The 58,008-nt window shown below is 32.7% G+C and overlaps 1 protein-coding gene across 1 annotated transcript; it reads right to left on the bottom strand.

Moving 5' to 3' along the window:
• Window positions 1–24,743: 24,743 nt before the first annotated feature.
• Window positions 24,744–54,831, bottom strand: LOC139520596 (pyroglutamyl-peptidase 1-like). The gene is made up of 5 exons (XM_071313398.1): window positions 54,729–54,831; window positions 53,022–53,071; window positions 43,768–43,934; window positions 25,234–25,466; window positions 24,744–24,929 (listed from the first exon to the last, which is right to left on the bottom strand). Exons 2-5 carry the CDS (start codon window positions 53,059–53,061, stop codon window positions 24,776–24,778), a joined length of 594 nt encoding a protein of 197 aa, XP_071169499.1. The 5' UTR covers window positions 53,062–53,071; window positions 54,729–54,831; the 3' UTR covers window positions 24,744–24,775.
• Between the last annotated feature and the right edge of the window lie 3,177 nt (window positions 54,832–58,008).

The following is a 58,008-nucleotide window of genomic DNA, read 5'->3' as shown; positions in this document are numbered from 1 at the left end:
TCCATATTTGACTTTATGACATATATAGGTTTTTATCAATAAAAAAATGTTATTTTATATTTAATATTAAAAAAAAACAAAAAAAAACATCACTCTAGAAACATATAGAACTATAAATAGAAATAAATATGGAAAGCCCAAAAAACAGAAATATATAGTTAAAACCTACCTGAGACCGCTTAAATGAGGATGAGACCCCCTGGTCTTTCAAAGGCGATAAAATTCAACTAAATCATAGATTCTGTATATATAATGGTTGTATCAAAAGTATTTCCTAGAATAATGTCATCTTCGATATCTACGGAGGGCTTAGATTGTCACTTTTCAGCTAAAAATTGTCAAAATTTCAGGACAAAGGGCACAGGGCAATGGTGAGATCCCCCTGATCTCTCAATCTTTCTTATATTATGCAGACATTTAGATAAAAGCTAGATACAAACGTGACTAAAAGGAATTTAGGTACACTTCCTGTCTTCCATATTTACGGAGCGCCTAAGTGCCAGTTGGATATTCAAATTATATGGTGAAAACCTACCTGAGACCGCTTAAATGAGGATGAGACCCCCCCCCCCCTGGTCTTTCAAAGTCCAGAAAATTCAATTAAATCATAGACTTTGTATATATAAAGGTTGTATCAAAAGTATTTCCCAGAATAATGTCATCTTCGATATCTACGGAGGGCTTAGATTGTCACTTTTCAGCTAAAAATTGTCAAAATTTCAGGACAAAAGGCACAGTGCAATGGTGAGATCCCCCTGATCTCTCAATCTTTTTAATATTATGCAGACATTTAGATAATAGGTACACATGTAGATACAAACGAGACTAAAAGGAATTTGGCTACACTTCCTGTCTTCCATATTTACGGAGCGCCCAAAGTGCCAGTTGGATATTCAAATTATATAGTGAAAACCTATCTGAGACCGCTGGTCTTTCAGTGTCCATAAAATTCAACCAAATCATTGACTCTGTATATATAAAGGTTGTATTAGGTGGATTTTTCATAATAACGTCATCTTCAATATCTACGGAGGGCTTAGATTGTCACTTTTCAGCTAAAATTGTCAAAATTTCAGGACAAAGGGCACAGGGCAATGGGGAGATCCCCCTGATCTCTCAATTAGTGATGAAGGCCATGCACATCGATTTGGAAGACATGGAAGACAGGAAGTGTACCCACATTCCTTTTAGTCACGTTTGTATCTACCTATTATCTAAATGTCTTCATAGTATAAGAAAGATTGAGAGATCAGGGGGATCTCACCATTATCCTGTGCCCTTTGTCCTAAAATTTTTGAAAGTGACAATCTAAGCCCTACGTAGATATTGAAGATGACGTTATTATGGAAAATCCATCTAATACAACCTTTATGTATACAGAGTTAATGATTTGGTTGAATTTTATGGACATTGAAAGACCAGGGGGGTCTCAACCTCATTTAAGCGGTCTCGGGTAGGGTTTCGCTATATATTTTGAATATCCAACTAGCACTTTGGGTGCTCCGTAAATATGGAAGACAGGAGGTGTACCCAAATTCCATTTAGTCACGTTTGTATCTACCTATTATCTAAATGTCTGCATAATATAAGAAAAACTGGGAGATCAGGGGAATCTCACCATTGCCCTGTTCCATTTGTCCTGAAATTTTGACAATTTTTAGCTGAAAATTTGCTTTTTTGGCTTTCCATATATATTTCTATTTATAATTATAAATATTTCTAGAGTTATGGTTTTTCTTTTTGTCTTAAGAAATATTATATACACAAAGTAAATCTTTGAAGTCGTTTTATTGACAAAAATCTATTTTACAAGAGAAATATGTAAGTTAATAGAAAAGGGTTTATAATCGACGAGAAATTACGACAGCTTGAAGAGGTAATTTAACGTTTTCCTACGTATCTTATCTGTCCTTTAAACTATGAAATCATGTTTTTAATGTTATCAAGTATTTGATTTTCTTATAATTTTCAACTAAATTTTGAATATCGAACCGATCGACTGCTAGCAGCCGGTTGGATATTGAATATCGAATAACGAATAACGAACCGGCTGCTAACTTCACATACATCTATTTTGAGAAGAAAAAAGGCAAATTATAAATCGTTTAACATGTTCCGACGACGAGTTGTTGTAAGAACTTGGTACCTTGAGTTTACATTATTAAAAATAACCTGGTTTGGGAAATCTCCAAATATGGGTCACACATTCTGTGCATAATAAAACAATGAACATTCATTGTTATAAATATTTGGCATCTTCTTCTTATATAATTATTAAAAAAAATGTATTTATTTCAATAACGTAAAATCTTTAATTTTCTTACACCGCAGAAAATACAAATATAGATCCGCAGAAACGCATTATTAGTTCCATAGTGTGCTAGTGACCTAATACAGTATATATGGAGTCAGTAAATTCCATATGGGGTGAGAGCGAACCCAATATATATCGTATTACGTCACTAGCACACTATGTAACGAATTTATTTTACCGACTATCTTAAAAATTTAGACTTGTGATCTATCAAAATGATCAAGCCAGTCTTCAATTATACTGTAATCATTAAGAAACTAATTCCATTGATCTTACAAGAAGAATAGTCAACGATTACAACTTGTTAGGTTTAAATGTGTTTAATGAATTTATTACAATCTTAATCATCGATTTCTTCGTCTGTTGAAACCTTTCAGATTTTTCTCAGTTCCGTTTTGTTTTTATAAAGGGACGTATAACACCACTACTTACCGTCTATGAAATAAGCCCCGCCTCCCTACTACCTAATATGGAATATAAAGGAACGTAACTCCACTACTAACCGTGTATGAAATAAGCCCCGCCTCCCTACTAACTTAATATCAAATATACACGGTCTTCACGCGGACGCTTTTAACCAATCACATTCCTAGAAATGTATAGGAGGAAAGATAAGTAACAATCTCAATCCCATATCATATAATGGACCGGTTTAGTGTCGGCCCATAATAAATACAAAATGTTTGTTTTATTCAAAAGAGAGAAAAAAGGCTGAACGATATAAACTGCTATCTCAGACTTGCATTACTGTTGGCAATTTTAAGAGGCATATTTTAGTACAACATGGAAAATTGACAAACAATCTATCATTTCACAGAATGAATATATATATAGAAGTTTTTACTCTTGGAAACCATCTTATTGGCTACGAAAAACAAGCTAAAAAGGAGTAGGTCCGGTAAGGACCGATTTTGGCCTCAAATTTCAGGTTCATCTGACGAAATATTTTGACCACTTTTTAAACACTTCAGTGTCTATCGCATTTGAATCAATTAGTTTATGTGAAAGATTTGAACTGATTAAGTCATTAAAAACCATCCGATTCAAGCTCAAATATGAAAAATCTACCAAATATGCCGAAAAATGTCACTTTTCAGATGATTTTTGTCAAAAATGAAAGTGGCCGCATCCGTGTTCATCCTCAACCTTTATATATGTTATGTATTATCATAAAATACAACTTACATTTCAATATTAAGGATTAACACGAATGTAGCCATTTTCGTTTTACACGAAAACCGTCTAAAATTTAACTAAAATGCTAGAATTGTGAAGATTTCAGTAATTTAGCATGACTTTATGGTGCTGGTACCCAATATATGTGCATTGTATGGTCAAAAACAGCCTATATTTATGTAGCAAAAGCATTCTACTGTCCAATAAATAACTAAAAATTTATATTTTAACAATTTTGTAAAACTGCTATATTTTGGGGCCAAAAAGGGGTCTTATTGGACCTACTCTTTTGATCGAAACCTTTTCTAAATAACCCTAAATTTCTTTATAACATGGTAATAGGTGAGACACAGTATTGCACCACCTATCAAAAAACAATTCAATATATTCTTGTATGACATTTATATCAATATTGCATCTTTTCATCTGTTGTTCTATTAGTATTAGTACTGTTTGTTTCGTTTTGCTTATGACAAGGTTTGTTGAATTTGTAACAATAACACAACGCAACCGTAGATACAAATTTTTTTGTTACATTCAAAAGTAATCGGTTCTATACCTAACCCTCATATGGCAATTAGTCTCTTATGTTTCAATACCTTTTTTTATTATAATTTCATTTCAATGTAACTGCATGTAGCCAGTGGCAACATGTTATTGTAATATGAATTTGAATCTTGCTTTGCAAATTTTTAACTTGCATTCTACACCATATCACTCACAAAATCATGTCACCACTTGTGGACTTATTTTTTACTCTGATCCTATGGAGGATCCCACTCGTCTCAACGTTTTTAATTTTAGAAAGCTGAAATGACGAAAAAGCAATTTGAAATTAAAGGTACTTGCCTTGACACTGCCATAGAATTGAACATACTGTAAATTACAGAAATTATTGCGTGAATTTATTACTGAGATTATTTAAGGACACAATTATGAGATTAATTTTACTGATGTTAGGAAGTGTCCATACATATATGTATAATCGATATCAGAATGTGAGATCTAATTATCCAGACTTAACTAATCGATCAGATCGGTAATCGAACACTAATCGATCATATTTGATCAGTACTCGATTGATGACTTGAAGTCATCGATCAGTAATCGATCAAACTCTCTCAGGAGTTTGATCGATTAGTGATTGATTAGATTACTGATCGATTTAAGACCGATTATTGATGGATAAGTGATTGATTAATGACAGATTAGTGATTTTATTATTATTGACAAAACAATGCTATTCCAGAAATAAGCCTTATGAAAGACATCATTTGTGAAATAAAAATTCCATGAAAACATTTTCACCATTGCCAAAATTTTCTGGAATTCTAGAATTTAAAATCATTTCACTGCTAAGAAGATACTGGAATTTTTTGTTCATGATGTTGTCAATATGTCTGGAAATTTGAATGTAAAGATTAGAACCAATACCCATGCCAGACATCAGTGTTTATTTTTAAGTCTTGAATTTATGTTTCTGTCTAAATATGCCAAAAAATCCAGGATATACTCAGCAATACATTTTTACACATAATGCAGTCGTAACCAAGAGAAGCGTATCTAAAAGCTTAGCCCTAACATATTCCTGATTAAAAACTACATTTTTGTAGGTTTACCCATGTATATTGGTACATTAACTGTGACGTCTTGAAAGGCTATTGTTATTTTTTCTTTTACAAACTTTCATTGACGGAAGGCGTCAAAGCAAAATTTAAAAAAGCCATCCAAGATGTCATAATTATTGATATAAAAACTCTAATTTTTATATGTGTGCATGTAACAAATTTGGTTGTAGAGGGGTCTAAATACAGCACAAACTACATTTTCAAAAAGACCAAAAGAGTGAAAAAATAGATTTTAACAACAACATTTGACTTGATAATAGTAGTATATATATACTTCCATGGTTTGATAAATATTTGATGCCTTTTAAGTTAATGACCTTTGTTAACACATCAAAATTAATTTTTACATATAATATTAGCTTCAGACACTTGTGATTTTATTAAGAAGATGAAAATTTCAACCAAGCTAATATATACTAAAATCTGTATTTTTCATATATACGGATTAATCAACACAAATAAATTGTGCAATTTGATATATCCTTAACTTTATGATGAAATTTAGGGTTTGTCCCATAACATTATTAATTAATGCCAGAATTTAGGTCACAACTAAATAGCCAGAACATTTACCAATTAACAGAAAATTGATACATCATTAATTCAAACACACTTGTTTGTCTTCACAGCAGGATATTGTCTAATTTCCACAATATTGTAGAAGACTGACCAGAAATGACCAGCTGTGGACTATGACTCTACTAAGGATTGCAAAATACTGATAAAAATAAATAGATTGTGGTGGAAAACTTTCTATTGACTTTTGAATTTACATACAGAAGATCCCCCCTTTTTTCTAAAATTTTAAAATAGTCCTAATGCAAGGCAATAGTGGTTAGTGTTTTCTTTTCACACGAAAGCATACACATCTAAAGATAAGTAGAATGAATATGAATAAGAAATTAAAGATGTTTTTAAATAGAATTGAGTATGTGCCCGTCACAAGTCAGGAGCCTGTAATTCAGTGATTGTCTTTTACATATTTGTTTTTAAATAAATAAGGCCGTTATATCCACCTATGATTTGAAGTTGCAAAGTGCAACTACAAATCATTGTTCTGGCCTTTTTACATATTTGTTTTTAAATAAATAAGGCCGTTATATCCACCTATGATTTGAAGTTGCAAAGTGCAACTACAAATCATTGTTCTGGCCTTTCATTGATACTGTGTAGCAATGTTTAGAGTTTTTCTGTAAATATGGTGATTAAAGGGAAACTTTCAGCAGAGACCACCCCTTCTGTTTGTCATTTTTTTATTACTGCTTTTAATTTATTGATTTTTTCATAATTTTGTAAAATTTGTTAATTTGAATTTAGATTTTTTTTTTTTTTTTTGTAGAGTTCACGAAATCTTTTTTCCCCAGGTGGTCCTTGGAGAAAATCTGCTGGTCCTCATTATTAATTCTATTGAAAAATACTAAAATTGTGTCAGTCCTATGCAAAATTTTGGTGGTAAAATCCAGAGGACCACCACTTTTCACGAACTCTGTTTTTGATTTTCTAACTATTTCATCCTATTTCAATAAATATTGAATTAAGTGTTTCCTGGTAGAATTTTGTCTTATAAGAATTTCAGTTTACATGTGAGGTTTACATGATGATGGTCATTAATTAGTTCTGCACAGTGAAATATTTTGAAGGAATTGTTACCTTCATACAAACTATTTTATAGGTCATTTCATTAATTCACCAATGTTCTATTTCTTTTGAATCCTATGGATAGGTTTTAATGGGATATGATACACAATGTAGCACTTATTGAAGAATCTGTTTTAATAAGATGCCAGAATTTCCTGAATACTTTTTGAAGTTCTTCTGCTTGAGGATGATAATATGTAAATGATACATAACATCTATTTTAAACTTTTTTCTTTTTCTTAATTTTATCTTTTCTGTCATGGAATTTAATAAAATTTGTTTTACCAATTTTAGTTAATAAAGTGGTTTTTCAATAAAGAGTTTTCTTTCTGGTTTGTGTTTCTATGTAAATGAATACCTTTGCCTTTAATATAGGATTTAAAGTTCCAAATGGGTTGGTTTTGGGTTTTTATGAAGATGTTGAAATTTTTCTGTATTTTTTTTTTTTATAGCATTTCATATCTTACCAGTATTTTCATGTGCTCGTCTTTGAGGATTTCAAGGTCTAGAAATTTTATGGAATGATTATTGCATTCCTTAGTAAACTTTAGCAGGGTAGTGTTGTTGAATGAATTGAGTGGTAGGGATGAGCTGGTCACCATGGTCACTATTTCAAGCTCTATTACATATTTCATGATAAAATCGTGAAATTTAGATGGAGGTGAAGTTTTCAACTTGCCTGTTTATATCACAAGTGTCTGAAACTAATTAGATGTCAGAATCTTTTGATGTTTGTTAATGTTTCCAATAGTGTGGTCAAATCAATTATCTCTAAATCAATTTTCCCATACAATCTTACCAGCTATTTATTTGCTGTTTGTGCTTTTGATCCTATTATTTTGACATTTTCACTTAATTAACATTAACAATATATAATAATGAAACATTACATTACTACAAATGTATCCTGAAAAGAAATTCTGATGTGTTTAGAAAAAATAGCAATGTATCTTTCATCAGTTATATGCATGTATACTTTAGGTTAATCTTATTTTCATAAAAAAAAAAACCATTTTATGACAGATATACATTTTTGATAAGTAAAAATATGATACGGGAAGGGTTGGGTAAGTGCTGGATCCAAATTCACATGGAAATAATGTTGTAGGTCATATCTAATTATATAAACAGTAGTCCAAATAATTATGACATCTTGGAAGGCTATTTTAAATTTTGCTTTGACCCCTTCCGCCAATGAAAGGCATAAAAGAAAAAAATACAATAGCCTTTCAAGACGTCATATCATAGTTTTTAGGACTAATATACATGGGTAAACCTACAAAAATGTAGTTTTTAGTCAGGAATTTGTTAGAGCTAAGCTTTTAAATACCCTTCTCTTGGTTACGACTGCATATTGTATAAACATGTATTACTGAGTAAATCCAGGAATTCCAAAAAATTTTGGCAATGGTGAAAATATTTTCATGGAACTTTTATTTCACAAATGATGTCTTTCATAAGGCTTATTTCTGGAATAGCATTGTTTTGTCAACAATAATAAAATCACTAATCTGTCATTAATCAATCACTAATCCATCAGTAATCGGTCTTAAATCGATCAGTAATCTAATCAATCACTAATCGATCAAACTCCTGAGAGAGTTTGATCGATTACTGATCGATGACTTCAAGTCATCAATCGAGTACTGATCAAATATGATCGATTAGTGTTCGATTACCGATCTGATCGATTAGTTAAGTCTGGAATTATTGCAATACTCAACCAGTCTCATTATCTGATTTAATAAAAAAAAACTTACAATAACTTCTGGATTTACAGTACTATTTTATGCATTAATATGACAAATATTCAATATATAGTCTCCACTCTGCTACACAAGACAAGTGTAAAAAGAGTTCTAATATCTACATGCTCTTAATCACACCAAACCTTAACGTAATCTATGTTTTACTGGTAGATTATTGGGATTTCGTTACCACAATTGCAAATTACTTAAAACCTTAACTAAATTCTTCCATAGATATAAATATTTGAAGTTTGATTGTACCTGCAGAAAACGTATTTCAAACAGCAAAGTACATCCTCATTTTAACGGAAATGTTGTTTACCGTGCACGCAAATTTAGAGAACGATCCTTAGAACGAAACTTATCGATCCGTTAAATAAACTTATTCTAAAAGTTTACCGATTCTACACTGTAATTATATCATTGAATATTGTTTGTATTTGTATTAATATTGATTTGTTATCAGTAATTTAAAATCAACCTAAATAGTATTGTTATATAGAATAAGAATAAGAATAATAAAATTGTTTATTATAGTGTCACATATTGATTGAAACAAAATTTATATACATATATATATAAAGTGCCTAAAAAATCAACATAACGATGTTAGAGTAGATTTGATTCGTAACTTCCTCCCCTTATATATATGTTCCAGACCATATGAGTATTTGGACCGTACGCGTACGGTCCGGACCGTATACGTATACTCGTACGGTCCGACCATACGCGTACGGTCGGACCGTATGAGTATACGCGTACGGTCCAGCTGATGTTTTGGGATCATATTGGTTAAATTTAAACAAATATTTATCAAAATCATTATTTTTAGTTATACAAATTGATTTTATTACATGTATATGGATGAAATGATTAAGCGAACAATTGAAATTAAATATGTGTTTATTTTTATATCCGTGATTCCTATTTTGGTACTCAAGGTGACACTGACTTCCACAAAGAACGTCATATTTTTTTTTACAGTAACATAATTTGTTCATGCACGTTGCTTTGCATTTTTTTTTGTAAAGTTTCTTAATATTCTAAAACGATTGTCCTCCCACTCTAAGTTTACTTCCGATAACTTCAATTTTAATTAGCATACTTGGCTTCATAATATGAATTACTGACATGCTAAATACAGGAGATTAACAGATTAAATAAACGTGATTTTTTAAAATAGTTCTAACATTATTTTGTTTTATTTCAATTACTATTGAACTTTTTATGTAAGCTATGTTGATCTGTTATATACATTTGTATCTGATAAACGTGACCAACTTCTTAATATTAGTCAGACCGTACGCGTACGGTCCGACCGTATGCGTATTTTGAAAATATACGCATACGGTCCAGACCGTACGCGTACGGTCCAAATACTCATACGGTCTGGAACATATATACAACTCGTCTAAACATCAACCCAACAATGTTATATCTGTAAATTTGCTTTCGCAAATTTTTTGTTCTTCCCTCGCCGGGATTCGAACCCATGCAACTGAGATATCGTGACACCAAATTGCCTGCACTGCAGCCGTCCCGCTAGACCACACGACCACCTGGGCTTCATAAAAATGAAGCTTTCGGTGACCGAGTGTTACCTTTCCACGTCAGTTTTAATCTAGCGTCGTACTACAGTACATGATATATAAGGCATGGAGATGTTATTTTTACAGATCAGCTAAACTATTTATAGTAAAGGATCCTACGAATTAATGTGAGATACAGTCACAGAAAACAATTATATTTATAAGTACGTCTGAGCCAGTGACAACTCAACAACAGATTTGTCCATCGGATCACCAGCAGTGATTGTGATACATGGCTGTGTACATTATGTATATACAACTCGTCTAAACATCAACCCAACAATGTTATATCTGTAAATTTGCTTTCGCAAATTTTTTGTTCTTCCCTCGCCGGGATTCGAACCCATGCAACTGAGATATCGTGACACCAAATTGCCTGCACTGCAGCCGTCCCGCTAGACCACACGACCACCTGGGCTTCATAAAAATGAAGCTTTCGGTGACCGAGTGTTACCTTTCCACGTCAGTTTTAATCTAGCGTCGTACTACAGTACATGATATATAAGGCATGGAGATGTTATTTTTACAGATCAGCTAAACTATTTATAGTAAAGGATCCTACGAATTAATGTGAGATACAGTCACAGAAAACAATTATATTTATAAGTACGTCTGAGCCAGTGACAACTCAACAACAGATTTGTCCATCGGATCACCAGCAGTGATTGTGATACATGGCTGTGTACATTATGTATATACAACTCGTCTAAACATCTACCCAACAATGTTAGATCTGTAAATTTGCTTTCGCAAATTTTTTGTTCTTCCCTCGCCGGGATTCGAACCCATGCAACTGAGATACCGTGACACCAAATCGCCTACACTGTAGCCGTCCCGCTAGACCACACGACCACCTGGGCTTCATCAAAATGAAGCTTTCGGTGACCGAGTGTTACCTTTCCACGTCAGTTTTAATCTAGCGTCGTACTACAGTACATGATATATAAGGCATGGAGATGTTATTTTTACAGATCAGCTAAATTATCTATAGTAAAGGATCCTACGAATTAATGTGAGATACAGTCACAGAAAAAAATTATATTTATAAGTACGTCTGAGCCAGTGACAACTCTACAACAGATATATAGACTTGTTTATATATATTATATATACACATTCATCGATCTAGAATCTGTCGATACTTGTATATTTGCATTGCACAAGGTCATGTTTTTCTCTGACTGTTTATGACGTCTGTACACTAAAACCCTTGAATTTTCAACGTGAACTCATTGATAGAATGAAATTCAAAACAGTGTGGCTGTGGCCATTGATTGACACATTAAATTCATCCATTGACTGGGACAATTTACGTGAACGTTTGTCTGTAACGACCACTGTTCACGACGTACCTACGATAGACATTTAAACTGTGGGGTTACCAAAGGTTTCTTAGCGCCTTTAATTATATAATGATTTGAAAAAATAATCAGGAATAACCTTTATGTTTTGATTTATATAATTGATATCAATCAAAACATCGTGTTATTTCTGATTATTTTTTCGAATTACTTTATTAAGGTGTTGGGAACCATTGGTGACCCCATAGTTTAAGTGTCTTGAAAAAGTACATAGTGAGCAGTGGTCGTTACATACAAACGTTCACCTAAATTGTCCCAGTCAATGGATGAATTTAATGTGTCAATCAATGGCCACAGCCACACTGTTTTGAATTTCATTCTAATTGAGTTTTAGTTGCATGATTTTTTATTAGTTATTAGCTGCTTTAAATTAGTTGTCAGTAACTGCGATTACTCTCAAATCAGTACTTTGTGTCTTTTCGATGTTGGGATGTATAAGTACCTGGCCACGTCCACTCTGTGTTTTTGCTAGATGTATTTCTATTTGTATCCATCTGATGATTTAAGCCTTTTTTATTCGATTTTCATTGTTTGTTCTTATATAAAAAAGAAGATGTGGCATGATTGCTAATGAGACAACTATCCACAAAAGATCAAAACGCCACAGACATTAACAACTATAGGTCATCGTACGGCCTTCAACAATGAGCAAAGCCCATACCGCATAGTCAGCTATATAAGGCCCTGATAAGACAATGTAAAACAATTCAAACGAGGAAACTAACGGCCTTATTTATGTAAAAAAATGAACGAAAAACAAATATGTAACACATAAACAAACGACAACCACTGAATTACAGGCTCCTCACTTGGGACAGGCACATACATAAATAATGTGGCAGGGTTAAACATGTTAGCGGGATCCCAACCCTCCCTATAACCTGGGACAGTGGTATAACTGTACAACATAAGAACGAACTATAAAAATCAGTTGAAAAAGGCTTAACTCATCAGATGGACAAAAATACAAGTGGACAAAAATACAAGTGAACTTATGTTGAACTGTTACACCACTGTCCCAGGCTAGGGGATGATTGGGATCCCGCTAACATGTGTAACCCCGCCACATTCTGTATGTATGTGCCTGTCCAAAATCAGAAACCTGTAATTCAGTGGTTGCCGATTGAAGATGTGTTACATATTTGTTTTTCGTTCATTTTTTGTACATAAATTAGGCTGTTAGTTTTCTCGTTTGAATTGATTTACATTTGTCATTTCGAGGCCTTTTATTGCTGTCTATGTGGTTTGAGCTTTGTTCATTATTGAAAGCCGTACGGTGACCTATGTTTTGTAATTTCTGTGTCATTCTCGTATGGAGAGTTGCCTCATTGGCAATCGTACCACATCTTCTTTATACTTAAAAACAATTGAATATTTCTAAAACAGATACGCAATCCACACCATACCATACCTGCTAAAAGAAAAGACAGAAGATACCCAAAAAGCCAACTGACACAAAGCTGTTAGGGAAACAATTTTTTTATAACAATATTAGAAAAAGTAAACTAGGCTGGAACCTCCCCATTTTCCAGCTTGTACTCCCTGAAGCCTCCTTTTAAATATTTCCGAATCCTTGCATTTAGTTGTAAATGTTTATAACAGTAACAAAATTACCACTGTATAGTGTAGAAATATAAAAAAAGAAGAGATGTGGTATGATTGCAAATGAGACAACTCTACACTTGAGAACAAAAGACAAAGAAGTAAACACCTATAGGTAATCGTAAGGATGAGTCGTGAGCAGAAATTAACAGGGACGTCACAATGATTGGGGAGATATGAAAAAAGAAGATGTGGTATGATTGCCATTGAGACAACTCCCCATCAGAGTCAAAATGACATAGAAGTTAACAGCTATATGTCAACGTACGGCCTTCAACAATTATCAAAACCCAAGCCATATAGTCAGCTTTAAAAGGCCTCAAAATTAAAAATGTAAAACAATTCAAGCGCGAAAACTAAAGACCTGATTTATGAACAATACGTAAACTAATAACAAATATGATTAGCAGCAAACAACCATTGAATTGTCAGTCTCAATACTTAAACAGTTTATAGTGATAGTCTATTAGGTTTAATATCACTACAGACCCACATAATTTGAACTTGTTAGAAGTCAACAAAGGGGTATAGTAATAAGCAAGAGGCTCTTGAAGAGCCTGAATCACTTACCTGTTTGTTTTTGCTTAAATCTTTCCACAATGATTATTTCTGCTTTTCAATATATATTAAAGAGTTTCGTAAAAATTCCATTTAAATGTTCTTTATATCTGTCATAATTTCTTTAAAAGCAAAAAAAAATGCATTTTATCCCTTTTGTTCCAGTTTAAACATAGTCGCTATGTTTCCTGACGTACAAGGCAATAAAATACAAAATTTATACTAGATATTCTGAAACTCATTCAGCCCAAGTTTGGTTGAAATTGATTTAGCAGTTTCAAAGGAGAAGATTTTTTAAAGCAAGCAAACTAGATGAACAAAATGTGACAAAATTGTCTTTATAGGCAATTACTCCTTAAGGAGTCTGTTGACGATTTTGGTCATAAAAAATATTTGTAGGTCTTACTTTGCTGAACATTTTATCTTTATCATTAACAATATTCAAGATAATAACCAAAAACTTCAAAATTTCGTTAAAATTACTAATTTAGTGGTAGCAACCAAACAATGGGTTGTTTATAGATGCATCTGAAAATTTCAGAGCTGATAGAACTTCACACAATGAACATGTTTACCACACATCAGATTTACTCTAAATGCTTTAGTGTTTGAGAATAATGTGATATACCTGATTTAGGTTTGGAGGACTAAAGACAAGTATAATGTAAATAAAACTTAGAGCTTTCAATTTATGATCCTTTTACTTTGGATTCAATCGCCAAAAGAGGCTGATACATGTAATCATCACAACAATCATGGTTAAGACAATACAGTTCCGGAAAATACGGATTCAACATACAGATATATATAACATCCCCGCCCAAAAATTAAAAGATCCCATATTTTTCAAAAATGTTGAATTCGTACTCAAACAAAAAGAAAGAATCAAAATTGCATTAATATATAACAATGCAACATACAAACAGGCAACTTTTAAACTTCATCAACTATTAATTTCTCATGTTTCACAGACATGTGAATACACATACATGTACATCAAATGCTGGCTTCTCTTTAACTTCAACATTTATATGATGTGGCGAAATCTTATCAAGTATAGCATATTATCATTTGACTGAGCTTTAGTGTGCTTGTTCAAAAGTGGTAGGTATATAGTACGAGTTTCGATTCAGTGGAGTCCATTCTCCTGACTAATGGCTAGATACACCTTATAATGAATAAAATTCATAGGGGCCACTATGAAAAAAAAATACTATTGTGCCAACTTTCAATGATATCCTCCCTACCATACACACATTCTCTCGATAAAATTAAAAATAAATAAAGTGAAACAAATAAATTTCAGCAGAACAAGACTATCAACCAGGGTTATTTCTGAGTCATTTCTTGCACCACTAACAAACTAATCCGATTTCTTTTCTTACTGTGCACAGACAGATTGGAAATTTAAATGCTAGGATTTCCATAAAATCGGTCATACATAATGTTCGTTATCATACCAAAACAAGTCCTCATTAATTTTTACTAACAAGTAAATTTAAGTATATCAGTACTTCATTTCAAGACATTAAGTTCTACCTCTTTGACTTTTTAAAATATTTCACATGTTGAGGTATAAACAAAAACTAACCATTAGCAAATACTTAAAAATACAACAATAAATTGAATAAGATATCTGACCTATCTAGTCTAATCAATATATGTACATGTGGACCAACACAAACAAAAATCATTCAACACAGTGAACTTTGACGGTATTTTCGCACTCTTGGTGTATTTAAAAAAAAGTAATAAACTGTTTCATTAAAATCTTCAAGTTTAACAATTAAACAAATTAACTGTCTAAACTAATGAGCCGAAACAGAAAGTCTTATCAAATGAAATTTTTAAAAATGAAAATACTTTTCTCAAAACTTTGTTTGCCGTAATATTCAAATAAGAAGAAAAATAACAGTTCTGTGACCAAAAAAACCCATCTTTCAACATATGTTGCAATAAAGGATATTTACTACATGAACTAATATAAAATGTATTGATCAATAAAATGTATCTTAAGGTAAACTTCGAACAGTTTAATAAAACAGTAAATCAAGTTCTGTAACTTTCGATATGCATGAGATAAATCTCGCAGTAAATATTTTACGGAATAATCGGAGGTGGTCTTGACTTCAATAAGGGACGCGCCTTTGGTCCCAACTGATTGTCTTCGATCCAGATTGCGTTTTGCGCCGGTTCCCCTATTAAATGTGAAAGGTAACGAATATTTCCATCGTGAATTTTTTTCGCTAAAAATCTTTTCACTTTTAATAATGTCCCGTCTGACGCAGAGCTTGTTTCAGTGTCTGATTTAACAAAATTATCGTCTCTAAAGCGAACAGGTTTTTGTCTCTGTCGTGTTGATCGTCGGAGATTTGGCACTTCTTGAATTTCGTCATTTGTGCTAGCTTGTTCACTAATAAAATTATCATGACTTGCTGACACAGTATCCAAGGTATCTTGTTTGTTTATGACACAATCCATAAAATATTCACATGGATTTGGTACACGAATATACGCTTGTTTTAAACGGTTAATGTGAACTTTTGAAATAATTTTGTTTGTATTTGGGTCCATTAATAGATAAAGATGAGGACTGTTTATCAGATGTGAGATGAATGAAATACGGTCCTGCATGTTTTAGCTTAAATTTCTAACCAGCCCCTCTGGGGTCTTTTCCTAAGTACACATAATCCCCTTTTTCAAGAGACAAATTAGGAGCTTTCTGCTTAGCCCGTTCAATCTTTAGATTTTTCTGAATTTTCACGCACTTGTTTTCGAATAAATTCAAGTTTGTCAGCAAACTCTCGAATATAATTGTGATAATCTTTGGGAATTTCTGAAAATGCGTTTTTTGATTCACACGATAAGGGAACTGATGGCCTTTCTCCATATATAATCTCTAATGGTAAATATTTTGTTCCTTCATTCACGGAGTTGTTCAGCTTGGAATAAAATCTTCCCAATTTGTATTGTTCAACAAATACGGTATAATTCACTCTGCTAATGTTCTGTGAGAGCGTTCTCAAGTTCCCAAACAGTGATGTGTAAAACTTGGTGTGAATTGTTGTTTGATATCTAATAGTCTACATATTTCTTTTGTGCATTTTCCTATCATCTCGGATCCATGATCGCTAATAAGAGTATCAAAAACACCAAACTGAGTGATTATTTTATAAAGTGCATGCGAAACTGTAATTAGGTCACAATTTGGTATAGGCTCTGTAAAAATAAACTTGCTAAACATCTCGACAGCAGTACACACGTAACTGTTGCCTGATTTAGACACTGGAACAGAACCAAAAAGGTCAATTTCCCTAACTTGAAAAGGACGAATTGGAGTTTAAAAAGAAACAATGCCGGCTTTAGTCTTTCTGGTAGTCTTCTTACGACACTGGCAAGCATGATACGATTTTATGAAGTCAGACACTTTTCCTGCTAAATTTGAAAAATAATAATGTTCCCCTATCAAATCTACTGTATGCTGAATCCCGCCATGGCCTCCAAGTGGTGAATCGTGGTAAAGCGAAATAATTGTTTTTACGGCTATTTCAGATAATGCAAGTTGACACTGACAAAATTGTTGTGTTCGCTTAGAGGAAATCTCCTGATTCAAGTAGAACTTTACGAGCTAGTTTTTGTGATTGTGGTAAATCACCATGTTCTAAATATCGGAATATATTGCCAAACTGCGGGATATTAATTTGTAACTGTTTTAAACTTTTCGGACTGAAATCACATTTCTGAAAATTTCCAGCGATTCTATTTTTCTGTTGGATTTTCTTTCCGATGAGCAAACTGGTTAATCGGAAATAAAATTAGCATCTGACGAATCGTCTACAGTTGCCGGTACTATGCTATCACTTTCAAGCATATTTGTTGAGCTTAATGCAAATTGGCTCTCTTCAACGTTATTTGCAGTAAATTGATCATTACCGGGACTTGTTTCGCCTGAATTGTTCATCATAAGGTTTTCATCACTATCGAAAGATTGTACAGAATTTTCTTTTTCGGAAACTTTTGCAGATGAGTCGGACATGTCTGACGCCACCGGTTTTTCGACTATCGATATGGGTTGATTCGTGCGAACTCGTGTCTTTTTAAATTTGCTAGTAACACAATCATCATTTTCCTCGGTATCGCCATCATATTCAAAGTCTGTTTGTTTGAAAGATTCACTGACTGGCCTACTAAACAAATTTTGCAAAATATCAATATTATTAAGCTGTAGATCGTCGGTGTCACTTGATTTGTCACTACACAACAAGTTTGTAAAAGGCATGCCTTTCGGTGTAATAATATTTCCGACATTTTCGGTATGATAGGGGAAATATGGACAAAGCTGGTCCGGACTTTCAAATTTTGTTTTTGACGATTCTTTGGTTGCACGTGACAGCGCGTCGGCGACTTGCATGTCTTTACCTGCTTTATATTTCAAATCAAAATTAAACTGCTGTAATATGGCGATCCATCTTTCATAGATTGCTCCTTTTAACTGTTTTTTAAAAAGTGGCTTAAGTGCTTGGTGATCGCTTTCAACTATGAATTTTTGTTCCCTTAGATACATTGAACAGTCTAATATTGCTGTTACCATACCAAGAAGCTCTAATTTTGTGGGACCATAAGACCTCTGCCATTTACTTAGAGACTTTGAACCAAAACGAATAACACGCGATTCTTCACTAGAATCATCCGTTGGGTGTTGTTGATATAACATATATCTTATTCCTTTACATGATGTGTCAACTGCAAGGTAAAACGGCAGGTCGAACTTCGGAAACGCAAGAACTGGTGAGTTCGCTAGTAATGTTTTAACTTTCTTAAAAGCCTGTTCCTGTTCGATTCCCCATTTTAAATTTTACAGATTTTTTCAGTAACTTGGTCATTGGGTCAATTTCCGCACTAAAGTTTTGTATGTACTTTCGAAACCAGTTGAAAAGTTCAATGGCTAGCCGTAAATCTTTAGCCGATGTTGGCGAAGGCATGTCGAGTACTGCACTAACACGATCGGCGGGAGGTTGAATTCCCTCTTTTGATGTCTGATGTCCAAGAAAAACGCAAGAACTTTGTGTGAATGAACATTTCTTCGGTCCGAACTTGAATCCGGCAGTGACAAGACGATTGAAAACTTCATTTAAATATGATCTTCAAATGTTTTAGAAACTATCAGTATATCGTCCAAGTAACATAAACAAGATCGAACCCTTCAAAACTGTGTCCATCGATAGCTACATGGTCGCTGGAGCGGAACTTAAACCCATTGGTAAACGGAGAAATTTATGTGATCCAATACAAGTGTAAATCGCAGTATATCGTTGACTTTCCATTGAAATAAAAATCCAGAGCTCAAATCTATAGATGTAAGAAAAACTGGTTTTCGGTCAGAAAAAGAATCGGATAAATCTGGAATTGAATACCGGAAGTCTTGACATTGACTTTTTAAAGTCACAACAAAATCTGAACTGTGACAAACTTGCTGATTTATTTATTGAATTGTTTTTGGATTGAGATATCGTTCGTTTAGATACAAGAACTATCGGACTAGTAATCGGTATATCTTCCGTTTCTTGAACCGGTGAAATAATGCCCTGTTTTAGTAATTCATCTAAGTGATCACGTAGTACATTTTTCTTGTCCGGTGACAATCTACAAGGTTGCTGATGCTTTGGTTTAAAGTCTGGTTTTTAGCAAATGTTATGTTTAACAAGTTCTGTATATCCTAACCTTGGATTTTCATCGATAGCAAAAAAATCTAAATATTGAATAAAAAATTGTGATATTTGCCGCTGTTCATCGGTTGATAAATGTTTCGGCAATTCAAAGTTTGACAAAAACTTGGACTCAGTTTCTTCACCTGAGGTATGACTTCTTTTATCTAATTGTACATTTTGAAGAAAGTGTTTGCCTTTTCATTTGCATTTATTAACATGTAATCTTCTGTGAACGGATCAAAACTAGCTATAATGTCTCCACGTGAGATAAATATTTGGTCATAAGTAGGATTTAATAACTTGATAGGAACAGTTTTATGACTAGTTACAGTAACAGCGGCTTTCGAAATTAGAAGTCCGCTTTTCAACAAGTGAGAACTATTCTGACACATTCCTGTTTGTCCCTGTAGAATAAAGTTTGCCACTTTACCCCATATCAAAAGATCAGAATTTGGATCTACAGTAACATGCTTTGGTAATTTTACTTTCGCTGTTTTATTTGAGACAGATAAACTACTAAAATCCAATACAATTTTCTTTGAAATTAAGTAACTCGTACCAAGATTCAATGGATGTGAAGATTGAGTTAGAATATATGTATGTATCCAATGCTTGCCCCGCGGCACTTGTATTTTTACGATACATTTACCAACAATATTAGCAGACCGGTTATTCGCCAAAACTATTTTCTCTGATACTGAACATATTGACGTTTTACAAGTGTCCGGCAAAGAATCATAAAAACATTTAGAAATAATGTTTATTGAACTTCCGGAGTTACAAGTGCAGCGACAGATATGAGATTGACCTTGACAGTCATATGAATAAATTGATTTAAAACTAGTTAAATTTTCATCAGTTAATTCGCAGTCTTCAGTATCAGTGCAATAATGAGGATAGTCTATTTCTTCACGTTGGTGACTTTGAGGCGGACTCCTTTTTCTGGCACCGAGGGGGCGTGCCCTATGACCTCCGGGTTCGACTGGTTTCCCGGATTACTATGATAATAACACTGAAAAGCACCATGACCAAATCGCTGACAAAGTTGACACTGCATAGTTTGACTTATTTCACCTTGACCATTCCAGTTGCAATTTGCTCGATAATGACCAGGTGCCTGACAATTAAAGCACGTTTTTGGTAGGTTCTTTCCTGCCAGACTTGAAAAGTTATTGTTGTAACGAGGGTTATTGTAACGAGGTTTTTGGTATTTTGGAGGCATTTCTGGTTTGATATCGGTACTTTGTGATTTTAATTCTGATAATGCTTTTGTGAGCTCTTTAACTTGGTTTTGTAACTCTTGAACCGGATTAGTATCATTAGCAACCATTGGCTTAGCAGCTAAAACACAAACTACATCGTCCTTCGTATAACCATAGGCTTTGCCCATTTTAGCTGCGGACAATGCACTAGCACTGTCTTTATGTGTACCAGCCCTAACAAAAAATGCAAGCTGTTCCGGTAAACCCTTGATAAACTAAGAGAGCTTTTCATGGTCCTTCTTTTTCAAAATCTGAGCTTTCTCAACTATCTGTCCATAAAAATCTTCCAAAATTTGACCCCTACTTAATTTCATATTTTGAAAATTTTCGCTCTCAAGAAACACGATCGGACTTTGCCAATCTAACTCTATATATTTTTCTTCAAAAATTGCTAGAAATTGTCTCCATGTGGGTTTGCTTCTCGCATCTAGTGAATAAAACCATGTTAACGCAGGCCCTGTTAAAGGACGCCTACGGGTACGGGAGTTACTCGCTACATTGAAGACCCAGTGGTGGCCTACGGCTGTTGTCTGCTCTATGGTCGGGTTGTTGTCGCTTTGACACATTTCCCATTTCCTTTCTCAATTTTACCTGTTAAATTAAGGTGAAAAGCGGCAATCATTCTTTGATCATCGACATTGTCAATATGTGAAGAGTTGCAAATGAAGTAAATTCTTTTATAAACACCGACGCATTTTCGTGGGGATATTCCCCAAATTTTCGACAAGAAGCCAATTTTTCCATTATTGCATCTGAATCTCAAATGAAATTACCTGGTTGATTTGCCAATGACACAGAATTATTAGGAGTGTTTATTGTAGGAATTAAAGAAAATAATTCGTTGGATCCGGCATCCTCAGATTCGTAATTTCGTGGCATATAAGTGTCATGCAAAAGAGCTAGATTTCAGTCACTATTATATCGGTTCATGAGTAACGCTCGACCTTCTTCGTCATAGAAAATTCAAATGTAATGAGATAAATCTCATATACATAAATAAACAGTTTTATTCAGCCATTTTCTGCCCTCATGTAACGTTGCGAGTCAAACCACGTGTTTTGCACTGTTGACAATTATCTTCATTTAATGTTTCATATGTTCATTTTGTATATATTAGGTACCAATTGTTCGATTTTAGGGTTCTCCACCATCTGATATGCCTGACTCAGATTTGGGACTAAAGACAACTTAAGTTTGGTTTGAATTGGTTCAGTAGTTACAGAGGCAAAGATTTTTCCAAGTTTGAAAACATGCGGAACAAAAGGTGTAAAATTGTCCTTAAAGTGCAATAACTCCTTAAGGAGTCAATTTACAATTATGGCCATAGAAACTTATTTGTAGATCTTACTTTGCTGAACACTTTGGCTGTTTTCAGTTTATGTTTATCCATAAAAACATTTAAGACAATAACCAACAACTGCTTAATTTTCTTAAAATTACCAATTTAGTGGCAGCAACTCAACAATATATTGCTAGATTCATCTGAAAATTTCAAGGCTGATAGAACCTGACCTTACGAACACTCTAATCCCATGTCAGATTGCTATAAATGTTTTGGTTTTTGAGACTTTAACTTTATTCTAGATACCCTAAGGATCATTCAGCGTAAGTTCGGTTGGATTTGGTTCACTAGTTTCAGAGGAGAAGATGAAAATTTAAGAAGAACTGTTATCATAATGAGTGTCCTTATCAATTAAACACAATAAACACACACAATGGGAGAAAATGCGAACAGATCTCTGATTCATAAAACAAATAACACACTCAGACTGCAATGGAGATAATTTAAAAATAATACAGATATAACTAACTTAAAAGGGAGATACTTTATTGACAAAAACATAATTTTGGCACAACTGAAACTAGAGATAACGTAATCTGTAACTGACATCAAACTCTGAAAACACTGCATGTTACATTAAATCTGCTACATAACGCATAACGTGTTGCCAATGAACCATGGAAACGATGTCAAGGATATTTGTAAGCTTAGACCTAGAAACGATTCATTCAAAAATGTTGGCGAAAGATACTACAGGACAGTCAAACTCATGGATCGAAAATAAACTGACAATGCCATGGCTAACAAAGAAAAAGACAAACAGACAAATAATAGTACGCTAGATACAATATAGAAAACTAGACTAAGCAACACGAACCCCACCAAAACTAATGCTGACACTTTGTTGTATCGTTTGGCCGCTATACCGGTGCTATATCTTAAGAGAGTATGGAAATATAAAACAATTTAAATGCATTTACTCGACACACTCCAGAACTCCAACAAACGTTTATATGGGGGATAAGCATCAAATTTCAGATGATAAACACATTGGATATATTAACATTAACAGTGCCAATTTTACAGTACAATATGCACATTTCCTCAATATAACAGGACAATAAGGGTTTTTTTTTATTTAAAAAAAGTCTAATCAACCTAATTGCAATTCTATAAGAATTTCATGACATGAAGATAACTGGTTTTTAAATCCAAAAAATAACTCACTCTTTTTATTACAGAACTGGGCAAAAAATGGGAGATAACACTAACAAATTTACAAATAACATATTCAAATCGGAAATAACTGTGTGTATTCCATGGAGCTACAATAATGACGTTATGTGTTATGGAGTATTGACAGTTAAGAAGATTCCTATAAAATGTAAACCATTAAAAAATATAAGTATAACCAGTGGTGCATTTATAATAATCTTATTATTAACATGAATGTTACAGATCTTGTCTTACTTTTATACATTTATTGGTAAAACTGTGCATATCATATTTTATCTATTTTTACATGTTTTTTGTAGTCCTGTTATGTAATGTTGTCATTTTGATGTTATATTTTACATTGCCATAAAAGCGGGAGGTTTGACCCACCATTTTTTTCCTTTCCTTAAAATGTCCTGTACCAAGTCAGGAAAATGACAATTGTTATATTATAGTTCGTTTCTGTGTGCGTTACATCTTAATGTTGTGTTTCTATTGTGTCGTGGTTCTCCTATTATATTTGATGTGTTTCCCTAAGATTTAGTTTGTGAACCGAATTTGTTTTTTCTCAATCGATTTATGAATTTCGAACAGCGGTAAACTACTGTTGCCTTTATTATTTGCTGATAGACTGACACCATAGAACTTGCAAATGTGGTGACAGTTTCAAAGCGTACTTCATGACACGATAAAAACAACTTCCTACGGTATAGAAATAAAGGTTATTAAATTAAGTGTAATAATATTATAGAACATAAGAAATTTCTAGATATATATTATATCATTTTAAATGGGGCCAATGACATCTTTGTCAGTCTAAACCTAGCAACGATTCATTCCAACTGATGATGGCACTTTTTGCATTGTTAGGCCGCTATACCAGTGCCTAATCTTAAGAGATTATGGAAATACGCAAACAATTGAAATTCATATATTTGACACACGCCAGAACTTCAACAAACATTGATATAGGGGATAAGCATCAGATTTCATATGATTTCCACTTTCATTAGATATAACATTAACGGCACTTATTTTACAATATATTAGTATTTCGGTGGAAAGAAGAATTATCAATATTTTTTCTTCAAAAATGAACGAAGGGGTGATAGAGTTGCTTAAAGAATGAAAATACTCTCTTGTTTATACTCTTATAAGCCTTACCATGGTTCTTTATTTTTACAGACTCAAATATGTTGTTTATATGCTGAATGCTACTTTGGTTTAGTTGAGCATGACGAGGAACTTTTTATTTACTATTAACATCATATGACTATTACTTTGATGGGTTTTTTTAATTTTTAGTTTATAAAATGTACTGAAAAAATGCTTCCATTAACTCAGTACTATTATTCTTTTTTCATGAAATTTCCTTTTTGATGTCCACAGAACATTAACTTATTGTTTTGGATAGTTTTTTTTACAATTTGGCAGTTTTAATAGTCCTGATTATTTTACAACAAATTTGAAGCCCGAACGCTGATGCGGATAAAAATTCAAAATTATGAAATAAAATATTATCAGAAAATGGCAGAATAATGTTATTGTATTTAAAGGATTTATAATGCCTTAATCTTTTAGATTTTCCCATTTAGGGCCGTTTCATCCTCAGTTTAAAAACAAAAGCATGAATAAATATGTTTATTGGTATGCATGTTAAGTAATTGTAATTACATTGCAATATGAAATCAACATTAAATTTGGCTGAGCATGCTCAGTATAACTTGTTCTAGTCCGTCTGCTAATTCTAGTCCAGTATAGGGTTTTCCAAGAGGTGGAACATGCACAAATGCTGATTTAGATCTGTCTATATGTAGAGACACAAAATAGGAAAAATCACATAAATATCTGAAAACAGAAAACAATCTGAATTTAGGAGGAAAAGAATAAACTAAGACAAATTAGACGACAAGGTGTGAAATCAATACTGCCATTATTTTTATTCAAAAGATACATGCCATTAAAAGTGATTTCAATTATACGTAGCAAGGTGTGGTGACATATTGCAGACTATTTGTGTTATCATTCTAGTTAGAAGTGGACATACAGAGAGGATGAAAATACATGAAAGAAATCTTAATTGTTAATATTTACCCCTTATTTAATTTTAGTCATGTCATTTTGTAAAAGGAAAAGTTCAAAATTTTCTCACCTTCCTGGATCATGTGATACAACTGCTTTGATATTTAACCCTGAACCATTCACATCACTGCAAACTTTTTCCATATTTATACTGGATATTAAACATTCCTCAGCTCCCTCCACACAACAATTATTTGAAGGACAAGTTTTAAGGACATCTAGTCTTTTATAACCATCATTGTGAGCCTGTTGTTCCAGTGTTATGGCATTGGCTTCTTTAGAAACACCCACATGGATAACAAGCTAAGAATAAAACATAAATTAATTCATTATGTAACCAGATGCTCCGCAGGGCACAGCTTTATACGACCGCAGAGGTTGAACCCTTAACGGTTGGGGCAAGTATGGACACAAAATTCAAAGTGGAATCAGCTCTAAATTTGGATTGTGATTAAATAGTTGACACAGCATAGGTTTCTGACACAGAATGAATGTGGTATGATAAACTTAAAATGTGTTTTTTGCCTTTGAGCAATTCACTATGCTGTTGAATATTAATGCTCTCAAAAAAGTGTTTGAAGAAATTTTCTTTTTATCTATGAAATCTGAAATGAGAAAAATTGAACCCCCCCCCCCCCCCCAATTTTTTTTCACATCCCCCTTTCCCTTATTGCAAAATTGATCTCAATTCAAATTTCTAATGGAGTTTGCAACAATAACTTCTCATTTAAATACATCATAAAATATTAAAATGTAAAAAAAAGTGCTTGTTATGGTAAAGATTGTTTTAATTTATCAGTAGGTAGTAAAAGTGAATATACATTGTATATTGTATAAAACAATGATTTAAGTTGATTCAACTACTATTCTGGACAAAGAAAGATACAGCCCGTAACAGAGAAGTGATCGACTTGATGTTTCTTTAGCGTCAAAATTAGCTACTTTATCGACAAACTTAATTGAATAGTGACCGAACTATTGGTACTTTAACGTTAAAAAGATTGACAAACTTTCATGTGTCGATAATCAAGTTTAATACCGATAATATTGAAAATAATTCTAATAATATGAACAAAATATGTCCATGCACCATTTCGATTGGGCGAAAAGTAGTCATTTCTTCAAAGTCAGAACAGAAAAAAAAGATTTATGGAAGGACGTCTTGATAGTATTATTTCCTTTACAATTTTACCCAAAACTAAAAGAAATATAATGGTAAACAATTAAAAAGGTGTTTGATAGGAATGAAGTCCTTTATTTTTTCGGACTACAATGTGTACCGTATGTGTGATGGATTTGAATTCAATCAATAACTTTGAAATGTTTTCTCATATGTATACACAAAAGGGAGGACTGGTATTTGTATTTCTGTTAGAATATGTCTTCGTCCGTTTCACATGCCAAACTTTTTTTCTAGTACAGTTTAAACGGGAAAATTTTGTTGAGATTTTTTTTTTCATATGACAAAATATTGAGGCAGCAGATTTTTTAAGTCAAAATCAGGGTCAGAATATTGTTTTCTAAAAACTACCAGGCCCCTTCCTCTATGAAAATTAAATGGTCCGTGGCAAAAATAAAAATTCCCACATGTTCAACTTCAAAATTTGACCAGATTCTATTCTTAACTGTCGGATAATATACTAGGATAACCTAGAAAATGTCCTGTATGGGACGATTCTGTACTCATACTTCACGCGTAGTTGAGTACAAGTGTCCTCGTAGTGAACGCACCCGACTACGCGTGCAGTAAAAAATGTACTCTTACGTCGGATACCGGGCAGTTTCTTTGTTATATCTGTACTTTATCAAATACATGTACATGTTAATATTTAATTAATATTAAATAGGTAAAAATTATTGCTGAAAGCCTGTTCAGGGTTTCTTTCTTGTGTATGATTATATAATTTTTCACATGCCTGAACTCATTGACGATAATGTAAGGTGCTCTATTAGAACTAAATGGATTTCTAGTTCGGGTTTGAAACAGAAATTTCGCCTTTTCTTGAGCCTGTTTTGTACATTTAGTTAAACAGATATGATCCAATGGAAATTTTCACATGGAACCTTCGGTAAATAGGAAAATGAAAAGATATGGGGTAATTTACAGAGAGACCACACTCCATCCATGAGAAAAACGGAGGGAGTTTGAAAATCTAGAAGTCTCCACAAAGCTTTCAACAAGGGTGGAATCTCACTCCTTCTGAAAAGCTCTAAATCGCCCCAACGTGTACATACGTTTGGTTAACAAGAGATTCTGTTTTCTCTTTTTGTGTGTCATAAACATTCAATTCGGAGTTGAATTTAATTTACCGCAAGGCCGTAACTAGGCATCTTATTTTAGTGAGGCAAAAATAATTGAGCCGAGTGAAGCGAGGTGAAATTTTTTTTTCGAGGTTATGAAATGAATGGTACAAAATCCTGCATTCTAGGCATTTTTAGAGAGTTTGATAATGTTTTGAATTTGGACACTTTTTATATAAATTTTTCATATTTTAAGACTCTACTAACACCAAATTTTTAACAACTTTATTTAAATTTATATGTAAGATAATCATCCAAATATCACTAATTTGAGTCTGCTGCCAGAACATAGAACAAACATCGATTCAGTAGAGTTTGTCAAATTTTTCAATGACCGGTTCAGTCAAATCGTTTCAGAATCATAATTTGGTCTGCTGATATCCTTATCGCGATGAACATGGAGCATGGTAAAACCGCACAATCTCTCGCCACTCATGCATGCTCTTTTCAAAGTTTTCAGTCGTTTCAGGGCAGTCTGTGTTTCTAAAGGTGCACATTATAATTAACACAATGATCAATGTCTTCTTCCAATTCCTTCTCCATCAGCAATTCGGTAGCAGCATCGGTAGTAACAGTTTTGTTTGCAAAAGGGAATTAAGCTTTCCTGTAAGCACCATCATACAGTCGCAGTTACAAATATTCAACTCGCTTTTATGCTGACAAAGAGTAGACAAACTAGGGATAGAATGAAATAAGATACATGTATATGATTCTTTCTATAGAGTAAGTATATATTAGGCGAGTGATATGAGAGCCAAATTTACATTTTTAATGCACCTACCTAACACACAGCTAAATTATATATCACTAGAAAGCTAAGAATGTGTACTTTCTAAATATCCCGGTCGTCAAAAGAAATTATGGTGCATTTTTTTTTAAATCGAGGTCAAAGGTCATGGGTGCAATTTCAATTCACGGATACTTCCAGTTGTAAAATCGAGTCAAAACAAATGCAAAAACGAAACAATTTTATACGAATGCTGTATTACTGTTGGGAAAATATATTTCTATCATAATATTAATTAATTTTGGTTGATTTTAACGGTAACACATGTTACATAACGTTTTCTCTCGGAGTCTTTGAAAATCAACCATTTAAGTCACACAAATGTATCTGTAGTCGCCATTGCATTATCTAAATCTTATAATACCTCCATATCATTTGATTGCACGTATTTACAAACATATATCTGCAAATTCGATATAAATAATCCGAAACAAAATATTTGAAGCAAGAGGAAAATATAACGTATTTTTAATTGTTTAGAAAAGTCCCATGATGAACTGTTCATTAAAATTGAGGAAGCGTATGGTCTCCTGTTAATTTGAAAGCCTGCCAACCGCTTCAAGATCAGACAACCATAGAGCAGATTTTTTTTTATTATTGTAGTGCAATATGTTGATATATAAAAAAGAAGATGTGGTATGATTGCCAATGAGACAACTATCCACAAAAGACCAAAATGACACAGACATTAACAACTCATACATCACTAAATCAGATATGATAAGAGTACTAACAAACATAACTAAAATGAGTAAAGTGCTACTAGTATATTTATATCAACAAATTGATAGTTTTAATATAAAACATCACAAGGAAAATATGATCACTCATTGTTACTTCAGTCGGCCGCCGTGTATCTTGAGATATATAATTAATCAAACAACACTTGACAAAGTAGTTTGTACTCTTTTTAAATGACGCTAGTGATGACGTTCGGCTACTTTGGCACTAAGTTTTGCTTTTTTTTTATCTTGCTTCACCGCTTCAAACGGAGGACAAGGCTATCCTAATATTGAACCTTTTATTTGGCTTTCTGAAGTTAAAATCCCGTAAGCGTATAACCTAAATGATCGAAACGTCGGACCAATGGGATGTTGGACCATTGAGGTGTCGGAATATTGCGATATCGGAATATTATAGCTTCATTTAAACTTGTAATCTCATCATTCTTATCGGTCAACATATCCATACAAAGACAACTTCCTTGGCATGGGCATATATCAGTACAGTAGAGGTTTTGCTCAAAGCGGACACAAGATCTACTATATACAGATTGAATTAAAAATTTGGAATGGACATGAGGGATTTGTCAAAGAGACACCAACGCGCTTAAAAGCAGGCAACGGCCAAAAACCACCAATGGGTCGTCAATGCAGCAAGAAACTCCCAAATCTGGAGGCGTTCTTCAGCTAGTTTGAAATGATAATGGACGTCATACTAAGCTTCGAAATATACTCAAGAAGTTAAAATAAAAGTTATACAAAACTAAGAAAGGCCAGAGGCTCCTGACTTGGGACTGGCGCAAAATTGCGGCGGGGTTAAATATGTTTTTGGAAATCTCAACCCTCCCCCTATACCTATACCAATGCGTGAACAGATCAAATCTTGTAGAAAGTTGAATGCAATCATACCGGACCGATGTTGCCTTTTAGCCAACCAAAGTCATACGGAGATCTGTTATTGTTTCTGTAGTTAGGTCGACATTGTCTTGGATAAAATTTTAACCCCCAGAAGAAAAATAATGCCATGTAGAACTTGATGGATGCCCCATTTTTATTGTTTCTAATCTCCTGATCAGTCAAACTTGTTGATAGTTATCAAAGGTGTGTCCATAAATACGGTGCATTTGTAGTGATAAACCTAAATAAAAAAGAGTAAACAAAATATTTATAGATAACATACATTCTACTAAAGCCATACGTTTAAGAACTTTGTCAATAGGAATATCGTACGCTTTATTAACTGCCGCAGATGTGTCATCATCTAAAAGCTTAAGACAATACAGAATTTTTTTAAAAGCAGATGGCATAATTTCAGTTGAATAATCCAGTGAAATGTTTTTAGATAATGGATAAGATGATTGGATTACAACTCTACCCTATATCTGCTTCCGTAAAATACTAGTAGCTGCATAAAGTGCTTGCAACCAGTTTCGCAGTCACTGCTCAGATCTTTAATTTTGACAGACCGTATATCACAGTCATTTTAAACCGGTTATTTTCCGTCATTACGGCATGAGACAAAATTATAGAGCTACTGTATACAATATTGGATGCACCTTAGCCTTGTTGATGCTGTATACATGTAACTATAAATTGACCATGTTTTTTTTAGTTTTTGTTGAAGCTGATCATATGTTGTGTAGTTTTCTCGGCGGCGATCCTCGGGCAGAAATTAAGCCCGGTTCACTGATCAAGTAATTAAAGTTGTTAACCAGAATACTTCCTTGTGTACAGGCACGTCATCTTTAATCGTCGAAATGTTAGTAAAAGCTGTTTTATGTTCAGAACTAAATAGCTCTTTAATTTCTGATTTCAAATTTTGTAGCAAATATTTAGCGATGCAAGCTCGATGGTATAAAGATTTTAATTAATAGTAAAATTATCATGAGTTATTTTGTAAATCAGATCATTGTAGGAGATATATGTAGTAACACTCAAAACAGCTTGAGTTTGCTCCTCAGAGGATACCTTATGAAGTTGTGTAACTTGCTTATAGGCTTTATACATTACAAAATATACAAACAGATAAATCAGAATGAGTTGTAGATCTACTGCCCTCGTTGATATATATGAGAAGAGACTGGTCGGTAGAATTGGTACATGTAGTACAAAGTCTTTGTACAGACAAAACAGAAGATGATAGGTTGTGCTTACTTTTAAAATATTTATAGCAACTCTTATGATATTTTGTATTTTCAAATTGGATGTTTTCATTTTTTTCATATTCATCGACCAGTCTTCTGTAAACTTTATCTTTTCGTTTTCCCACTGCGGCAATACAACTGTATCTTCATTTAAGTGTTAATTTTAACTACATAGTTGCTATATAGTAAATACATGACAGACTATGCATCTGTGTCAATAAATTGATATTTTTTTTTTGCTTTTTAGCAAAGGAAGGGTTTCATTGTGAACTGGACTGTGAAAATTTGACACGACTCGGAAGATTTACTACAATTTTCCGATACGATTCCTTATTTAGAAAGGGGTGAATTCTACAGAACTCAAAAACTATGTTTTACTTTGATTTGATCTTTATTTCGGACGATTTTATATCTATTTAAGCTACACTGAAGTTAAAGATAGAAATAGAGCCGTTTAAATATGATTTATCGTACTCTACAGCACTATTAAGTACACGGAAATCGACTAATATATTCAGTAAAAAACGATAACGAAATAGATAAGGGATTCCGGAAATTATAGTGATTTTACCCAACATCATAAAATTACAGAAATTCGTGATTTTAAGAAATGTTGAGATAAAGTCTTGATCTTGAATGAAAAAACGATAACTGACGAGTAATTTGGTGTGTTCTAAAACGGATAGAGAGCAAAAACATTTAATAAAAATTTAATTGTAGATCCGAAAAGGTCGGGATTATGAAAATTTTGGTACAAAATGTCAAATATTTAGAAGGAATGCAAAAGCATGCGGAGTTACAGTTATAAATATTGTTTTTCATTATTTTAAGAATCTAATTCACTTAATTATTCTGTCTAAAAGAAGAGATACGACTTATTTCCTTTGCTTGATTAACATGTCGTAAATTTATAATTTTCAACTAATTTCTGAAATAAACGTCAATTTTACAAAAACTGCACCGTACGATTTTGTGACGACCGGGCAAAAATCAAAGTTTAATCATTATTCTTTCATTTAAAAAAAAAATTAGCCGTGTGTTAGGTGGGTGCATTAAAGTCCTTAACTAGACGTCTTTTTCAAATATTACACGCGCCTATATGATATGGGTACAGGGGAATTGGGATGGAGTTTATGACGTTTACATGTAGGTCCGTAATTTCAAATTATTTCTGGAAATAGTTGGTGGTATTTTAGTTCCAGAATCTATAAGGGGTTAGGGGTTGGGGGTATCCGATACCGGCCGAAACCCCGAATATAAAGAAACGAAATTCCGTAGTCCCGAATAAGTAAAGACAAAATCCTGTGTTAAAGGTTCTACCATTCCTCAATAAAATCAAATTGGAATATGGGATACCGGGTATTCTTTCAATTTTTAAGGTTAAAGAAACATGGATAAAAACTAATCCATGCATGCTTCATATTATTTATATTTTATTCATCTGTAAAGAGAAGGATTAAAGTTCGTGAAATGAATACGCAGACAGCACTGCGCCTTGCGATGCCCAGTACTTGATTTGTCAAAAGTTGGTGAAACGGAGAAATGAATATGCAGACAGGATAGTCCCATTCCGAAGACCATGCAGTTCTTGATTTGTCAGTCTACTTATCGTTTTTGGAGTGTTCTAATGAAGTTATATGCAATACTCAGACTCTGTTCACAAAAAAACTAGTCAGTTACTAGAATTATTCCTTCTTTACATTCAGTGTCGCTTTTCCTTTTTCTTCAAGAGCCTGTTTTTAACTAGAGATCCATGATGATTATCGTTACTATGTTAATGTAATCGAGAAACTTCACCCGTTGAGATGCTGAGTTATATCCAGGAGAAATAGTTTAAAAGGAATGTCTGAGTTATATCCAGGAGGAATAGTTTAAAAGGAATGTCATTATGATGACAAGTTATACAAATTAAGGTTGAGACAGAACATATCTAAGTAAGCAGTCGTTTAATTGATTATAAGAAAGTATATCATGTCAAATTTCTTTAATTTGAGAGTTTTCCTTTTAATTAGTTACAAATGTAGCTCCATGTCTGATGGTGAAATAAATGGCTTAGAAAGTGAAATTATGTCTCAGAAAGTGGTGAATTAGTTTCCATAAATGACAGATGAAACGGGCCAAGCTTAGTAACTTACAGTAAACAGACTACTGTAACATTGACGCAATCGTTGAACTGTTTAAAAGATTTGTGTTTATGACCAAAAATTTATATACAACTTCATTTATAAATGAATCTGAATTTCATAGCGCGTCGTCACAATAATGAAAGAAAAAAATCTATAACCAGCAGATCTATACTTCTATAAAGAAAGTGTTCTTTATTATAAAATGGTCCTAACTATAGAATAGATAGTTTACCACAGAAATCTTAAACGGAAGTTTCGACAATTTTAAACAGAAGAGATTTGAAAATAAATTTAACTTTAAATAAACAATGAAATAATTTTAATACCTCGAAGGTGTAAAGAATAAACCAACAATCTCAATCTTAAAAAGTGTCTTCATTGCACTAACCGATAGTTCATGTTTACAGTAGAAACAGTGGATGTGACTCCAATAAATTCATTATCATTGTAGTCATGAATATATTTATCGCTTATATTAAATTGATAAAGATTTTATCGAGGTCGCACCAACTGTTTCTACAGCTAAGATCAGTTACATGTAACATGATCTCGTCGATTCGCACGACGAAGCCATTGTTTATGACAGAACACACATTCTAGATTATGTTTTGTTTCCGTCAGTTCGAAAGTATTTGATCATTTCAACTCCTTTGTATTTCATAATATGTGTCATGAACAAAATCATATGTTCTATTGAATAATGATTCAGCATATCAAAGAACCCAAAGAATTCATTTTTGTTAAAATCAAACTTTAATTTTGGACCCTTTGGACCTTAATGTAAACCAATTTGAAAACGGGACCAAAAATTAAGAATCTATATACACAGTTAGATTCCGCATATCAAAGAACCCCAATTATTCATTTTTTTATGTAATCAAACAAAGTTTAATTTTGGACCCTTTGGGCCCCTTATTCCTTAACTGTTAGGATCAAAACTCCCAAAATCAATCCCAACCTTTCTTTTATGGTCATAAACCTTGTGTTTAAATTTCATAGATTTCTATTTACTTATACTAAAGTTATGGTGCGAAAACCAAGAAAAATGTGTATTTGGGCCCCTTTTTGGCCCCTAATTCCTAAACTGTTGGGATCTCAACTCCCAAAATCAATCCCAACCTTCCTTTTGTGTTCATAAACCTTGTGTTTAAATTTCATTGATTTCTATATACTTGTACTAAAGTTATTGTGCGAAAACCAAGAATAATACTTATTTGGGCCCTTTTTTGGCCTCTTATTCCTTAACAGTTGGAACCAAAACTCCCAAAATCAATCCCAACTTTCCTTTTGTTGTCATAAACCTTGTATCAAAATTTCATAGATTTCTATTTACTCAAACTAAAGTTATAGTGCGAAAACCAAGAAAATGCTTATTTGGGCCCTTTTTGTCCCCTTTTTGTCCCCTAACTCCTAAACTGTTGAGACCAAAACTTCCAAAATCAATCCCAACCTTCCTTTTGTGGTCATAAACCTTGTGTTTAAATTTCATAGATTTCTATTTACTTAAACTAAATATATATTGCGAAAACCAAAAGTCTTCGGACTACGACGACGACGACGACGACGACGCAGACGACGACGCCAACGTGATACCCAATATACAACCAAAAAGTTTTCAACTTTTGCGGTTGTTTAATGAAAACCTATGGAATATTTACATATCACCCACATTTGGCTCAACAACATAAAATATGTTGACAGGTTACCAGTCAAGAAATTAAAAATTCTCAATCGGTGCAATGTGGGGATAAAATTAACTATTTTCCAATGATTATTTTGTGTATAGATATTTCCCCAAACAATGTTCTCCCCCTTTTTGCTAGGATAAATATCAGAGGTCTTAAGCCCGAAGCCTTTGTAGCATGTTGTCTATATACGATATGATTTTACTTCTCTCATTGTACAAGTTATATTTATAACTCCAATATTTTTTCTAATGTATCGCTATTTAAGTATAAGAAAAGCTATATATAAAACTTAATATTTAGTAGAACGTAACTTCATATTTTTTAACTTATAAAAATAATCACGAATACTTCAAGCACTAACCAGTTCTCCCTGCCTTCAAATGAAGCGATTATTTACAAAACACAATCATTTATAAAAAATACGAAATCTTTTCATTTCCTATGGTTTTGAAATTGGCACTGGCTACGGTTACATGGAAATGTAACAATAATGAAAATATTGTTGTTACATTGGAGACTAATTGCCGGAATGCAAAGTTGGGTGGTGAAACCGATTAATTACAAATGTAACAATAATTACTGAGGCTACGGTTACATTACGTTATTGTTACATGAAAAACAGCAATGTACGCTAGATTGATTAAACTTAAATCTTCTATAGTTGTATTGCTTCATTATTCCATATGTACTAAACAATACTTGTAATTTAATACTGATAAATAATAAAATATTATTATCCAACAAATGGTGTACAACTTGAATAGTTTTACTACGTATTAATGGTTTTGATGTTCTTAAAGATACTACTCAAGATGAGGAGTGTGACTGTCAAAGGCGAAAAATATAGTTCAATGGTTTCACTTTTTTAAAGTATTTAACTGCACACCTACTCTTATTACTGTCATTATACTTTGGACCAATTTTGTTTATGGTGAAAAAAATAAAACTTGGGATGCGTTTTAAACGAAACTGAAACAATATCAAGACCTACATTTCATACAGCTTTATAACTTGACGCAAATTGATAAACAAAAGCAAAGTTTGCTAACTGTAACTTAAATACTAAGAAATTCTGTATGTACACGTATCCGTGGAGGACGTAATTTCGTTCATCAAAAATGTGTCGGACTTTAAAAACAACTTACTGGATTTGTAGAAATTGTCATTGTAAATAAAAAATTACAGTAAATAAGTTGTATGTTATAAATGTATGTAATAATGTCCTCAACTTTTATTATTTAGTACATACTAGTCCCATCGTACATTGCTTTTTTTCAAGTAACAATAACGCAATGTAACCGTAGCCTCAATAACTATTGTTACATTCGTAATTAAACAGGTCCTTACCCAACCATGCATTCCGGCATTTAGTCTCTAATTTTGCCGTATTTGGCAAAACCTTTTCAACTTTTGATCTTCAGTGCTGTACAACTTTGTACTTTTTTCACTTTCGATCTTTTATATCTGATGCTTTTTGTTATCTATTAATCATGCTTTTCTTTTTCTAATATGGTCTCCTTTTTATTTGTATTGTAGTCCTGTAATATTATGTTGTCATTTCAATGTTATTGTTGTGAAACCAAAGATATTGTTTTTAAATTAAAGATTGGCAACAATCTTTACACTGGTGGCAGCGGTGAATATTTTATTAGGCACGCAATTGTTAAGTACATACATTGTTTCTGTCCATATTTTATGATATTTGGTTACACATAAAAAAAAAACTGAACATAAAAAAAAAGACACTTCAACGAAAGCTGAAAGAAATAGATAGTACAGTTGGTGAATATAAATTAGATTATAGTTTATATCTAAGTAATTTAAAATTCAACAAGGATAAATTCTAATCCAAGTTGAAAAGTGATAATATAGTTAGTTAGAATATATATCAACAAGGATAAATATAAATCCAAGTTGAAAATAGTTAAGGGTACAATTCAACAAAGATAAGTTTTAATCTAAGTTGAAAGTTTAAATATAGTAAAAGTAAATGCCATATTCAACCAGGATAAATTTTAATCCAAGTTGAGTTTAAATTTAGGAGTCTACTTTTAACAAGGATAAATCTGAATCCAAGTTAAGTATCAGACCATAATTTTTCAATAGGGTCCAGTTGTAAAAACTATAGTCTATTTCAAAGTTGTAAATTAAAGTCTATTTCAATAGCTTCTTTTTTTACAACAAGGATAAATATAAATCTAAGTTGTAGATAATAATATTTGGATAAGGTCAAAGTTGAAAAATTATAGTCTATTTCAAATTTGTTATTTATATAGTCTATTTTACAAAATAAGATATATTCATAATTTAAAAGGTGTTTATAAGTAAAACATAGGAAATTCTTTTTCAATTTCAACAAGGATAAAAAGTAATCTAAGTTGAATAATTCTGAAAAAGTACAATATTAACAAGGATAAAGTTTAATCCAAGTTGATTAGTAAATTGAAACTCTTGATTCCATTTGGCAATTAAAAGTAAAATGTATAATTTAAGAGACAGATCTCGTATACCACAGGGGTCCAATTCACTTAGTAGGGGAATTACCACATTAGCTAGTCCAATCATTCCCACTTGGTCTGTTGCATCTACAAATATTGATACCTGCTCATTTGGTGATGTCATTTCTCATAATTATTTAGCCTCAAACCAGGCTATTAGTTTAAACCAGGGGGAGATAAATACAAGCCCCATGCAGCTCGTCACTTTCGTATTTTACGAAAGGGTTTTCTCATTGACGAAAGTATTTCAAATCAATTTCGTCACTTTAATTTTGAAAGTGTAAAAAAAATTTCGCAATAAAAACTATAAATCTACCCGTCTTCATGTTTTTGACAAGTTTATGACCTCCAGGTAATTAACATTTTCAACAGGTGTTACAAGTTGTGATTACAACTAATCCGCTTATCGCCATCAGATGGGTCACTTATCCGTAATTTATTAATTAACCCCATAATTGAATGACCATCATAATTATTTCCCCAGGAAAATCAGTCAGTCGGCATTTCAACAACCAGGAGTATAATTTCGTCATTTAATCAAAAATGTAACAACCCGGACAGTTCGCATTTTAATTTCAATATTTCCCAAACGATCACAATCTGAAGTTAGTTTGTCGTAGATTCGTCATTCGAAGGCATTTTCGTCATATTTGATTTAAATTTTCATCAAAAACTTTCGACAATTTCCATTTAAAATAAAGAACTTTCATGTGTTTATTCAAAAAGTTCACGAGAAATGTTTTAAACAGGTGCTTCCTGTATTGTGTTCTACGCATGCGTGAACGTATCCTTTTGACTATTTATAGACATTTAAAAAAAACGTAAAATTCGAAATCATTTAGAATCAATTAAACGAGAGACAAATATATATCTCTTACTAAAGGAATTTAAATCGAAAAATAATAATTTCCCGATGAATCCGGACTCGTTTTGAATTTATTATCCACGTGTCACTTCCCGTTTTCGTTTCATTTTAAAACCGAAAGTAGTAAACGTGACCTATTGTTGATTTGTTTACAACCTCCTTTCAGTCATTATAATCGTTCCAAAAAGGATATAATACATTTCCAACTTGATAGAAATGATATCCAAATATCGACTTAGACGTTTTATAAGGATAATGATTATGCAGTGAAATAATCATTGCAAATTAATTTCTGCTGTGATTCCTTGTTTAAAAAAAATAGAATCCAACTTTTGTTGTTCAGGAATTACCCCTGGAATAAACTGAAGAGAAATTGTGAACTAAATTTGTGGATTCCATGTCAGAATCTTTCATAATAATGGCCAATACAGTCAAATCATACAATAACTGCCAATCATGCTGGTGCCTCAATCCCTTAAAATCTGACCAAGTCAAAAGATGAAGCTAGTAATATACATCATTGTTCTATTGCTTATACACAAAATAAGGTTGATTTTAATAGCGCGCAAAAGTGACTAAAGCCCTCAAAATCCTAGCTTAAACCCTGCGGCCATGCTATTTAGTAGTACTGCAAATAATATTCAAAGAGAAGTAAGCAGATGAGACAAGAATTAGAGGCATTAAGAAATGAAAACCTTCAGAAATCATATGAGAGTGAAGAAATGGTAAAGATGAGACAAGAGTTAGAGGCATTAAGAAATTTTAAGAATCTTCAGATGAAGAATAATGCTCAACATTTCACTCAGATTAAATCTGACCCTGTTATCAATAGTCAAAATAGTTATGCAGAGACTCAGTAACGTTCAACAAACTCCTGTAACAATATAACATTACCAGAGACCCAGCAACGTTCCCCCAACTCCTGCAATAGTATAACATTGCCAGAGACCCAGCAACGTCCAACCTACTCCTATAATAACACAACATTGCCAGACACCCAGCAACGTTCTACACATACATACATGGATACAGCATTGTCAGAAACCCAGCAACAACCATCATATGCCTATGCAAATACGACAATACCTGAGACCCAGCATCGTCCAAACTATTCTTGTACGAGTACAGTCATGCCTGAAATCCAGCAACGTCCAGACTACCAGCAGTATCCAAACAATTCCTCAGTACCAAACTGGTTACCTAGGCAACAGTATGGCAGACCACAGCAACAGCACCATAATTATGAAAACTCCAAGATAGACAATGGGAGAAGAAACAGAGTGCCATTTTACAACGGCAGAGATCCCTGGAATGCCTATTTTATGCAGTTTGAACTTATTGCAGAGATCAACAGATGGGATACTAATACTAAAGCCATTGAATTAGTAACCGCACTGAAAGATGAGGCAATGGTTTATGCTTCCTACCTTTCACCAGAGACCAAAAGATCTTTCTTTGGGCTATGTGCAGCTATGTCAAACAGATTTGGTGACCATGGATATCCAGAGACGTATAGACAGGAATTGCACACATTAAGGAAACAGGGCAAAGAAAACATCCATGAATATGCTTCCAGAGTAGAAATGCTAGTCAGACGGTCATTTCCTACTATTGATGTAGCCACTCACAGTACATTGAGTGTAGAGTATATGTTAAGAGGATTACCCGACCAGAGCATTGCTATAGAATTACTGACAAAGAGGATTACCAGTATGACTGAAGCTATCCACCAGGTGACTTTATATGAAACATATAAAAGAGGAAATAAAGATAGAAACATCCGTCAGCTGAGTATGCAAGAAACTGTTGATTTAGATGAAGGTGAAGATGATTTTGAAATAAGGAAAGTTGGTGGGAAAAGATATGTAACTGAGGAGAGGCTGACACAATTTGAAAGAGGGATGAAAGACTCCATCACCCAGTCCATCACTCAGTCAGTAGGGGAGATAATTCAGAAGGAAATGACAAAATTTAACAAACCAAATGTTAACCAAAGTTATAGGCAAAACCAGCAGTATAACAAAGGCAATAGAACAAAAACAAGAATCACGAGATGTTTTAATTGCAATGAAGAAGGTCATTACATCAAAGACTGTAAAAAACCAAGAAAAAGTAAAAGCAGTGCGGAAAACAGAGATTTTTCCAACAGCAATGAGGCACAAGAGGATTCTTTAAACTAATAAGGGCTGAGACTGTCGACCAAGTATCAGCCATTGATAAAATTATTGAAGTTAAGGATATAACTACCAGGAATGGACCATGTGGAGATGAATTAGATGCATTGAATCATGATCTGAGCTTGAATTTGTTGTTTGAGGGATTTGATGAATTACAGAAGAGTACACCTAGTGATGTAATTGGCAGTGCTGAACCGAGTCAGACAATAGGGAAAAATATCGTCATTGATCGGGTGAGGGCAGCTACCATTACTGTTCCTTTGGTCATTAACAAGGTTGAAACCAAGGCAGTTATTGACACTGGAGCGGAGGTGACAGTTTTGAGTGAGGAACTGTATTCTAAAATTCCAAGACATGCGACCAGAACTGAAGAAGGCAACAAGGAATTTAGTGGTTGCAGAGGCTGGGAAGCATATGACAACAAGGGGAAAAGCACAGATAGAGATGAAACTAGGAAATGAGATTTTCACCTGGCCCATGTATGTAGCCCCCATTGGAGACAACGTATTGTTAGGATGTGACCTGATTGATGAAAAGGACACAACTATCAACTGCAAGAGGGGACTCCAATTAAATGGTGAATGGATAGAATGCCAAACCACAAGACAAATAGATGGTATAGCTAGAGTTAGGATAAAAGAAGCAATTACCATACCAGCCAATTCTGAGATAATTATTGCTGGAGAGGGTTATGACACAGAAGGATTGTCCAGCCGGTATTCTATACTTGAACCAGTTGTTGAAGATAGTAGAAAAATTATGGTAGCAAGTACGCATGCAGACATGTGTGAATATATAGGAAATATTACAAGTGCAAGTTATAAGGGTAATCAGACGGACAAGGTCGATGTCCAAATGTTGCCTGAACTTTTGCAACATGCTACAGAAGATAATTTAAGTGTTACAGATGAAAATGTTCCAGTTACTGAAGAAATTGTAAATGTTATAGTTACAGAAGAGGATGGAAACATGTTCTGTCAGGAGGAAAAGATAAGTCAACTGAAAGAAGGTTTACGTAAAACAGATTTAGACCAAACTACGAATGAATTTGAGAATGAGGAACATGTAACTCGAGATACACAAAAAGATTGGAGGAAACGGAAGAAAAGACGAAAAGTTGACACAGAAGCGAGATAGCAGAAGAGAACACAGAAGGAGCAAAGAACAGAAGAGGACAAAAAGAGACGAACCAATAATACAGTGAAGTTGTTGGAAAAGAAGACGTTGAAAATTTTAAAAAACATTTATTTATATTGAAAAGACACAAAACTAGACATTTGTTGATATTATTTATATGCATATTGTTTTGTATGCCGTTCGTACAATTTTATCATTATGTATACGTGTCATAGATCGTGGTAGGTTATTCGTGATTTAGACAAAAACAAATTTTCTTAATTTTAATATTCGATTGAGACAGCAGGTGCTTGTTTAAATTTTGTTCGATTGTATATAATGATTTAATCTTTCGTAGTTATTTAAATTTCGAGACGAAATTCTATTTTTGACGGAGGGCAGTGTTGTGAACGTTAAATATCGCGGCAGTACCTTTTTGTAAACGTAACGTCGTTCCCGGCAAATTTGACAGTTGCCGATTTAACGTTACGAAATTCCGCCAACATGTGGCGTTCGAATAACATCTTTGTTTTCTATCTTGTTATGAATCCTACATTTCTTTAGTTACTTGTATTTACATGCTTTATATCGTTGAATCGGTGTCCAGACGTACGAAATTATGCTTGCTTTCTTTATAATTCATATGTATGTACGTACTGACAGTTATTTACATGATTTAACCTTGACCGGCAACGGACTATATTCTTACACGCAAGGATAAGGCGTGCTAAGTATAATAAAAACCGGATTTTTCTTATAACGAAACGAATTTGAACCAAGCTTGAAAGAATACAAGAGGTAATAACGCATACACGAAAAACACATTCAAACGTTTTAACATATTGTATTTCATTTTCCTGTATTCATCATTATTGATAATAATAATCTCTGATACTTTTAAAAGTTGTTTAGTCATTATTTAATATCCAGAAACCAAAGATATTGTTTTTAAATTAAAGATTGGCAACAATCTTTACAGTTATATTTAACTTTGCCATTAAAGTGCGAGGTTTGGCATGCCATAAAACCAGGTTCAACCCACCACTTTTATTCCCCTTTAAAAGTGTCCTGTACCAAGTCAGGAAGATGGCCATTGTTATAATATTGTTCGTTTCTGTGTGTGTTGCATTTTAACGTTGAGTCGTTTGTGTTTTCTCTTATTTTTGAGATAAGACGTGGCACGGTACTTGTCTATCCCAAATTCATGTATTTGGTTTCGATGTTATATTTGTTATTCTCGTGGTGTTTTGTCTGTTGCTTGGTCCGTTTCTGTGTGTGTTGCGTTTCGGTGTTGTGTCGTTGTTCTCCTCTTATATTTAATGCGTTTCCCTCGGTTTTAGTTTGTTACCCCAATTTTGTTTTTTGTCCATGGATTTATGAGTTTTGAACAGCGGTATACTACTGTTGCCTTTATTTAATGTAACAATAATATTTTTATTATTGTTACATTTCCATGTAACCGTAGCCAGTGCCTTTGAAATTTCTTGGATAACATTTCATTTATTGTTATTGTTTATCTTAAACCCGATGTTACCGTATTTGTATATATTTGACAGTTGACCTTCATCCTTTGTATTTGATATTTTTTCACATTTGAGTTTAATTAGGTTTACCTATGTGGTTAGTTTGTTTTAAGTACCACACAAAATATTTAATATACCAACATATATCATAGTATCTCCTTGGCATACATATAACAGTGTGAGCCTCTAAATTTTTTTCCCCAAATGTTTTTTAAATATCCCTCTAGGATCAATCTCAAGAAAGGGACTGGAAGTAACACATCTACTAATGTCTCCACAATCACCTATATATTTAACATAAGTAGTTGTTTATCAGTAAAAAAATACTAAAAATCTACAAATTGTTTTCCTCTTTTAGAACTGTATGTTCACATACTATAGAAAGCTATATATATATATATAAAAGGGAAAAAAAGAAATTGCAAATTAGTACTACAACTGCACAAGCAAAATAACTTATCGAAGCAATGAGAATAAGTCAAATTTTCCACTAGAATATGAACCCAAGTTCTCCAACTTAAATGCTTTTAAAGTTGACACCTATACTATACTCTTACTCTCTGCAAAATCTGAGCTAGTCAAGGGATACGTCATAGTCCCTTCCTCTAGATCATAATCCTTGGATAGTGAAGATGCATTTCCAATAACTAAACTTACCTGTGGGTTGACTTCCTCCCAGAGTTGTGGAACTTGTTTCTTGACTGTTTCATATGCAACAGGAATTTCTTGTATTACTATATTAACACCAGGAATAGATTTTTTGGCTAATTCCTGGACTGCAACCCAGCTGGCATTTATCGTGTGCTCTCCAAATGGCCCAAAACCTAGAAATTTCAAAAATTATTTAATTAAAGTATCTATATTAATTGTTGAACAGATGAACAACACAGCATTCACAACTAGGTCATCAGACTTTTCTTTCTTTAAAGGTACAGCTAAGCTCATCCTTAGTTTTTTGTTATTGTTCTTTTTGCTAGTGTTACTTACTGCTAATAGTCCTTTTAAAACTATTGCTGTTTTTTTTTCATCTCTTTCTTCTTCATTTTTCTTTTGACCATATTTCTACCTTTTGGTGACTTCCACCTTTGCATATTCTTTCTTTTTGTAAACAGTTTAATTATACAGATAATAAATACTCATCTGGTAATTGCTCCATTTAAAATAATAAATCTTTATAAAGCTATGAATTGATCTGTGCAGATAATTTTGGATCATAGAATCATATTTACTAAACTTAATTTGTTTCTTGTATGTTTTGTACCATATGCCTCATACAATTAGTAAGATGCCATTACGTAGCTTATATTTTCTAAGAAATGAAGACTGTAATTAAGTGAAATGAAAATAAGGATCTTAGTGGGTCATATAATGGGTTAAAATGTATGAGTATAGTTGCAGAAAGAAAGAAATATAAGTCTGACCTGGGAAATAACGGAAGTGAAAATGAAAGGTTGGATCATATGTTTATTTTGAAATATAAAACCCCTTACCCGACTTTTGCTATCTCAACTAGGTTTTATTTGTTAAATTTTACTTTAAAAGAATATGAATGAGGTTCTTTTTTTTATATAATTTACCATTTCTCAAACTTAAGTGATTAAATCCTAAATTCCTTTCAAACAATAAAACAAAAAGAATAATGTAATTATCCCAACATCAATATAAAATTGCATTTGGGAATACAATGAAATCTCAAATTTTAGCCTAATAGTCTTATACAGTCATATTTCTAATTAAAAAGGATGATCCTTTCTTAAAACTACAGTAGTTTCCTACTGTGGATTCATTTATTTTCGTGGGTATCCATTTTCATGGATAAAGGAAAACTATTGCGAATCCTATGATAGTTTTCCATAGATTCACCTGCAAGTTACCTGTCGATTTAAACTTTTGTAAGTTCTTTTGTCCCATCTAACAAATACAACAGGTATTGTTCTCTGTATAGTTTATTCACTGGGACCTTTAAATTTCTTCTAGGAGAAATATATCACTCATTGATTAATTTACCTGACCAAAAAATTATCTTCTTTTTTATTGAAATACTTCTATAAACTCACATAAACTGTATGCAATATTGTATTTATTCAATATATCATTAATATATTTTCAATCTGTTCAATATAAAATCTGGTTTGATAATAAAAAGTTTATTTCAGACACATTTTTTAGTATTTTCCAATGAATTTGCATGTTTTTGTTGTTTTACATTTATAGACCAGAAGGTACAGAACGAATACGCGGCTTTCGCACTGAGACTTATGTTTATGAAGACCTGGTTAATTTAAAAATAATAATATTCAAATTTTTATTTATCAAACACACAAAAATATTGAATATTTGATCAGAAATCAACTTTTAATTTTTGAATCAGTATTAATATTGAACACATTAAAAACGAGTTATTGGTATTGGATAAATACAACACCACATGCAGTTTTGTGAGTCCTTACTTAGTATTGGTATAAGTAATTTTTCATTATTGACAGTTAAATTTTTTGTTCAGGTAAATTAATCAATGAGTGATATATTTCTCTTGGAAGAAATTTAAAGGTCCTAGTGAATAAACTATACAGAGAACAATACCTGTTGTATTTGTTAGATGGGACAATAGAACTGCCAAAAGTTTAAATCGACAGGTAACTTGCAGGTGAATCTATGGAAAACTATCATAGGGTTCGCAATAACAAGTTCGTGATATTTGAATTCGTGGTTTTGACGAAGTCTGCATACTTGCCTAAAGAAAACTTGTTATTCGTTGAACATTTATTTTCATGGTTCACCTATACCCACGAAATCCACGAAAATTGGTATCCAACGAATAATAAAGAATCCACAGTAGTTATTTCCGGCTTTGAACAAATATAGTGAGAAATACCTCCACTCTAAAAAAAAATATCAAAAAATAGAGTCGCTCACCTGATCTAATTTGGATTTGGAAATCATGTAAAAATAGATAAAAATCATAAGAGATACCCAAAAAATGATTGAGGCCAAATTTGGTTGAATATTAGACCCGTAATTTAATTTTCAAAAATCCTAGTGGCCATCTTGGACAGTAAATTTGCAAGAAAGTGGCAACACTTCATCAGCACATCACAAGAAACATTTATGCCAAGTTTGATTTCATTCCATTTTGTGGTTCTCTAAAAGAAGACGTATGTATTACCCGCAGGGTCCTACGTTAAACTAGGTCCCCCACTGACGGCCGTCTTGGACAATGAATCGGCTTCAAAGTTACAACTCTCGATCAACACCTAATAAGGAACGTTCCTGCCATGTTTGGTTTTATTTCATTCAGTGGTTCTCTAAAAAAGAAAGACATTTGTATGTATTTCTAAAAGGGTCCTATGTAAAATTAAGTTCCAAGCTGGCGGCAATCTTGGATGATGAATCGGCTTCAAAGTAACAACACTTGGTCCGCATCTCACAAGGAACATTCGTGCCATTGTTTGGTTCAATTCCATTCACTGGATCTCTAGAAGAACTTCAAAATGTAAAATAGTTAACGACGACGTCGACGACGGACGCCAAGTGATGAGGATAGCTTACTTGGCAATTTGAGCCAGGTGAGCTTAAAAAAAGCAGCATGTCGAAAAGTTATATAATTTTTAAATTAAACATAAGATTTCGCACCTTTTAATTCAATTCAGTACTTTAACTTCAAGGTTGTGTCATCGAATAAGTTTAGAAACTGATATACAATCTATTGACATAGTTATTGAGTTTATATTATACATACAGTAGATAACATTTAAATTCATTGATTATTTCAAATCAAATTAGATATTGCAAAGAAGGAAGTAGAATAAGGCAGACATTCAAAATGGCGTTTTCTAAGTCCATCCAAAAAGGACAAATACCTATCAATTGTCAACTGTGTGAAACTGACACAGTCATCAAATGGAAATGTATAGAATGTAATCTTTTAATGTGTTATAACTGCCGTGATAAAATACATCCGAAATTCAGAAGTGCAAAGGATCATAAGATCGTGGATATCAAAGATGTTGGACATTACAATGAAGAATTGGATTTTACAAACATTAAATGTGATGAACATTCCGGACAATTTTCCTGTCTATTCTGCAAGAAATGTGACAGTCTCGTTTGTCCGACTTGTGTTTCAAAAGTTCATAAGAAACATGCAAATGATTTAATTGAAATACGTGAAGCATATGAAATGAAAATAGAGAGAATTAAGAAAGGACAAAGTCATTTTTATGAAACCAAATCAAGCATGACTGCTAAAAAAGATCAGTTGGGGCAGCTTAAAACAGCAGAAAACTCAAAACATATGAAAGTAACGCAAGATATTCTTACTCATAAGAAAACATTGAAAAAAATAATTGACAATTACTTTGAAAAGTTAGAAAAGCAATTAGACAGTACTAGTAAAAGAGTTCTACAATCCATTGAACATGGCCTTTCAGCAACCATTGGGTCCATTCAAGAAGTGGAAAACAAAACAGATGAAGTCAACGATTTCATGAACCTTACAGATGCTACAGAATTTTTCAAGAAAATCGGAAAGATGGAAAAATCTATCAAAGTCCATATAGAACCATCCACGATAATCACAATTCTATTCCTAAATTTATACCAGGGGAGTTCACTCAGTCTAATGTTGGAGAGTTACGAAGTGTTGGCCGCCAGTCCACTGTACTTAGTGTTGATATGGACATTAATGAAACAATCCAAACAGATCTCTCAGGAGTAACGTATTTATGTCCATGTACTAATTATGATAATTCTCTATGGATATCTTGTGGCATAGATAAAGTAGTGAAGAGAGTTAAACCTGATGGAAATAAACTGAAAGTATTATCAAGTTTGCATATTGAAGTCCATGGCATGGCAGTACTTCAATCAAATGTCCTCTACAGCAACTGAATGTTTCTGGTAAACTGACAGACACTGTATATGATGTAGCCCCGTTATGTTCTACTTCCATTTACATTACCAGTGGTAATAAGGTAGTCGTAGGAGGCAATGCTGATTATCTAGGAAGAAGAGCTGTGTTTGTGATGAATGAGAAGGGAGACCATGAGACTGTGTATGAACATGACCAACACAATCGACCTATATTTAGTTACCCATTTTGTATAACCAGAACCAGTAATGGTAATATACATGTAGTGGATAGTGATCCCGGTAGTCACAGAGGTAGAGTGGTGGTGTTAGGACAGGGAGGGGATATAATCAATACATATACCGGACATACAAATATCAACAATGACAAACAATTCAGCCCAGCCGGTATAGTGACAACACCAAGAGACATTGTCATTGTAGCTGATATGAATGCGCATTCACTGCTTATTTTTAACAATGTTGGCCATTTGATGACTTATTACAATGCCGCAAACAAAGGAATACTTTATCCATATGCTCTTGCTTTCACACCAACAGGACAACTCTATATAGGATGCAGTAAACCCAATTACATTACGAAAAAGGAAGCAAAGACAAATGAAGTGACCATCACAGGGTGTTGAAGTGAAAATTCATCATTCCTTAAATTGCTCCATCTGAGGACTTGTCATCTATCTTAATATTATCTTAATGTTCATACTTTATGGTTTATGTTAATTTATCTGATGACAAAAGTAACTTTGAAATTTAACCAGATATAGAACTGTGAACTTTATTTTGACTCAAAAGAAAATATTGTTTAAAATTCAGAATACTGCGGAAAATTGTAAATATATTAAAAATGCTGATCTGCCTGATTAATAATTCTAAATACAATTTAAATATAAGAAAGTACAGTATTTTTGATTTTCAAAAGTAATTTGGACAAACACATAACCATGACAAACAAATTCTTTTGCATTATTGAATTATTTATGAGATAGGATCATTTCATGCAATTGATTCTTTTCTTTGGTCTGTTTTATCATTCTTAAAATCAAAACTATTTCGGCTTTACAGCAATAACAGAAAAATTGCATTAGGAATCTTTGAATTACATAGGTGTAGAAAACAAATTATGTTATATTTTACGTTAATTGAGAGTGTTCAGTTCAGTTTCTACAATATGAGTAAAAAATGGCGTTGGCTGGTCACTTCTATGACACACAAAAAAACAGTACCTAAAAACAAAGAAATCACAAGTTCAGTATATGTTCCTTACTCTTCTACAACAGACAATTGTTTATACATTGCCAAGCTCTACATGCTCTTATTCACACTAAACCAAGAAAAAAATTGAATAAATCTAAAATCAACACCATAACATACCTACCAAACAGAAAAATACCAAAAGGGACAATCAGAACTACAGTTTAAGAGAAACTGACAATCATACCTAAAATAAACAAGACAAAAACGTACAACAATCTACAAAACACTACAATGTACATTTAAATCTAAAGACCTCTGGAACCTTATATGAGGGGTTGATCTGCTCACTTGAGCAAAGCAGCTGGTGGAACAATATTTTGTAACAACATAAGACAAAGTAAATTAGGCTGTATCTTCCCGCTTTTTCAGCTTGAACTCCCTGAAACCTCCTTTTTATTATTTCTGAATCCTTGCATTTAGTTGTTAATATTTATAACACTAAAACAACTACCACTTTATACTGTTGAAATAGAAATAAGAATATGTGGTATGATTGCCAATGAGACTACTCTACACTAAGAGACCAATGGACTAAGAAATCAACAACTTTAGGTAACTAAGGCCTTTCACAATGAGCAAAACCCATACTCCATTGTCACCTTTAAAATTTGTCGAAATGACAAATGGAAAAAAAATTTAAAAAAATATAATATAAATATGTATGGAAAAATCAATTATGGTACAAAATAATAAACAGCAACCACTAAATCATAGGCTCCTAATTAGGACAGGCACATACAGAATTGGCAGTTTAAATATTTTATCAAAAACTTAAATGTGTCACAACAAAAGTGTAAAAAAAAAAAATTGTCAAGCTTCATACTCGCCAAGTAGAACGCCACATGCAGAGTATCGGCTATGTTTGACACGGGGTGGTGGTTTTGAACGAAGAATACAAGTTCAAGTATCAAAGTTTCTTTTTTGGGAATTGTTTAAACAAAATTATGTATTGCACAGAAATGTCCATACCATAATCCTTTTCCAGCCAGCAGAAGCAGACATTTACAGTGCTCTGGTTTCACAAACACTTCTCCCTAGTTATCCGTGTTGCTAAAAACAAAGTGTACAGTAGAGATAACTCTTTTAGGTTCTATATCACTACAGAACCAGATATCTTACACTTGTGAAGAAGTTAACAAAAGGAAATTTCAAGTTACAGTAAAAGAAATACCACAAATCTATGGAAAAGTGATATCATTATGAGATTTTACATCAAAGATACACATTTTCAATTTTACAATCAATCAATCAACACATATCAATGGAGAAAACTCTGTCAGGTCGGTGATTGATGAAACAAAAAAGACACACACTGAAATAGAGAATATATATTCTATAAGCAATATAGATATGTTTAACTTATTTGAAAGGGATGTTCTTTTGTGACAAAAACAATATTACCCCAACTCAAATGAGAGATAACTTCATAAAAAAATTATAGCAAATTCTGAATAAACCGTGTGCTTCACCGAGCAAAAATTGATACAAACACAGAGGTCCAACCCTGATCAGTTTGGGCAAAAATGGAAACAATATGCAAGCTTGAAACCGGTCTGAATTTGGATTGTAATTAAATGTTTGACACATTTAGCTTTCTGACACAGAATAAATGTAGTCAAAGAACTTAAAATTGATTATATGATGTGAATTTATATTTAATTGAAGATTTCTTGCTTTTGTACAATACACTGTTCTGTTGTGCAATACTTAACAAATCTGTTTTTTATACTTTATACAAAGAATTAGCAAAGTAAATTGTGACCCCTCAATTTTATGGGGAAATTCAGAATTTAAAATATTGCCCCCCTTTACCCCTCCAAAAAAAAATTTGTTTACCCTCACCCTTTACACCGTGTAGAACGCCACATGTGCGGTGTCGGCTATGTTTGACACGGGGTGGCAATTTCGAAGCAGAGAAAAACTAACAAAGTAAGTTCAAGTATTAAAATTTCTTTTTTTTATAATTCTTAGTACCATTTAATGATTGCACAAAATGACCTGAAACATAATCTATTTCCTGCAAGCACAAGCAGTCTTTTTCAGTGCTCTGTTTCCTCAAACACCTCTCCCTAGTTTTCCGTGTTGCAGATTTTGAGGCACTTATCCACAAAATGCTTGTTTTAGACCCTTATTCCTGAATACTTTGGGCAATTATCCCAAAAATGATATCCAACCTTCTACTTATATTGTGTTACAATTTCAGAGTAATCAATGCCATTGTGTACATCTACCTAGGGGAAACTTGATGCAAAGCATTATAATTTACTGGTTTGTTGCATTTAATAGAAAAAGAGTACTTTTTGGCAAATAAACCAAGATTTTTATAGAAAATCCACAGCCTTTAATACCGAGTTTTTTGTTATAATTTTTGAAACAGCTAGATTACTCACTTGCTTTTCTATGACGTGCTAGTGTTTATTTTTTACAAAAAGTTCTAACCAACCTATAAATTCCAAAAAACCTTCAGGGGCGGATCCAGCCATTTTAAAAAGGGGGGTTCCCAACCCAGGACAAAGGGGGGGTTCCAGCTATGTGTCCCCATTCAAATGCATTGATCGTTTATTTGTTTTAACAAATAACTATATTGATAAGCTTGTTTAAAGGAAATCAATGCTAGCACTGCATGCAATAATCCTATATATATCACTCATCAATTTGCCAAATATGAGAGTACAATGATAAAGGCTGTGGGTTTTCTATAAAATTTCCATATGTTTAGCATTGAATCAATACAAGGGTACATAATCCTTTAAAAAATATGACCAAACATGCCAATACTTATTATTTGAACCTAAAATTAAAAAAAAACTTTTTATTTGACCTAACTGCAATTTTAGCAGACATTTTTTATACAAGAACCTAAAACTAAATTTGAAGAGATAATTATGAAATAAATCAATCAAAGTATAACATTACAGAAACAAAGATGGGAGATTATTAAACTCTAACAAATTTAACATATATACCATCTCAAAAGGGGAAATAACTAGGTGATTTTTTCCAGATGGACCTAATGATGTAATCATTTATGGAGTACTGAGAAGGAATTCCCTTTAAATGTAGTACAATAATAGTTAAAAAAAAAATACCAATAGTTAATACATGGAAAATTTTATTACAATTTTTAATTTAATGCATTTTTTTGCAATACCTTAGATGTTTTATAGTAATCTCAAGCATTGCCATCGATTCAGTGTATCCAAAGTCCAAAGCATTCAGAAATCAATTTATGTTTACATATTTAGCTGATATTCTGACACTATAGGATTAACAGATGTGCTGGAAGTTTTCAAGCTTAATTCATGACATCATATACACTATATCAAAAAAATATCTTCATAGCCCCCAGATTAAGAGTTTGGCAAGTCAGACATTCAAAAGAAAACAATAAGAAAGCCAATTCAGATACTAAATTGAAGAGCATTAAAAACTAAAATGTGTGTCAAATCTGACTTAGACCATCTATGCCTGGAGTAAGCTATATATAAACAAACTGGTGATACATATCTTGAAAGGAATCATCATATCAAAAATATATTTCCCCTATTCATTTTTTTTTCATTACTTTGGTACCTGAAATCAAATACTCCCTTTTACAGAAATCTGCACTGAAAAAAAATCCATTTCTAAACACAAATTTCTAATTTTTTATGGAGGTGTTGTTTGGATAAGCCCCAAACTGTTCCAAAATCCAATTCAATTAACTTCTTTGAAGAAAAATTTTATATATGTTTTCATAAGAAGATTTTGAATCCTTCACATGTCAGACACAAAAAGTATAAGCTTACCTGTTACAAGTACTGTTTTCTTCTTTTCTTCATCAGACATTGCTTTTCAACTGAGAAAGAAAAACATAGAAAATTTACATTTTCAATCAAGATTCTTAATTGTTTGTAATTCAGATCCCAAACCATCAAATTTATAACAGAATATGAAACTTTTGTGTTGTCTATATCTACTTAATCAATCATATATTTGCATAGTCATACATGGAGATATAAATATTATCTATGCATGCATCATCATGAGTGGGTAGCATAAATAATCACTGGTTACCATATATTACAATATGCATCATACTATTTACCCTATACCCATCTCATTCTGATAAACTTTTGTATCAAGGATCTGTGACATTAAATAAAAAGTTTGAAATAGTGCTGGTATGCATTTAATTGACCCTATAGTAATTTATAAAATTGCTACCTCCATATTGAATCAAATAGATTAAAATCAGAAAAATACAGCTCAGATAGATTCAGTCTTAATATTTTGCCTAAGATAAAACAACCTGTTAAACTTTTATCTCAATTTACCATATTGTGTGTCTAATTTCTATGTACAGTTGTGGCTGAATGTATGGATAGTGTTAGATAACAATATAATAATAAATATAATTTATGTTGGCTTGAATAAAAAAAAAATACAAGAATTTGATGTTTTAACAGAAAACCTTCTTAAACTTGGAGACAACTCAAACATTACTTGTAAGTTGTAACCCCAAAAAATACATTTAAAAACACTATAAAGGTGAGATGTTACAATGAAAGAGACCCCTTATTAGGTTTGTAATTATTATGCCTATGTACCATTGTCTTATTACTGCAAGACAATAAATATTAAGAATTGACTTAAGAAAAGAAATACTAACTTTACCCACCTAATTTAAATCAACTGTTATTTTTACACATTTTCTCACATCAAAATTACTGTTAAAAAAATCAATTTTATTCATGACATGGTGTGAAAACTGCTGCATAGCAAAAGAAAATCTGGCAGACAGGTAGAAAAAAGTAAAATAACTAAAATATTGAACTGAAAGGGAAATTGAAATAGGAATATTCTTTTAATATAAAATGGCAATGTCAAAAGCTCAAACACATCTAACCAATGGATAACAATTGTCATATTCCTGACTTGGTACAGGCATTTCCTTATGTCAAATGGAAACAATTGAAATACACACACAAATTAAACTTGTCATACAGTTTGCCACCATTTTGAATATTATACATATAGTCATTTTTGTATACATCTTAACAGAAAACTACATATCAGTATTTTAAAAATGCTTTTATTTGAATCACATGATTGAGAAAACGTACATGAAGATGACTTATAAATTTCCAACCCTCATTCATCCAAATACCTTGAATTTCAGAACTATAAATAAACAGAAGACAGAAGATTATCTGTAATTTTTTAATTGTGTTTGTACCAATTTTTTGGGCCGATTACAATGTAAACCTTGCCTTAAAAAGAATTCAAATAAAGAAATACAAAATTTTGGCCAATAAATTATATCAGAAGTCCATTACTAGTATAGTATAGTAATGGACTTCTGATTATATGAATATGTTTTGTTAACCCTAACTATAATTTGAATGTCTTAGAAATGGTTTATTTGAAGAATATATATTTATGACTGACTGACAAGCAAATATCACAATAACATTATTTTTACTCTTGCGTTAACAATACTTAATGTTAGTTACCTTCTCAGTACTGTCAGTAAAAAACAAAAAAAAAGTACAACTGTGGATTATAAACAAAACGAAAGTGAAAGTAGCCACCAAACTTCCGTGTTTTCTAAATAAAGGTTGCTATCGGACCAAATTTCCGAATTTTTAATTTCCTTTTTCAGGCGACTCTTTTCTATTTTTTAAGGGTTTTATTTAATATTGGCACTGGCTACGGTTACATGGAAATATAACAATAATAAAAATATTATTGTTACATTGGAGACTAAATGCCGGAATGCGTTGACAATTTGTTGGGTATAAAGGAACCGATTAATTACGAATGTAACAATAGTTATTGAGGCTACGGTAACATTGCGTTATTGTTACATGAAAAACAGCAATGTACGATGGGACTAGGTACTAAATAATAAAAGTTGAAGACATTTATTTTGAAACGAAATTACGTCCTCCGTGCATGGATACATGTATAGAAAAGTTCACAATATTTTAGTTCAAAGTTAGCAAACTTTGCTTTTGATGTATCAATTTTTTTAGAACTGCATTTGTATAGTTGTATGAAATTTGTGTCTTGATATTGTTTCAGTTTCGTTTCAAACGCATTTCAAGTTTTAAATTTTTCACCCAAAACAAAACGGGTAAAAGGAATCTCTTACGTGGCAAGTGAGAATTTCTAATTTTAGATGAGAACGTGTTCTTCAAGAACACCAAAGCCATTAATACGTAAAACTATTTAAACACCATTTGTTGAATAATTATATTTATTATTTATCATTATTACAAGTATTATTTAGTACATATGAAAGAATTAAGCAACAAAACTTTAGACGATTTAAGTTTAATATATCTAGCGTACATTGCTGTTTTTCATGTAACAATAACGCAATGTAACCGTAGCCTCAATAATTATTGTAACATTCGTATTAATTGGTTCCTTGGCCAACTTTGCATTCCGGCATTTAGTCTCCAAAGTAACAATAATATTTTTATTATTGTTACATTTCCATGTAACCGTAGCCAGTGCCTTTAATATTTAGCCTTACAAATATAGATTCCTTTCGGTTTCAAAGAGTAATGGGTCCGATTTGTTTGCATAGTATTGCAAAACAGAAAGATAGCTTACCTTGGCTAATACCAAACATACGCAAATTAATACGCCGCCGTGACAGGCTATACAAAAGAAAGAAAAAGTCAGCGGATGATATCCTAAGATTACATCATAATCGAAAGAAGCCAGGCAAAAAGTACAGAAAGAACTACGTCGTGCATATTGGAAGTACATCGAAAATATAGTAACACCTAAAGAAGAAACCCAACCACACAGCAAACAGAATTGGCTGAAAATGTTCTATTTTCCTTTGTTCATGATACATTGTCACAAAAATTGTCAGTATTCACCTCAAAATTAACAAAATCTTTAAACATACTTATTAAGAAGGGTTAGTTACGATACTGTTGTCAGTTCTCTAAAGATTACTTATTTTGGCTTTAATATTGATTCACTTGGACAGGGTTCTTCTTCATGTTCTCATATATTTAATGATGGTATATACTACTAAACCCCTAACTGCAGGGATTGTGCTTGATATTCATATGATGAAGACGATATATCATTAATTAGTTTAATTCAGGTCTCGAGCTCGCATGTCAGTAACTGCTAGAAGTCTGTGTTAATTTATGTATCATTGTCAATTTGTTTAGTTTCTTTTGTGACCTATTCTGACATCGGACTCTGACTTCTCTTCAACTGAGTTTTACTGTGCGTAGTGTTGTGCGTTTATTTTTTCTACATTGACTAGAAGGATAGGGGGGAGATTGAGATCTCAAAAACATGTTTATCTAGCCTTTGTTAGTCTTGTATTATTTTAATTTTAGTTTCTTGTGTACAATTTGGAAATTAGTATGGCGTTCATTACCACTGGACTAGTATATATTTGTTTAGGGGCCAGCTGAAGGACGCCTCCGGGTGCGGGAATTTCTCGCTACATTGAAGACCTGTTGGTGACCCTCTGCTGTTGTTTTTTATTTGGGCGGGTTGTTGTCTCTTTGACACATTTCCCATTTCCATTCTCAATTTTATCTAGCCGCATTTTTGCGACTGTCTCAAGTCAGGAGCCTCTGGCCTTTGTTAGTCTTGTATGATTTTTAATTTTAATCTTTTTCTTTGGAGATATTGAGGTCCCCGTAATAAAATCATCATAAGGACCATAACTTATATATAACATAAACATCGACAATTGAACCATATGTCTTTGACGAAACATGTGTACATAAGTCATCACTAGAAACCTCTCAATAACTGCCAATAGGAAATTCTAGCTTTGGATCCATCCAATAAATTTATAATAGAAATTTAATGGGATAGAATACGGCATCAAAAATGTTTAACCCTTACTCTTTATTTATCACTGGTGATAAGCGGATGGTCGTAACTAAAAGTTACGACCATCTGAATATGGGAGACAACTCTAGGGATAAGTTTTTCTTTTCCGATTTTCGTGCAGTAAAAGGTTCATTAGAGTCAAACCGCTTGTGTCATATACCCATATCGTGAGTGCGTTGTTTTGAAACCAAATTTGACGCATAAAATCATTCCAATTTTCGTAAAATAGTCATTCAAAAATTCGAGCATGATGGTCGTAACTTTAACTTGTGATGGTCGTAATGTCAACTATAGTATTTTGGATGATGGTCGTAACCGACAAAAGATGGTCGTAACGTTGAAAGATGACCGTAACTCAAGTATTTAGACGAACTTTTATCAAATTATTTTAAAAGTACTGTGCACATGCATAACCATGTTAATAAACTCAGTTGTTATATAAAGTTTACTACAAAAAATATTATTTCATTTGTTACTCTGATAATGGTATGCAGAAATTAAGTTTAAGAATTATCAAACATACATTTTTGATATGTTCCAAACGACCATCATTTAGGAGAAACATTGAAAACTAATCAACTCGCATTAAGCCAAATAGTATGTTAGGGTTGAGTATTAATATATTTTTTACTGTACGTTAAGGCATAAAATTGTTTCAAATATTTGCTTTCAGATTTTTTTTTATTTACGACTTTTTATTACCTGCAATCATGTCGGCAGATGAAATTATTGAACGTACAATTTTGAATAATCTTCTTTAATTTTTATTCAGCTATAATGATTGCAGTTTTTATAAACCATTGGCTTTTAAATATTCGGCTTTTGGTGAATCATGATTAACGAAAATCCACAAATGCCTGGTGTTTTTAACGTGTTGTCTTTATTTTTTATCGATTGCATGACGATCTTGCG

Source organism: Mytilus edulis, chromosome 4, assembly GCF_963676685.1.
Source record: "Mytilus edulis chromosome 4, xbMytEdul2.2, whole genome shotgun sequence".
Classification (NCBI taxonomy): Eukaryota; Metazoa; Mollusca; class Bivalvia; order Mytilida; family Mytilidae; genus Mytilus; species Mytilus edulis.
This window is presented reverse-complemented; position numbering and strand designations above follow the sequence as displayed.

Bases quoted from the DNA above. Each gene is read 5' to 3' on its own strand.
- LOC139520596 (XM_071313398.1), bottom strand. From the start codon at position 53,061: ATGTCTGATGAAGAAAAGAAGAAAACAGTACTTGTAACAG. The intron at 43,935-53,021 runs GTAAGCTTATAC...TGAAATTTCTAG, and splicing joins GAAAACAGTACTTGTAACAG to GTTTTGGGCCATTTGGAGAG. The intron at 25,467-43,767 runs GTAAGTTTAGTT...TTTTATTCTTAG, and splicing joins GGGAGGAAGTCAACCCACAG to CTTGTTATCCATGTGGGTGT.